Source organism: Vigna angularis, chromosome 9 (genome assembly GCF_016808095.1).
Source record: "Vigna angularis cultivar LongXiaoDou No.4 chromosome 9, ASM1680809v1, whole genome shotgun sequence".
Classification (NCBI taxonomy): Eukaryota; Viridiplantae; Streptophyta; class Magnoliopsida; order Fabales; family Fabaceae; genus Vigna; species Vigna angularis.
In genome coordinates, this window is record NC_068978.1 from 15456383 (window position 1) to 15528471 (window position 72089).

At 34.4% G+C, this 72089-nt stretch overlaps 2 protein-coding genes across 4 annotated transcripts; one reads left to right on the forward strand and one right to left on the reverse strand.

Annotated features, from left to right (window-relative positions):
• Positions 1-46953: 46953 nt before the first annotated feature.
• LOC108347250 (uncharacterized) lies at positions 46954-49282 on the forward strand. 2 transcript variants are annotated; one of them, XM_052868908.1, is made up of 2 exons: positions 46954-47371; positions 47600-49282. In XM_052868908.1, the coding sequence occupies exon 2, from the start codon at positions 48195-48197 to the stop codon at positions 48864-48866; it is 672 nt and encodes a 223-aa protein (XP_052724868.1). In that variant the 5' UTR covers positions 46954-47371; positions 47600-48194; the 3' UTR covers positions 48867-49282. The 2 variants fall into 2 exon arrangements, with proteins under 2 accessions (XP_052724868.1, XP_017441903.1); XM_017586414.2 differs by having other exon boundaries at positions 47600-49268.
• Positions 49283-51761: 2479 nt separating this feature from the next.
• LOC128194121 (uncharacterized) lies at positions 51762-55499 on the reverse strand. Of its 2 annotated transcripts, none has more exons than XM_052868910.1 (3): positions 54527-55499; positions 53712-53901; positions 51762-52138 (listed from the first exon to the last, which is right to left on the reverse strand). In XM_052868910.1, the coding sequence occupies exons 1-3, from the start codon at positions 54707-54709 to the stop codon at positions 52080-52082; spliced, it is 432 nt and encodes a 143-aa protein (XP_052724870.1). In that variant the 5' UTR covers positions 54710-55499; the 3' UTR covers positions 51762-52079. The 2 variants fall into 2 exon arrangements, with proteins under 2 accessions (XP_052724870.1, XP_052724869.1); XM_052868909.1 differs by having other exon boundaries at positions 53712-53919.
• Between the last annotated feature and the right edge of the window lie 16590 nt (positions 55500-72089).

The following is a 72089-nucleotide window of genomic DNA, read 5'->3' on the forward strand; positions in this document are numbered from 1 at the left end:
AAGTTATCTTGTTGAAACGGAAACGCTTAGGAAAAAGAATAATGGTTCACAATATGTTTAATGCTGAAACAATTTTACGATCTAAAATAATTATATAAAGAAGATGTTCAACTTCATCATTCAACAATGTATGAATCGTTTTTTAAATTGTCTTGGAGTTGTCTTCTACCATTAGATTTCAGAGCTATTTGATTTCCTATGGTGGAAACAACTCCCAGGCAATTTAAATTTATGAAGTTGACGTCGAATATGGGGTGCTAGGACGCAAAGGCCTGGGTATTGACGTCTACTATTTTGGATCACAAATGTCCTATAACTTAGAGGATTTCAAAAGGAAATCTCCTCTTACAAAACACTTAATCTAAAATGAAGACCAAAGATGATGGAAGACATTACAACCAAAACCAGGAAGTAAAAAAAAAACAAAGGAAAAAGATAACTTGAATTTGGTTGCGGAAGTAATTTAGGATAGGTTTTGAAAGGGTCTACTTGAAATTCATAAGTGTTAACTTTTTCTGTGTTTTCCCCATGCCTTCATGGTTAAAAAAGAAATGTCTTCGTTCAGTGAAGGAAAAGAACTGAAACAGTTGAAAAAAGTTAACATGAATTTGATTACCGAAGTTGTGTAGGATAGGTTTTCAAAGGGTCTACTTGAAATTCGTAAGTGTTAACATTTTCCACTGTTTTAGCCCTTTGCCGTCATGGTTAACAAAGAAATGTCTTCGTTTAGTGAAGGAAAAGAACTAAAATAGTTGAAAAAAGTTAACATGAATTTGATTACCGAAGTTATGTAGGATAGGTTTTCAAATGGTCTACTTATTTATAGACGTGAAGGGCATTGGAGTGGTTGGGACCATTCATTGTGTGAACAAAACGTTACGTCAAATTCAGCTGGTATATATGACATTTTAATCTTCATCCAAAAGCCAAAATCCGCTCCATTTTTTATTACTTTTCTTTTTGCTTTTAAAGTCTCACTTTAACGTCCAAGCTTTGTAGATCTTCGACGTTGTTTTTGTCAGAAGCATAGAGATTTTTTTACTTTTTCACTGAATTTATTTACGACAATGCCACCAGTTATTGTTTACGTTGCCTGTTATTTTATTTGATGTTGGACGCGTGACGTTGCACACCCTTATATACACTGAATTTGAAAATCTTATGTACACTGTGTTGTTTCTATATTGGTAAACCCTAATACTGAGGAAGATTATCTGTTATCCAAATTCAAATGGCTTCTTCATCACATCCTTCAACAGACAGAGGAAAGGCTATTGTGGTTGCAAGAAATATTGATCTCTCCTGGTGGATCAGTGATGAGGAGACTCGTCTAGAGTTTTTGAGGTGGACGAAGTTTAAACATATTGTTCCTCACAAATATCTGAACCTCGACTTATTTGAAAAGGAGGGATTTCACTTCCAAGAATGGATTGAAACTCAAGGTCTCTCTACACTTGTCCAGATGAAGGGTGATTGGTACCCTGACTTAGTAAGGGTCTTCTACAACAATATGAGAAACATAGATGGTGTCCTTCATTCTCGAGTAAAAGGGGTAAATGTTCACATTGACAATGATGTCTGGTTTCCACTTGCTGGATTAAAAGCCGAAGGGTTATTCTCTCACTTACGGTACTCAGAAACAAACAGATGGCTGAAGAAAAAGGACGTGTACAGTAACTGGTTAAGGTTTCCTGGGAGATACACAATTGAAAGATTATATGTGCATGATGGACTGAATAAAGAAGAAAAGATAACAGCAGACATTCTTGCCTACGTGATTTTACCTGCTAGGCCTGTACAAGACAGAATGACAACTGAAGATGTTTTTCTGCTGTATGCCATCAAGAATGATGTTCCTACCAATTGGGTGCAAGTAATAGAAAATCATATGATTGATGCAGGAACCAAACATGCACGACATCTACCACATGCTGTGTTTATCAGCAAAATCCTGACTTCAAGGTGTGGATGTTTGTGGTGAAAAGTAATGCTCTTGTAACTGCTCAAATGTGATAAATCGAAACACCTTGAATTCCATTGGCCTTGTGAAGACCACAAAGGGATGGTGCTTCAAGGATGAAGAGAATATGGTTCAAAGTTCTGGAAGCACGCTTGCACTAAATGAAGACCTCACCAACTTCGTCCCTGAAACCAATTTTGAAAGATTTGTTGTTGAAAAACTCAGGAAACTCGAACATAAGATAGACGCTCTGCATGAGAAAAAGAATAAAAATGATTCTCCAACTGAAGATTCAAGTGAAGAGTCTAGTAAGGAGGATTCAATGGAAATATTCTTAATGAGAATAGAGGCTTAGAATTTTTGTATGGAGTCAGTTTTGTGTTTCTATTGTTTCTGTTTTGCTTCTAATTTGATTGTAATCACTATGAATATGAATGAAATTGTACTACCTGAAACGAAATCCAAATATGTTAACTTATTTTTTATGTTTGATATAGCTCTTTCATGCGTCACCCTAACTTTTGTGACCTTGAAAGAGCTATGAGGAAACATAAAAAATATGATATCAGAGTGACACGTTACGTAACATTAACTTTTTCCTATTTTTATCTTTTGAAACGTCGATGTTTTTAAGAATTGACGTAAAAAAACTTCAAGGATTTAAAAAAAACAATAATAACAATAAACAAAGAAAAATATGAAAATATAACCACGAAAAGTATATATTAAAATTTCAAACAGAGTTCAAACATACAAAAATATACTAAAATATATTAAAATATTACATTAATTTTAGAAAAATAAACTAAAATGGACTCTTCTTCCAAATCTGAGTCAGATGTCTCCATAGACTCATCTTCTATTGTGTCATCTTCATCATCTGATTCACTTGCTAAGGGAGTTGTGAGAGCATTGTCTTCAGCTGATTTCTTGTGAATCATGATCAGAGATTTTCAACTTTTGAAATTCTTGTTGAAAGCCTTCGAAATTGATCCATAACAAATCTTTCAAACTCAGTCTGTGGAGTGAAGGTAGAAGGAGTTTAGTCAACATCCTTGAACACCCAACCATCTTTTGTTTTCTTTAGACCATTATGTCTCAATGCCGCTTTTCCTATTTCATTTGATTCGGTGCACCAAAATTTTTTTTCACCAGTAAGATCAACTTGATGATGCTTCAATACACGGCTAATAAAAACACCATATGGCAGAATATGTCCATGACTACATGCAATTTCAATCATGTGCTCACTCATAATAGCAACCCAGTTGGTTAGTATCCGAGTTTTTATGGCATGAACTAAAAATAAATCTGCAGTAGTTAGACGATCACGTAAACATCTTCCAGGTAGTATTACCCAAGTAAGTACAAAAGCACACATTTTTTCTTCCATTTTCAAACCATCAAGTAGATACGGCTTGTATACCTTTAGCCTTGTTGGACTTCTCAGATATTCCTTATAAATTTTCTTCTTGTTGGTCCATTGGTTGAGTTCAGAATTTATTTCATGAGACATGAAGCCTTCTGCTTTGAGACCAGTAAAAGATAGCCATATCTCGTCATCAATTTTAATATCGACACCTTTCACCCAAGAGCATATAACACCATCGACAACCTTCAGATTGTGGTAGAAGACCTGTACCAGGTCATGATAGCAATCACCGATCATTTCTACAAATTTTAGAAGACCAACATCTACAAGCCATTCTTGAAAGATAACCCCCCCCCCCCTTCTGAATAATTCCACATCCAAGAACTTGTGAGGGACCACCTTGAAGAGTTTTCTATAACAGCCAAATTTGTATCGTTCTTCGTCATCACTGATCCACCCATTTGGACTAGCATTTCTTAGAAGGTGTGCAGCCTTCTTTCCACGCAGTGAAGATGAAGAAGCCATCTGAGAACAGGATTTAGACAATTACAGGAAGGGTTTAATAATTTTGTTTCTGGCAATGATACATGATAGATTTAATCAAACTATATGACGGTTTATGTGCCTGCAGAAGTATTCATTTTTAAACCTTGAAGTTTATTAACTTTTAATTTCCCTGTTAAAGTATGTCGTCCAATTCGATTTCTATTCGACATCCTATATCATTTACTTGAACAAGAATCTATATTAAAATATTGTCAACCGCATAATAAAACGTCGTACCCCTTAGAAATTCGTCGCCCATCAAGACAATCCTTATATTGTCAGAGTTCAACTTTAACCGCATAATAAAACGTTGAACCCTTTTGACATTTGTCGTTGATGAAATTATTTTAATGGGATATATAAAATTGATAATTTTAGTTGGGCCTGAATTTTATAAGAAGTCATGCACAACTTTATAAATACTAGATTTCAAAACGCACTCAGTGTTTTCTAAACTGAACAGTTGCAAACCCTAGAAATGTGAAAGACGTTCCAGAATCTGATCAGAAATGGCTTCTTCATCATCAAGACGAAAATGGAAGATTGCCCGGATTGCAAGGAATGCTAATCCTATAGGTTGGATTATTAATGAAGACATTCGACGGAAGCTTTTTTGTCTAAGGAAGATTAAAATCGTGGTTTCTCACAGATATCTGAAACTGGTGACCATGTTTTACTCCAACTTAAAGATGAGTGATGAAACATTTTGTAACAAAGTCAAGGGGGTTGATATGAAGCTGATCAAAGAGGTTTGGATTGGGATTGTCGTTTATCAACCGATCAGCAAAGAAGGCTTTCATAACAGAAAAAAGGATGATCATCAACAAGTTTATCCCATATCTGATTCTTGGAGTGCAAACAAAACAGATTCAACAAAAACTGAAGAAGATGAGTGGGCTAGATGGTTATGCGGTGAAAATAGATTGTATGTCAGAATCGCTCAAAAATATTCTTGGGGCTCAAGTAAATTGAAAGCTGACTACAATAGAAGAATATGGATTTTTGTTGTTTGATTTTAATTTTGTAATCAGTGGCTTCTTAAGCCATCTTTTATTTTGTTGGTTGTAATCATCTTTTGTATGTCAGAATCGCTAAAAAGATTCTTGGGTCTCAAGTAAATTGAAAGTTGACACAGTCATTGACAAAAGACTCTTAGGATTGAAAAATCACTGACAAAATGGAAACGAAGGTGATGTGAACAACCAGAAAGTGATCAACAGTAATTCTGCAACAGAAGAACATGGATTTTCGTTGTTTGATTTTAATTTTGTAATCAGGGGCCTCTTAAGCCATCTTTTGTTTTGCTGGTTGTAATCAACATCTTTTAAATATTAATAAAATTCTCTTTTGGCAATAAGATTAGTGAATGGTGATTGAATTGTTTAAATTGATTAAATCAGTTGTATGATTGTAATTGAAATTTTTAATGTTACATCATTACATTGAATATACCCTTGCACTCTTTTTGTTTTTTTATTCTTTTAGAACACCAATAGTACGTCAATTAGTAAAGCTACTCGACGTAATATTAATAGAAAAGTTAAGAAACGAAGAGATTAACGTCATTCTTCAGACTTTGGCGTATTATTGTCAAGCACATTACTCCCTTTTCATTTCTTTTTCCTTTAAACCAACAATAAACGTCTGATTTCTCGGGCATGTGACGCATTATTTGTTAACCAAAACCCAAATGTCTCTCCGTTATTTTTATTTATCCTTTTTAAATTCAAATAGAACGTCCAACTTTATATGGGAAAGCTCAGTTTGTTGGGCTTGATAAATGTTGTGTTAGAAACGAAGAGATCCACGTCCTATACTGACACCACTAGACGTCCAAGTATATGGGAAAAGAGTGTTGGCAAGGCATAATAAATGCTACGTTAAAATGAAGAGATAAACGTCAAATATTGACACCACTCAACGTCCACGTTATTTGGGAAACATTGGGACGTCATTTTTCCTTCAGTATTCGCTGTAAAATTATTTGAAGGATTTATAAAAGAAATCCATTATTATGTAGGTTATAAATGGAAATGAATAAAGGAAAAACATAATAACACTAAACATACAAAAAAAAACGAAAATCAAACCACAAAAAATCTGCAGGATTATTAAAATGTAGAAGGATTTTTGTGAATGGAGGTTGTAGCGATTTAAAAGGGTGCAAAATCCAAATCTTTCCACCTTTTTCTTTGTTAAAATGTAGAAGGATTTTTTTTAATATAGTCTGTTTTAAATTCATATGTGTTAACATTTTCCTCTGGTTTGCTACCATGCCTTCATCGTTAACAAAGAAATTTCTTCGTTTAGTAGAGGAATTGACAACAAACCAATGGAAAAAGTTAACATGAATTTGTTTACGGAAGTTCTGTAGTTTAGTGAAGTAGGAGCAGCGTTTTGAAAGGATACGAAATCTAAATCTATCAACCTTTTCCTTTGGTTTTCTATACTCCTTCAAGCTTTTTTGTGTCCTTGAAGGAGATAACAGAAAACACAAAGAAAAAAAATTAACAGATGGAGTTCATAGTAGAAATTTTATAAATGGATGTGTACAGGTTATCTAAGGCTCCAAGACTAATGTGGGGTGACCTTCGGCTTCAATAATAATTATTGTTGGGAAAAGCCTGATATGGGCCTGATATGGGCTTCAATAATAAAATACAGTATACTTAAATGATATATGGGAAAATGTAGTTTGCTACTAGAAACAAAGAGGTTGACGTCAATTTCTTTAGACTTCCAAAGTGTCTTTTTGGCTTAATTCTTTTTTCTTTTAATCCAACAATAAACGTTTGATTCCTTGGGCATCTGACATATTATTCGTTATCCAAAGGCTAAAGGTCGCTCTTATTTTTCTTTTTCCTTTTTAAATTCTCACAGAACGTCTAACTATAGGGGCTTCGACGTGAAAGGCATTGGAGTGGTTGTCTGTTCTATTATGGGACGTTGAACTTTGACGTTATATGTGAGTACGACACGTCAAAGCCAAATCCCCACATAATTTGACTTCATATCCGCTTAATAAAACGTCAAAGCCATGACTAGAAGGATGTGTTTTCGTTTGGTTTAGAAGAAAAAAATTAAAAACATAATTTATGGAAAACACAACGTCCAACTTGAAGAAGAATCCGATGTTCTGTGGTTGGTTTAAAAGAAAAAGAAAAATTAATAAAAAAAGGAACTAAATATCAAAACGTCTAAGCCAATATAATACTGACATTTTATGGGTTGATATAAATGAAAAATAAACAAATAATTGCTAGTTGTAATACACAACGTCGTTCTTTTGTTACGGTTGACGTCTTATTAATTAAATAAATATTTAGTATTTATTTATTTTGTATTGGACGTTAGTTGCTACCTTATTGACGTTATGTGATTACGACCACCACGTTCAGCCCCAACTTGTTCGACGTTCGATATTGTTTCAAACGTTGACCCCATAAAAAGTTGACGTACTGTTTGATTTATAAGAAAAAAGAAATAAAGAATAAAAAAGGGATTCTCTCTTTGGCTTCATGCTGGCATATAAAACGTTGAATATTTGTCATGGTTGACGTCAAATGTGGGTAGGAGTAATATTGCTGGAAGCAAACCACTATTTCTTTATTCTTTTATTTTGAATTAAACGTCAGATGTTTCTTCAGTTGACGTTATGTGATTCTAAGGTCATTGTTTGACATCATTCTATGCCTTATTTGACGTAAATACATTTTAGATTACGTCCATATGCTCCTTGTTTGACGTTAATACATTTTAGACGGCGCACGGTTTTAGAAGAAGACGTGGGGCGATTCAATTTATTTTCAAAAATGCCACCGGTCATTTTTAACGTTGGATATTGAGTACTTTGACGTTGACCGCGTGACGTTATACGCCGTTTTTGTACTAGTGCCTTCTTTTGTCATTTTTATAAACTTTTAATTTCCTTCCATTCTCTACTCCATACGTTCTTATAGCTTCTGTAAAATCTTTTTTCTTAGGGAAATACGTAGCCACTTCCCATTTATATTGTTCCATAATTTTTGGGCATTGAAAAAATCCCAAAATCCCCGTACCCATTTCTATCATCATCTATGTTGTCACTTTCAACAATATTGTTCAAACTCTTAGATTCCCAATCACTTTTGGATAAACCCCTAGGTCCACCAATTTCTACTTGGTTAGTAGGTTCAAATATATCACATTCCACTTCATCTTCATCGTCATTCAAGACATCCTCTTCGAACCCATTCCAACTTGTAACATCATACTCATCAGCTTCAACATCAGCATGACCCTGTCCCTCAACAACATTACCCTCTACCTCAGCCACTCCCTCTACCTGAACTTGTACATCACCTTCTACATCACCCTCTACATCACCCTCTACATCAGCTTCTACATCACCCTCTACATCAGCCACTACCTCAACTTCAACTTCTACCTCACCTTCTACCACCTTATCTACATCAGCCACTGCCTCAACTTGAACTTCTACCTCATCTTCTACCACCTTACCTACATCAGCCACTGCCTCAACTTGAACTTCAACTTCTATCTCAACTTCTACTTCTACTTCAGCCTCTACCTCGGGCTCTACATAACACACTCCCTCAACCTCTGCGTCACCCACTGCCTGAACCTTTGCTTCACCCACTTCCTGAACCTCAGCTTCACCAACCTTTATCTCAACTTCCTTTTCAGCCCTCTCTCTCTCAACTTCTACTTCACCACTAGGTCTCTCAATTTCTGGTGGAGAAGAGTATTCCAACTCTACAAGATACTGAGGCTCAGAGACCGTGTGTATAACATAAACGTGAGCTTGACCATTCAACATAACAATATTGACTACATGACATGCACCTTTGTCATCTGATAACAGTTCCAAACAATCTTCTAACACAGGACCACGACCCAATGAATACCACAACTCCTTTACATTCCCATAACCCATCTCCTTAAGAATGGTTAATATTTCAAAATAACTCCAACGATCTGGATCAAATTTTAAAGTTGTGGTATGACCATAGTGGTATCTGAATGTCCCATTATTCTCAAATTTTCCCGCATGGTGAAACACGATTTCAACGTCTGAGTTGGCCATCTAAACTAATATAAAAATTGTTTACAGTTAATCTATGCTTAACCCAAATGTTATCTACCCAAAAAAAAAGTAAAACAAAACAAAAGCACAATTACAACAATAAACAAATTTTGTCCACACAGTAGTAGGGGGCCACAACCACAATGGTGCAACACTGTTCAAAGCACATGCGTAGATAATGGGGACAGTAAACAGAAAAAGCACACACAGCTAAAAACTTATGGGGGGACCACAGCAACAACAACAAAACACAACACAAAAGCTACCATAAACGCACCTTCGAATCACGCTTTTTTTAATACCCACCAACACGATTTTTGAAAATGCGAGTCCAAATCCAACGTACAATGATCTCTACACGATCTTTGTCTTCGCAATGTAGCCCAAGTGCGACAACGACTCTATCTTCTCTCGTAGAAATCCAATTGCCCTCAACTCGCATAAATGAGCCCTAAATCAGATTTCCCCCAAATTATAAAACCCTAACTTAATAAAAACTCATATTCTCTGTTACTCCCTTACACGTCATCATTCACAAAATCAATATAGTGACACATTTCACATAACTGGTGCCACATCATTAATGCATTAACTCCGTTTGGTGATACTTAACGAAAGGGACAAATTAGATGCAAATTTATCTAACTGTGGACATATTCCAAACACTTTTAAAAATGGGGACAAATTTGAGATTAGGCAACAAAAATGGGGACCAAAGAGGCTATTAAACCTTGTTTTAATATAAAGAACCTCAATTTTATGTTTCTACTTTCAAATTCATATTCTTTTATTTCTTCAAATTCATCATCTGTCTAAACAAAGTATTTGTACATTTAAACACACATGCAACTATCCACTCATATATATATATATATATATATATATATATATATATATATATATATATATATATATATATATATATATGTGTGTGTGTGTGTGTGTGTGTTTACTTAATAAATGAGAGTAAGGATGAGAATGAGAATGGATACTAGAACATGTATAAGGACAACGGCAGATATGTATATGTCCATCCTCATCCCTATACCCAATTGATAAAAACGAGTATTATCTATATTTATACTTTATCCATCAATGTAAAGATTTCTCATTATAAGGATATAGAAAAGGGTCATGTGTAATGGTGACTTTTAAAAGATGATACTCAATTATTTCATTATTTAATAAAATGTCACATTATAAATAGAATTTCTATTAATGGAGTTTCATTTCATCAAAATCCACCATCTCTAAAACTCTTTTCTATAACCTTTCTTTGCATTCTCTCTAAACTCGTGACTTCATCGCTTATCTCTTCGATGATCAGGAATCATAAGTGGAGTTACAATAAAGAACTCTACATATATATCCAATTAGAATTGAAAACATGGTAAGTTTACTTCTGCTATATTTTAGAGATATTTCAACGTTTTGAGTTGTAGGTGTCTCTAGGATCTATGCATGTGTCTCAAATAGCTTAAAGTGAATCTCTACTTAATTGTGATCATGGTGATATATGTTACATAATATGTGTGTGAATTTGTTTGTATTATGCTAATACATATTATTCCAGAATTGAGTGTAAATCATGTTAATGAGTTAATGAATGACAATTTGTAATTGAATGAATTAATTTGTTGTTTGAGCTATAAATTATTAAAAATTTACTAGCTTACCCTTTCTAGTTGTTGTTTATGTTTTTCTTCTACTATGATCACATGATGTTTGATCAGGTGAGATAATGGAAATAGTAACGAAAGTGGTAGTGCATGGAATCCAATAATATAAATAGTTATTTGAGAAAGTAGTTCTTTTGGTACCTTATGTGATAATATATATTATAAATTGTTTATCATAAATGATTTCACACTTATACTCATAATTAGATAGTTAAATTCTTCAAAATCAAAACGGATTCAAAAAATACCTATAAAAATGAGTTCATTGTGTCATCTCTAAATAAAATATGAGCAAAAAATATTTTTCTCAGTACTCTAAAATTTTATTTATTAAACAAAATTATTTTTTAAATGTCTAAAATCTTATAATCATTTAGTAAATATGATTGTATCGAAAATTTTAAGTGTAAGCCATTGATTAAAAAGAAGTAAATCAAATTTGTTAATTTTCTAGATGTAAGTTTCACAAATTGAAACATGTTTAGTTTGAGAAAGAATTTAGTTTGAGAAAGAATAACTTATAATTAAACAAACATACTAGAATTAAAAAATTATATATCATAATAAAGATAATTGAACTACAAATTTACTTTAGATTATTATAAATTATAGGGTATGTTTAAATGAGTTTCTCGACTAAAAGAAAGAAAAATAAGTAAACAAAATGATTTTTTTATAAGTTAAAATTAGTTATATATAATTTAATATGTAAAATTTCTCTTATATAATTTTTCTAATTTTTTGAATTTGTATATACATTAATTTTAACTTAAAGGTCCTAGCTAGCCAAATTATTCCTCCAAATGTAATTTTCATATTATTATTTGTATATAATTCTTAACTATAAAACATGTAATCTGTATAACAAAATTTATCCAATTAAATTATAAATTTGGTTTATAATAAAACCATTTCATAAGTTTATTTATTTTTTATAAAGAATTATATCTAAAAGAACATTTCTTTCTTTTAATTTTAATCATTCATGACCTCTCCATTTGTCTAGTTCTATCATCAAATACAGGTTCTAGTCGAAATAATCCCAACGTTTTTTTTTCTTTTTTTGTCTGTTTCTCTTCACCTTATTTCGGTTCAACATGTTCACCAACACCTATATACAACTCAAAATCCAACCAAATCTTTGTTGGAGTGCAAACAAAGTCCCACATTGAGTGAAATAAGGACTGGTCAAGGGTTTATATACACATAGATATCTCCAATGATAAGAGGCCTTTTGGAGTGGTACCAAAAGTAAATCCGTGAGGGCTTGGCCCAAAGCGGACAATATCTTATCATGTGTGGAGTTCTATGTGTGTGTCGAACCTCCCCCCAACAGTGGTATTAGAGCCCATGGTTCGGGTCTGGTGACCGGGCTCAGACGAGTACGCCCCCCCCATGATCAGGTGAGCCAGGCAGGAGGCCAGTGACGAATCACCGGATGAATCTTGAGAGGCGGGGAGAGCAAGAGAAATGACACTAATACATTTTTAATCATTTATTCTCAACAATATAAAAATTGTCAAAAACAATATGACGGTTTTTTATAATTAGGTCGATAATAGGTAGGAACTCATTATAAATAATATAAATATAAGGTTTAAGTAAAGTAGTTAACTATATTAATTGTTACATTTAATATTTTTGAACTTCAACACCTAGATACTTAAATATTGAAGTATCTTTTATAAGTATCATTCGAGTTGTTCAAGACGATTAAAATATTCTTCACATTCACTAGTGACCTAGGCCAAGAAATCAAGGAGTTAAGAGTGTCCGATTGATTATGGAAAAACATGATGAAATCGAACGATTGTATATTTACATAGTGATGACAAGAAACATGAAGAAGTCTCGTAAGAGTAAAAATTGTAAAATTTCGGATTGATAAGATCATTGGATTCATCTGTAGCCATGAAGTATTTGAAAGGTTTAAAGGAGTCATCAAAAAAGGAATGAACTTTTAGGCCTTTGACAATGGCAAGAATTTGGTGCTGCCATAAAGGATAGTTTTCATTATCAAGTTTAAGAGATGTTGATGTTTGGAAAGTATAGAGAACAAAGGTTGAGGATGGTGGGGAAGAAAGAATAGGGTTTGAAGATATAAAGGGAGATGAAGCCATGAAAGGCTCTTGATACCATGTAAGATAGAAGAGGAAAACTGATGAGAGGAGATCCATCTGCAGAAACACATGTAGGACTGGGATGTTGACAGCTAAACACATATGTGACCATGATGTATGTTAAATATGATTACACAGTTTATAAATGGTTCATCAATATTAATTTAAAATAAGTGTCACGGTTTCAGCTCAAATTTCATGATATGTTCTGTATATACTACGCACTTGCCACTGAGTTGGTATGAAAAAGACAAGTAATTTACTTTATTTTGAAGGCTTCATCAAATTTGGCTTTCATGTATATATTACTAGAAACGTCACCTTTGTCAGATTTCACGGTACGGAGGTGAATATTTAAGGATGTAAATGTTCTGCTCGATTGAATTTTTCTTTAGTTAAAAGTCAATCAAAATAAATATAGAATCGTTCCATTTTAATTCAATATAAAATAAAAATTAAATCCAACCAATATTTTAATAATTACTGACCTATTTATAATTTTTTTCATATATAATTAAAAAATGTGTTGTACTAATAATTATAAATATGTTATAATTATAAGTACAAGATATATAAATCTTAATATGAAAATATGCTGAAAATACAAATATATTTATATTGTTGTTATGCTTGTTTATGTAGTATTTTAGTTATGATTCGATTGTAAATGGATGGATATTTTTGAAAGATAGTTGGATGTGGGATTTATAACATCCAAAAATATAGTATAAAAGTATATAAAGGAGTCATCATTTAATAATATAATAAAATAGTTAACGGAAATAAAGTTAACCTTACAGTTATTACAAAATAACCATAAAATTTAAAATTTTACAAAAGTCCTATAGTATTCCAAAACTATATACCTAACCGAACGGTCATTATAAAGCTAGAAATATGACCAAACAATTAATACAGAACTATTTTCAAGTTCTAGTACCGAACGGTCCTAAACTAAGCAGTAGGGTCCTCGCCATCCAACGCCTGCTCTAACGAACACCCGTCTCCCTCTGCTCACACCCACAAGGTGATCATTGCAAAGAAAAATTTTCGAATGGAAAGGATAACAAAAGAAGGGTAAGCTAGTGAAATTTAATCAATCATACAAATAAAACAAATACATAAACCTATAAACATTAACCACTCAAAGTTATGAAAAAATCAACAACACAAACATGCAATGACCGAACGCTTGACTTTGATCATCCAGATTGTATAAAATGTCGAGTTCTAAGGATTTGTGCACTAGTGTGATGAAGTAACTGGAAACTCCATCAGCCATCACACCCGGTTAGTCCTACGAATGCCCTCTTGCCATACAGGCACTTCGGACTCAGACCTCCTGCTATTCTCACCACATGACTCATCCCACTCTACTTGAGCATGGATGATCATTAGAATGTCAGGATAAATCCCAGCAAAACTCGGGTCATTTATACAATAAAACACAACAACAGTCACCACCATGTAACCTCTCCTTGAGGATAATGGTATTATCTCTATCAATCATACTTTAATATCAACACTATTTCTCATACATAATACGTTTAAACAACTAAAATAAAAACTCAGAGTACAGCATAATCACAATATTTTTAAAACCGAATGCTTCCTAGTAAGGTCAACCAAACGGTAAAACCACCACTACCCATGAACAATTCCGAAACGCTAAAGATCAACTTAGCCTATGATCAAGATCGAACGGAAAACACTCATAACATGCAAACATGATCGAACGGTCATTAGTAGGTAAGTCCCTAAAAGGCCGAACATAGTTAAGATCGAACGTCAAGACAAGACCGAACCCTATTGATAAACTGAATACTACGAAGACGAACGTTATGACAAGATCGAATACTACTAAAATTGAACGTTAATACAACACTAAGCACTACTCAGACCGAACACTGATAAGATTGATCATGAATACAAAGTCTAACACTTATATGAAACCTGGCACTACTAAACCGAACACGAATACATAGAACAACTAATAATGAACACTACTACCTAGTACAACAAAGAACGATCACTAACACCTAGTACGACTAAGAACTAACGCTAATACCAAACTTAATATTTTCAAGACCAAAAACGAATACTATTAAAATCGATCATTAGTAAAACAGAATACTACTACGAAACTGAATACCGCTAAGACCGATTACTTGACCTGACCGAGCGTTCAACAATGAGCGCTCACTTTCTGCAAAATTCTGCAAAACTTCTGCAGAATGGAATACACCCTAGAATTTCCAAAAATTGAATATTTTTCCCAACCCAGAATTCACTCCAAGATTTGTATCATCTACAACTCAACAATCACAACCATTAACATATAAAACAAACAATGTCGATCACCCAAACATTCAATTTCACCCACATGCAAAACCATCAAACAACGTTTTCATACATCCCTAACCAAACAATTAAATTAACTAGCTTCCCTTACCTTAGGAAATTTGAACAGCTTAACCCCAAAATTCCCAACTTGATGCTTTCACCGAAAGAAACTCTATGAACACCTATAGATCACCATTTGGTGAGAAAAGATCAAACATAGAACTAACCATTTCGATCAGTCTAATTCAAAGTTGGAAGGTTTCTTTGGTGATCATTCAGGTGGCATGCTCTTTGATCCGGTGCTTGATTATTTGACCTAGTGCATGATTGACCAGTCTATTTTGTGGTCAGCTGAGCTCACTGGTTTTCTCTCTTAGATGGTAGTTGATTCTTCTATCTCAATCACACATCATGTGAGTGGTTTGATCGTTCGTCTGAGTTCGTGTTTTGCAATCGGTTTGAGGGTTAACCATCCGAGTTATAGTTGATCGTCTAAATTGTGGTTGACCAAACAATCATACGATACAAGAAGTATCTTTTTTTTATCAAAGTAGACTTCATGTTAATAAATTTTTTTTTCTTAAATTGATGTTAACATCAATAACAATATTCTTATTGATAATAAAAATTAAGTTTAATAATAAGTTTCAACACATATATACTGATGTACTCAATGAGAGCCACTAGTAAAAAACAAAGATATTATCGCGCCCGTTATGCCTCGGTTCACTAGAAACCGAAGCATAGAATGGCGCGGTGACATTTTTGCAATTTTCGCGACAATATAGGCCTCAATTGCTCTGGAACTGAAGCAATATAGAGTATATGGCCTCAGTTGGCTGTAGAACCGAGGCCAAAAACCCCTACAAGAACCTGACATTCGAGTTAGCAGTCTGATCAAATCACTGTGCAAGCCCTTTGGCTTCGGTTGTCTACAGAACCAAGGCAAAAAAACCCTACAAGAACCTGACATTCAACATCTATGGTCTGATCTCATAAAGGTGGCAGTCAGACGGTCAAGGATTAGGCCTCGATTCATAGGGGAACCGAAGCCATAGACCCTGATTTGAACAAATTTAAATATTTAGATTTGGTCTCGGTTTGGCGGTGAACTGAGGCAAAAAAGGGAAAAAAATTTCAAAATTTCCATTTCAGATTAATTTTGAATTTTTTTACGACTATAGGCCTCAGTTGTTTGAACAACCGATGCCATATCCCCTTTATTGCCTCAACTTTAATAGGAACCGAGGTAATAACCTTTCATAGGTTAAAAAAAGAAACCACTAAAGGAACAATGTCGTCTTCTTCGTCTGGAGACAACAACATTCTCTCTCGTGCACATACACAAAGCCATTATCGTTTTCTTCCATTTTCACCCATTTTTCACTGTTTAAGTTTGGTTTTGCTTGTTGTCGTGGCCATCGTCAAGATTTAGGAAGCTTTTTAACCGATCAAAATCGTTCCGAACGTCTTTTTGATTTGGTTTTTTTGATTCTCCTCCTTAGAGGTATATTTTCGATGTTTTTTTTTTTGCGTTTTGATGTTTGATTTTGTTTCTAAAACTAATATTTTTTTTTGTATATTTGTGTAGCGTTGAATTTTGCACAGTTGAATTTCCTACTGTTTTGATCGCAGGTTTTCCTTTGTTATTGGTTTTCCACACTATCAGGTTCTTATATTAATGTTTAAATTTTACTTGTTAATAGGATCATATAATTTTGCATGATTGTATGATTGAATATGTGATTGGATGATCATATAATATGTGTATAATTTTGTTCGATTGAAAAATTTGTATGATATTAATGTTTAAAGTTTACTTTTTAATAGGATTATATGATTATGTTAAATATGTGATTATTTCAATGCTTATTAATTGTATGATTGTATAATTGAATTGAATTAACCTTAATTTTTCGTTAAATGATCAATACAATTTTTTTTGTATTGTAATTTTGTAGATTATTTTACAATATTTACGTATCGATCCTGTGGATCGATATTGGATTAATTTACCAAGCATTAGTCCTGAGTATGAGAGAGGGGTAGAAGAATTTATACAATTTGCGCAATGTAATAAGGGTAGAAGTGATGATGAAGTGAAGTTTAGATGTCCTTGTGTGAACTGTTTCAATGGTAGAAAGTTGAACACAACCCAAATTAGGAAAGATCTTATCTGTGATGGTTTCCTACGATGCTATACAACATGGATATGACACGGCGAAGAAATACACTTTTCGACTGTCTCCTAAACTGAAATTGTTATTGATTCCACCATGGAAGAAAATCGATCAGATGAAGACAAATTAGAGGACATGATTCGCGATGTTGACGCAAATTTTTTTGCCAAAGCTCATGTGTATGAGACGATGTCGACTGATGCGGAAACACCTTTGTATGTCAGTTCAACTAAGTTCACAAGATTGTCATCGGTGTTAAGACTCAAGAATAGGCGATCAATGGATAGACTGATAAGAATTTCACAGAATTGTTGACGTTGTTGAATGAAATGCTACCAAATGAAAATACACTACCCACTCGTAATTATGCTGGGAAGAAAATTCTTTGTCCGATGGGTATGGAGTATAAAAGGATACATGTTTGTCCCAATGACTGCATTTTATTTAGGAAAAAGTATAATTTTTGAAAAAAATGTCCAAAATGTGAGTTATCACGATACAAGTCAAAAAACAATATTGAAGATAATGGTTAGATAGAAAAAAACAGATCTACTTTGAAGGTAGTTTAGTACCTTCCAATTGTGCTTAAACTTAAGCATTTGTTTGCGAATCCAAAAGATGTTAGAAACCTTAGATAGCATGCAGATGAGAGAAAAATTGACAAATTGATTTGTCATCCAGCTGATTCAAAGCAATGGAAAAATATTCATAAACAATTCCCCTAATTTGGTCAAGAATGTAGAAATCTTAGGCTTGGTTTAGCCATTGATGGAATGAACCCATTTAGTTATTTAAGTACCAATCACAGGTTCTGACTAGTTATTTTGATAATTTACAACTTATCTCATGCGATGAAGAGGAAGTACATGATGTTGTCTATGATGATATATGGTCCAAAGCAGCCTTGAAATGACATATATGTTTATCTAAGCCCACTAGTTGAAGACTTGAAGTTGTTGTGGGTTGATGGGGTTGAAATATTTTATGCCTTCGCTTCTGAAACTTTTGTGATGCATGCAATGTTATTTTTCACCATTAATGACTTCCCAGGTTATGGTAATTTGTCAGCATATAGTGTCAAGAGTCATAAAGCATGTCCTATATGTGAAGAAAACACTATAACTCAACAATTGAAACACTATATGTGAAGAAAACACTATAACTCAGCATATAGTCATCAAAGATTTTTAAAATGTAATCATCCATATCGAAGGTTAAAACAAGCATTCAATGGATATCAAGAGAGGAACGAAGCACCAAATCCACTTACTAGCCTTCAAATTCTTGAAAAAGTTAATAAAATACATCATGTATTTGGGAAAACTTCCAAGAAGTCATCTGTAACAACCCCTTGGAAGAAGAAATCAATATTCTTTGATCTTCCATACTTATCAAAGTTATATGTTAGACATTGCATAGATGTGATGCATGTAGAGAAGAATGTGTGTGATAGCTTTATTGGTACACTACTCAACATTCAGGAAAAGATAAAAGATGGAGTGAATGTTCGTTTGTATTTGGTTGACATGAAGATTCGAGAAGAGTTGGCACCTAGGGAGATTGGTAAAGGTACTTATTTGCCCCCTACATGTTATACAATATTGAGACAAAAGAAGATAAGTTTTTGCCTTTGTTTAAAGAGTATCAAGGTACCACAAGGAGACTCTTCAAATATGAAGAGTTTAGTGTTGATGCAAGACTTAAAGCTTGTTGGCATGAAATCTCACGATTGTCACATCTTAATGCAACAATTGTTATCAGTGGCTATTCGTGAAATTTTGCCCAAAAATGTTAGGCAGACCATAAACAGGTTGTGTTCATTTTTCTCGTCAATTTGTAGTAAAGTCATTGATTCTACAAAGTTAGATGAACTTCAAGGCGAGATTGTTATCATCTTATGTCAACTAGAGATGTTTTTCCCTCCATCTTTTTTGACATCATGGTGCATTTACTTGTTCATTTGGTTAGAGAAATCAAGTTTTGCGGACTGGTATACTTAAGATGGATGTATCCTATTGAGCGTTATATGAAGATTTTGAAAGGGTATGTTAAAAATCCATATTGTCCCGAAGGTTCAATGATTGAAAGGTATATTAATGAAGAAAGTATCGAGTTTTGTTCAGATTACATGACTTCAACAAATCCAATAGGAGTTCCTCACTGACCGAGGCCATGCCCGATTCAAATTTAATGCTCAATTAAGTGTAGTATAATACTAAGAAGTGACTCATAGGTCGTCTCTCAAGGACCAAATGTGGTTCAAGAATTCGGTCAAACACTTGGTGGGGGGTTTTGTGAAGAGTTTTGTGGTATGAAATGAACTAAATTAAAACTGGAATGCAACACATAATTAAAACGGTTGGTCACTAGCTCAATAACATGCTTCCAATCATAGATTAATAACAATTACACACTACTCTAATCCAAATCCAACACAAATTACCCAACTAAGCGAAGGCTAATCCGGTCTTCAAAATTTCAAACTAAGCGAATGCAATGCACAAATTCAATCGATTCTACACCATACAGCCCAATCAACTAATCGAAGATTAAACACCAATTAGGAAACTAAGCGTATACCCAATCGCAAGCATCAAACAGATTGAATATTGAGCCAAATTAGAGTAGCAGCATGACAATTAAAGTGCAGAAATCTCATGAATAAACTACTCTAACATCTAATCCAACATGAATTAACCAACTAAGCGATGACCAATCATGCTATCATAATTCCGAACTAAGCGAACACAGCACACCTATTCCATCCATTATGTTCCATACTGATTTATCAATTAAGCGAAGATTCAATCACCAATTGGGCAACTAAGCGTATACCCATTGCAAGAACACAACCATATTTAATAGAATGTCAAGCCAGAGCAGCAGAAACACAAGTACAGTCCAGAAACTCATGGAAACGATGCAATTTCGCTAATGACTAACCAAGCACACTTAAGCTAACATTAAAATGAAATTAACACAACCAATAAGAATTGAAAACATTGAAGTAAATGTGGAAAACATAGAAGTCGAATGGTTCCTAACTAAAGTTGAACGGTCCTAAGAGTGAAGAGTGTTAGGAACCGAACGATACAAAACAGTGAGGCGGAACGGTATTACACTAAAAATAGAAACGAATGCATATATAAGAAAGTCTTATGGTATTATACAAACAAAATGGAAACGAATGCATACAGAAGAAAGCCAAATGGTATTAAAGCAACAAAATGGAAACGAGTACAAAGAATAAAGTCGAACGGTATTAAAGCAAGAAAATGGAAATGAGTTAAAACACAAGAAATTTCAACGGTACTAACAGTGAAGCCTGTTAGAAGCCGAACGATATTAGAAATCAGAAGAACAAACAAGGACAAGTCGAACGATCTCAAACAATGAAGCATGTTAGAGACCGAACGGTATTATTAGTAAAATCGAACGGTATTACAGTAAATGCAGCAACAGGAAAACGTGCATAATCAAAATGCGAACAAAATCAAACTCATTGAACTAGAACACAAGCACAGTAGCAAACATAACAATTTAGAAACGAAAATGGCTTGAGAACATTAAAACAAAACGTAAATGGAGGTGCTGGAACAAAAATGGAATGCGAAAATGGAGCAGCAAACTGAACTAGAATCTTAAATAGAAGCAAGAAACTAAATTGAAATTCATTACAAGCAAATAGAAAATGAAAGCAAACCTAAAACTCCTGAAAGGGGAAGGAGAAGAAGAAAAAATGCCCAATGCCTTAAAACCTAGAAGAAGAACATGAATGAAGGGAGAAGAAGACTTTCCCAAATCTGATTTGGGGTTTTATAAACCCAAATTACGAAAATACCCTTCTTACATGGGCTTCTACAAAATATGACCTAAAATTGAGCCCAAAGTCATAAAGTTTGACTCGATTACATTATAAACGAATTCAAAACAAAATTAAATTATAAATATGACGTGGCCACCCTCTTGAAGTCCCAAAATATGTTTCCAAAATTGTCCTCTAAATAATAATTGAAATAATTAAGCCCAAATAATTCAAATTAATTAAAATAAGAATTAATAGTCTAATTAAGCCCAAATAGTGAAAATGAGACAATAATTGAGAATTAAGCACAATTCACTAGCACAATTCACTAACACAATTCGGTGCGGAAAACTAAGTAAATAGTATAAAGTAGTGATTCATCACTCGCACATCATGCTTTAATAAATGTTTTACAAGTAAAAGCATCTGAGGTTTGAATGTGGTGACGAAAGATAACAAAGAAATGTTGCAAGCACATCTTTATATATTGAACAACACAGATGAGGTGATCCCTTTTTTGCAAGCACACAAAGTTAAATCCAAGACAATAAGAGAAATGGCAGTTGATGAGCATAACAGAACATTTGTCTTGGTTCAAATCTAAAGTTGACAAAGAGTCACACTCTTCTCAGACTTTGTTGTGGCTTGAAAATGGTTTAAATTTTGACGTCGTATGTTGTACAGGTTATGAAATCAATAATTGCACATTCTATACGAAGAATTTGGATGATAAAAGCACAGTCCAGAATAGTGGAGTCAGTCTAGAAGCTGAGTCGCTCCGATTTTCCACATCAAAAGATCAAAATCTTGTACTTGAATCAATGAGATATTATGGTATAATAGAAGAGATATGGGAGATTGATTATACTAAGTTTTATGTTCCATTGTTCAAATGTAAGTGGTTTGAAAATAAGAGTGGTGTGAAAATAGATGAATCAGGTATGACACTAGTTGATTTTTGAAAGGTGGACTATCGAGACAAACCGGTTATCATGATACATCAAGCATCTCATGTTTTTTATGTCAAGGAAATAGTGGTGATAGGACACATGTGGATGTTAATGTTATCAATGGAGTGGCATCTGGCCCAAATGCAGATGTCTTCAGATCATACCTTGGAGTATTGGCGCGTGATAGGTTAATATTCTTACTCCATCTTTTGACCATGTGTTCGAGGTTGATCGAAACATTATATGGAATGATCTACTAGTAAGTTAATTAATATAATTTGATTTACAATTTTTTAATATTAATAATTTTGTACTGATATAACTTTATTATTTTATTACAGATGACATTTGACATTCCAAATGTCACAACACTTATAAATAAGTGTTTATCATCTATTGCTGAAAATTTCCGAAATTTTAAGACTAAGTTGACCTCGAGATATGTATTTGGAGAAAAAAATGAGTCTCCATGTGCAAAATATAAGACCATTGATGAGGAGACTTGGCGCCTCTTTGTAGATAGTCGGACATCAGAGGCATGACAGGTTAGTATAGTTGATATTATTTAATTCCTCATTAATAATTTATATCAAATGAATTAATTCATTATATGTGACAGGAAACAAGAACAAAAGCACAAGGAATAAGTGCTAAAAAAAAAACCCCACCTATTATCTCGTGGTGGGTATAGGAAGCTTGAGGAAAAAATCCTTAAGCAAAAGGCAGAAGGTAGACCATCATCTCAGGGTGGTAGGCCCTAGCCTCCTTCTCCACCTTCTCAGCATAAGAAGTGGAAGTTTGCTCGTTTAAGATCATCGGCACTCTTCTGAGACTGCACGAGAAATATATGAAAGAATTGTAAGTTATCACTATTCCTAAAATAATAATAGTTTCATTATACATACTACACTGAACTTTTTAAAGAATAATGGCGTTTTGTTATGTTATAGGACTCCTTAGTTGAGCAGAGCTCCCAAGGTCAATTCACTCTAGAGGGTCGCCAGGATATTCTTACCACTGGAATTGGATGACCTGAGCACCCTGGAGGAGTGCGTGTTGTTGGTACTAGAGTAAGGATTAGAGATTATTTTGGGAGTTCTTCGCGTCAGACTTCATATGCATACAACGAAGAACATGCACAAAAGTTGAAAAAAGAGATCTAAAAAAAGTTCAGGGCGGAGCTTAGGGATGAGCTTAGGGCATAATTGTATGATGAAGTCACTACAAAAGTGATTGATAAAGTTATGCACCAGTTCCAACAATAGTTTGAGAGTTATGGGATGTGCCTGCAGCCATCTCCTATTCAAGAACATATTGTGCCTCTCACAAGTAAAATTAATAAAAAAATTTGTTGAATAATTTATTATTTGTATAATCTAAAATTTACTCTGGCACAAAGAAACGGCAAAGGAAGTTGTTTAGCACCAGCCGTCCTAGGGGACGACATGGACGACGCTAGTCCATGTCTGCTATATGTTTTAGATTGTACTACGACGATGTTGGTAGCTCGTGGAACAGTGTTTCAGGCAACGACTATTGTTCATGGTATGGAGCTATCAGAGGATGAAGTCAATGTCTCAATAGACGACATTATATCATACCAAATGCCTTAGTTCCTCTGTCCATAGATGAGATTTTCACTATGGCACAAGCATTCTAGTCTTTTATCGCTTGACCTAAACACTTGGTTGGTTCTGTTTCTGACCCCCCCTGGTATGGACTCCTAATTTACATTTCTTAATTTTAAAGTTTACATGTTATTGATGTCGAAACTTATCCTATTTTTCCATGTCATAATAGGCGCATGGATAGAAGAAGATTCCTCTATCTAAGGACGATCCTCTTGGTGCAATGCAACAACTTTGTGACATCATTGGAAATGAGCCTATGAAGGTTGAATAAGATCCTAATGTATTTGGGAGAGGCTTTGAGGTCCCAATATACTTGCATAGTAAAGATGTCAAGGAGCTTGCGTTGGGAAGAGAAAAGTTAAATATTACATTAATTCAGTTATGGATGATGTAAGTTTATGAGCAATTATTTATATAAAATTGATTTATATATCAAGTATACTTATATCAAATATAATTTTTTATTTTAGGTATATATTTGGTGTCAATAGCAACATGGGGTACAATGATGTCTATGGGTTCATTGATCCCCAATCCACTCACGAAGCAAATAAATTTGATGACATCCAAACATACCTCACCAATAGATTTGGAAGTGAGAAGGATATATTCTTTATCCCTTATATCTCTGGGTAAGTGATGGCAACCCCTTTAAGGACTTCCCATCCAAAGAAGTATCAACTTCATTCTAAGACCAAGAAAGGGAAGTTGAATAAAGGACTTAATCTTTTCTTTCTAAGCCTTAACTTGTTCTTCTTTAACTAAATATCTTTACCTTGTTTTGTAGGCCAAATAAGGAAGACTTGGAACCTATACCAAACAACCAAGAAGCCTTGTTGTTGCTCATCATCAATTAACCAAGTTAGAAACACATTTTACATGTGCAACACGTGGAACACAAGCCAACCGTGTGGCTTCATTAATTCAGCACATTTTCCATGAAGAACATATGGAACACATGGCCTGGAAGCAGCTGCTGCACGTTGGATTATGCACGTTTATCATTTGTAGGCTGATGTAGCTTTCATAGCACACTTCCAAGCTCATCTTTGCCTATAAAAAGAGAGCTCATCATTTGTAAACTCAACTTGATTTGAAGTAAGGAAATGCTGCCAATTTTCAGCTTTTACTCTCAAGTTCACCCTTGTGCATTTTATCTTGCACCTCCTCTAGCTTCTTTCCCCTTTGGAAAGCTTGCTGAGCTGGAACTCTACCAAACAGCCACTCCAAAACACTTATAGGATATTCACAAACACCTTGCATGCGTCCATAAACTCCACTGCATTTCATTCAATTTGTTGCCAGTTCTCTGCTTTGGGAAGCTTCTTCTGCATTTCCTGGAGTTGCTTCCATCAGTAAGTGAAGTTTATTAACTTCAAGAGTCATTGGCAACTACTTATTGTTTCCATACTGGAGAGCTATGCTCTATGGTTTTGCTCATTGTCAAGTGTACCAAATCGTATCAAGTAATATAAAATGGTAAGACCAAGTATCGTATCCCAGAAGACTCACGACACTAATCAATCATGTAATTACTTAACTAATTAAGACTAAAATGCTATTTTGTTGGTTTTTAAATGCAAATGCAACAAAAGTAAATATGAATGCAAGTTGATCAATTGAGGCTAAAATAAGAATGAATGGATGATATTAATGATATGAGATGATTATATTGTTGGGATTTCGATTTCACCATCCTTACTTTCATGCATATAAGAATTCATCTTCTTCATTAAATTGTTAACGTCACTATGTAAATTACTTAGAACTCGATCACTCGGCGTAAAAAGTCTATCCTTAATTATTAGACCACAATCCCTTGCATCCCTAATAATCAATTCTGCATTATGAACAGAAGATTAAGACAATCAAACATCCTATCCCTATCCCTGGGCAATATTTCTTTTGGGTGAAAATCTCCAGATCATGGTTTCTAGGTATTTCCTAATAATAAAGAAAGTCAAATATGACATATACCTATTGCATCAACAATCCAATACGATAAAGATTGACGTCCAACTTGTTGTGTGGATGTTTCAGTTTGTTCTGTATTTTCAGTGGGTAATGAGGATTCAAGTCTGGCATGTTGTGATGATGGTGGTTGGTCTTCAATCATTGGAGAAGACACTATAGGATTTGTTGGTGAAGAATTACCTGAAGGTTGAGTTGTAGTATTTTCCACACATTGAGGTTGAGGTGTTGATTTTTGTAGATTTGGAAAACGCTTGACCTTTGGCATGACTACATATTTATGAAAAATAATTAACTTAAAAGGTGAAACAATTAGAGAATTCTTTGATGGATAAGTGAGGATCATTATATCAAATTCTGGTGCAACCAAACATTGACATATTGGTGAAATTAAAAAAGTGAGGAAAATTGACTAAAATATACCAAAATGTTGCAAGTGAGAAGTAAACAATTAGAATATGGAATGATCTTATGCAGTGGCAAGTGGCAGTTTTCTCAACGGACAATGACAATTGCTTTTATAATGTCTTACTTCACCAATTGTTGCGATCACTGCCTACAATTACAATTCTAATCTCTATAGACACTTTTAAAGTTCAACAGTATATAGCAATTAGCTATACAAAATACTATCACTACACTTTGCATACATCGAAGCAGCCTTAATAAAGTAAACAAACTTGCTAAAGTGGGGAACATGTATCAATCTGAATTCCCACATTAAATACACCAAATAAAAACAGAAACACACACACCATCATCCCAATGTGACCTTTTTTTGCTGCATGCATATCCATCTTTACAGAACAGTAACCTTAAAGAACATGGTTAGCATATTCAGAATAAGAACCTTAAAGAAAACTAGTTAAGCCACAATTCCAATGAATCCTTCAGCTCACAACAAATGCAGAAAAATAAAATTCAGAACATGGTTAGCATATTCAAAATGCAGATTCATTACCTTCCCAAATGATGAAAAGTTGTAATTCAAAATACCCAACTTCTCCTTCCTAACCTGAAACTGAGAAGATGTAGTCATATAAATATGTGGTACATATATTGAAAATAGCTTTGAATATAAATAATCATTAACTTTGCAAGTCATACATTTCACTCATGGATATCATTATCTAAATGGTTTATAGCCAATTGAACATATTCATTGTCATTACTATAAAATTTCTCAAGTTGTTGATCTTCATATGGCTTATTTTCATATACCTCTTCTTCTACCTCTTCTCCCATTTCATACAAATCTCTTGGCTTTAAATGCACTACAACACTGATGAATCATTATTTTCTTCACTTAACTTAGTTTACTGTACTAAAATTAACCGGGGAATTGGGCTTAAATGTCCAGTATTTTCCCATTTTTCTGAATTGTGCTTAATTTGATCAGAAATTCTTATTTTAATTAATTTAAATTATCTGAGACTAATTATTTACATTATTGAGTGCAAGGAAAATTCTGTAAATATTTTGGGACATTTGGAAAAACATTCACACACTGTGTTTGGAAGAAACTGCACTGCATTAATTTAATTTGTGTGTTGAAATGAAAAATTTGAAGTGGAATATTGGCCCACTTGGTAGCTCATTTCTCGTAGAAGCATGATGAATTGGAAGACATGCTACACAGCCATTCACTTTGGCAAGCCAAAGCATAAGTTGGAACAAAGGTAGAAATATCACACGGCCTCCCATATTTTTGCACGTCCAAAGATGCTACAAGCTTCAACATTTTTTTTTGGTTTGGAATGAAGGAGGGGACCACCACATTGCAAAGGTGCCACGGTTTTGGACAATTGTGAAAGCATTAAGCACATGAAGAAGCACATAATGGAGGGGCCACCACTTTGAAAGCTTACGTGAAAATGGAGGAACTACAAAATGCAAAGCTTTTGGTTTTTCAAACACATGGCCGCATGGTGGACAATTCATTTTGGCATCACATGATATGGAACAAAACAAAAACACCAATTGGAATCAAAGAAGGGGCACCACTTATTAGAAAGCTCACGGCAGAAATAAAAGGGAGAGAGGAGAGGCCGTGAGGGGCTGGAGTATGGGAATAAGTCCAGCAGAGGGCTGGACAGCAGCTGGAAAATCCAGCAGAGAGGGGCTGGAACGTGAGGCAACAACGGGCATATTGTAGAATGGAAGGATACGGTTGAATGATGTGGTGTACACACTAGGTTCCAATTTATTTTTGCTTGTTGTAATGAATTTTAATTCAATTCAAAAGTTTGGTTTAATTTTCTGTTACTGAAATTTAAATTCTGTTTTACTGTTTTTATTTTACTGCTGTAATTTAAATTCTGCTGTAATTCAATTTCTGTATCATGTTTTTATGCAATTTAAATTCTACTGCTGTTTAATTAATGTAATTTGTGATTCTGAAATTTTATATTTTATGTATTGCTGTTACTATTTACTGTTGTAATTTCGTTGTCTAAAATTTACTGTTTTCTGTTTTTACTGTTTTCTGTATTTACTGTTTTCTGTATTTTCGTTTTCTATATTATACTTTAACTGTTTTACTGATTCTGAATTTCTGTGCTTACTGTTTTTACTGTTATTATTTACTGCTGTAATTTCATTTTCTGTTTTCACTGTTTTATGTTTTTACTGTTTTCTGTTTTTTTTGTTTTCTGTATTTTCTGTATTTTTTGTTTTTCTGTATTTTCGTTTTTACTGTTCCAGATTTATTTTTACTGTGTTTCATGTTGCTGTATTTTCGTTTTCACTGTACCAATTTCGTTTCAGTGTTTTAATTTCGTTTTACTGTTTTACTTTTTACGGTTTGTTTTTACTAATGCTTTCACTGATGCGTTTAAAGTTTTACGTTTTATGCATGTTTACTGTTCATGCGTTTTACTGTTCCAGTCCTGATGAATTTTGTGTTCTTTTTTTTTACTGTCTTTTACCGTTCAGTTTTCACTGTTTGAAAATTACTTCAGTGTTTTACATTCTGTTTTATTTAATTTCCAGTTTTAATTATTTTAACCGCAAACAAAAACAATCACAACCCCCCACTTCGTGTTTGATCTGAGACTAAACCACATTTGGTCCTTGAGAGACGACCTAGGAGTCACTTCCTTGTACTGTACTGCATTAATTTTGCAATCAACTTTTGTGTGAGGTGCGACCCTATCATCAAACACTCCACCCTTTATTAACAACATCATCAACATAATATACCATTTGTGCTTGAGATGCCTCAATATAAGGTTCATGTTCTTCACGGTCTCCAATATGAATAAGTCTATCAAAGTTAACACAATTAAAATTCCATTGATCCTTTCTATATCCTCTCTCTCGTGTTGTATCTACTCACTTACACTTGAAAAGAACAACTTTGAATCGGCCATAATAATTAAGCTCAATGATATCCTCTAACTTTCCATAATAAGGTAAGTCTGCTTGCCTTAAGTTCCTATCAACACTACTTGAAACACAAGATGTATTAGATGTAAAAAAAACACCACTATTTTGTGTTCTCAATCCCTCATCTCGAGTCAATGTTCGAAATTTAAACCCATTGATGTTGTATGCAGTAAATCTTCTAGCATTATCCAATGGACCTCGTGCTAGAAACTTCAAGTCCATAGACATTGTATTTACTGTTTCTGGATTCATAATCTAAATAAAGAAATTATGTTAGTCAGAATTGAAAGACAACATAATAAACAACAAAAAGTGTATTATTTGATCACCTACTCGTTGTTTAAACCAATCAACAAACTCTTTAAACACTCTAGTTTCTATCTCAGTGGTTGAAGGTCGCCTTCCTCTTGATCTTCTTTTTATTAGTTCTTTAAATTCACTACATGAATTAATTACAATATAATAAAAAAGGATGACTAATATAGTTGAATTTGTTTAAATACAAATCACACACTTAATGTAGATTACTCACTCAACAAATGGTATGACTATGCCACAATTTAAAAGCACATATCGATGGGCTTATAGTTTTTGCATCTGAGTTAAAGTAAACATCGAGGAACCTCCTACTGCCCTCCCAGCTTGTGGGAATATAGATGACTCAATAGGCTCATTATCATCTCGGTTATCACAAACACGTCCAGGTCTATTGAACCTTGTCTCTATATCTTCAATGTATCTAGAACAAAAGGTAAGAGACTCTTCAGCTAAGTATCCCTCGGCTATAGAACCTTCTGGTTGTGCCTTGTTTCGTACAAACGTCTTTAAATGACCTAATTCCCTATAATAATGACAAATAGTTACATTAAACAACTTGGATATATATATATATATATATATATATATATATATATATATATATATATATAATATAATATGATACCTTAAACAAAAAGTACTAAGCATTACCTCTCTATAGGATACATATATCGATAATGAACTAGACCTCCAAGCTTTGCTTCTTCTACTAGATGGACAATTAAATGAACCATAACTGTGAAGAATGATGGTGGGAATAACATCTCTAAGTGGGAAAGTGTAACCACAATGTGATCTTGAAGCATTTCAAGTTCTTGTAGATTTAAGCTTTTTCTACAAAGGACTTTAAAGAATGAGCAAAACTCCACCAAGGTTGTAGTGACATGGTTTGGTAACAAGTTACGAATTGCCAATGGTAGTAATTGCTCCATAATAATATGGCAATCGTGACTTTTTAGTCCTAATATTTTATGTTGCACCTCATCAACACATCTAGAAATGTTACTTGAGTAACCATCCGATACTAATACATTTTTCAAAGTTTTGAGAAACAACTTTTTGGTATCACGAGTTAGTGAAAACAAAGCAAGGTGATATCCTCCATTATCATGTGGCCAAAGATCTTGTCTTATGCCCATTTCCTTTAAATATTTCCTAGCATTAAGATTGTCTTTGGATTTAGGCTTTTCATTCAACAAAGTATACATAATATTGTCAAATACATTTTTTTCAATATGCATAAAATCTAAATTGTGGCGTAACAAATTAGACTCCCAATATGGAAGTTCAAAGAAAATGCTTCTTTTTTTCCATTGTTTAACTTCTTCTCTATATCTTTTTCCTCTACCATCCAAATGAATTCCTCTCCCAAATGTGACATTAATATTTTCCACTTGCCTAAAAATGTTAGAGCCTGATAATTTCAGTGGTGGATTCCGTTCTTCAGTGCTTCCATCAAAACGAACACGATTCAATCAAAATCTATGGTTTCTACTTAAAAAGCGATGATGCCCCATAAAACACCACTTCCTACTATGAGGAAGACGACAAGGTTCTGCATCAAAGTTACAAGTAGGACAAGCTAAACCTCTGTGTGTGTTCCAACTAGATAAAATACCTAAGCCAGGAAAGTCACTAATTGTCCATATAAGAGCGGCTCGCATTCTAAAAGTTTCATTCAGTGAAGAATCAAAGGTGTCCACTCCATCACTTCATAGCTCACGTAACTCATCCACAAGGGGTTGTAAGTAGACATCGATATTATTTACAGGCATTTACTTGCCTGGAATGATCATGGATAGGATCAATGAAGTGTGCTTCATACATATCCAGGGTGGAAGGTTGTATGGAATTAAAAACACTGGCCAAATACTATAGGTAGAACTCATAGTGCCAAAAGGATTAAAACCATCACTAGCAAGGCCTAAGCGAACATTTTGAGGATCAGAAGAAAATTCTGGATGCATTAAATCAAATGTCTTCCATGCCTCACCATCCCTTGGATGCCTTATAAACCCATCCTTGTTATCTAAAGAATGCCATCTCATATGCTTTGCAGTCTTAGAACGCAAAACTTTAGCAGGTTGCTTTTTCTTCTTCTTTGGGTTCCATCTAGATGTACCACAATGTTTGCATGTTTCCAAATCTTTTTCATCATCTCTTAAATATAACATACAATCATTCGGACATGCATCTATTTTGGTATAGTTAAGACCCAGTTTGTTGATGATTTTCTTAGCCTCATAAAAAGAAAGAGGCAACTTTGCTTCACTAAATGCATCTCTTAACAAATATAAGATCATAGTCATTGCCTTGTCACTTAATCTACACAAAACCTTGATATGATATAATTTGATTACAAATTCTAATTTTGTGTACTTGCTCCCATCACATAAGATCTGATTTCCATCATTGAGAAATTCATTAAATTCATTATGATTCTCCCTTGGCCTTTCATTCAGAAAATTGTTTACACCCACAGGTTGTGAACCTATATTAGTACCTTCTTGCCTATAATGCCCAAATGCTTCATTTATCATTGTTTCCATTGGATTTTCAGAGTGAAATGTCTCTTGTATATCATCTTCATTTCTTGAAATATCTTTTGTTTGTTTCTCACCGTGAAGATTCCATATAATATAATTTTTAGAAAATTGTTTTAAGATCAAGTGCTCTTCAACTTCGACTCTATTATGCCATTTCATAAATCCACATTTGGGACGTGGGCATAGAATTGTATCTCCAGTAGCCCCATTCTCAAAAGCAAAATTTAAGAATTTTTCTAAACCAATAGAGTATTCAATTGTATTTCGAGGTTTAGCAATCCAAGATTTATCCATTCAAAAATATTCCTAAACAAAATGAAATACACTACCACATCAAAAAGATAACAATATTCATGGAATATACAAACAAAGATTGAATTAATAAATAAAATGTTTTCAAATGAAATTAAATGTAGTAACCTTGATAACTGTGAGATTCCAAAGTTTGATGGCAGTCAAATAGTATAACAACTCAGTAACACAGTAATAACACAATACCTCCCAAGCTTAGTGTTGAGACTTTGGCAAGTGTACCAAATCGTTCAAGTAATAAAACCGGTAAGACCGGATATCGTTTCCCAAGAGACTCGTGTCCTAGACAATCGTATAATATCTAACTAATTTAGACTAAAGAATGTTCCATGTTTTTGGGCTTTTCATGCAATTAAAGCAAAGATAAAAAAGGAATGATAAAAGTTGATCTTTGATAACTTAAACGTTAGAATTGCGAGTGATTAGAAATGGTATGAAATGGTATTATTGGGGGTATGATTTCATCTACTTCACTTTTGCGCATACAATTCACTTTCTTTCCATTAATTATCCAATGTCAATCAACTAAATTACTCCAACCCAATCCCTTGGTAGAAAGAGCCTAGACTTACTTCTTAAACTCTAATTCCTTAGAAACTTTAACAAGTTCATCCGCTTTAAGAGTTGAGATTAAAGACAACCAAAGGTCCAAGTTCTATCCCTAGATACAATTTCCCTTAGGTATTTAATCCAATTTCAGATTTACACAACATTTCCCAATATCAAGCAAACCCTAGAATCATGCAATGGTGGAACACAACATCACAAGCTTTAAGAGAAGGAATTAAACACTAGAAATCAATGGAATAGACATATAATCAATCAATTCAACTGTAATTAGCACAAAAGATCCGTGATTACATCAACCCCCAACAATAATGAAACTAGCTCTCCATTGTCATGGAGAGCTTGATCTTACAAATTGATGAAATGGAAGAAGGGAGAAGACCCAAGGTGGAAGGAGAAGTGTTTCCACAGCTCCAAGCTCGCCTCCAGCTGCTCCAAGGTGTAGAAATCGCGTCTGGGCTGCCAAAGATACCAACCCCTTCGCGTTCCAGAACTAAATAAGCTGTTTCTGCCACATCAGCAAAGGTGGCGCCCGGCGGCCCGACAGGCAGGCGCCAGGCGCGCTCTCGGTCAGCATTGTCACGCCCGGCGCCGCCTAGGTCAGTAGGCGCCCGGCGTGACTCTCTGCAGCAGCCTGGGTTCTTCATCTTTTCAGCTGCTCTTCTCTCTTTTCTTGGGTTTTGGCAATGTTCTTTGGTGAGTATCTTCTCCCAGCTTCTTTGAATGGGGATTAGCCAACAAATGGGCTAATTACAACTTAAAAAGTAATCACTTACAAAAACAAGAAATTGAGTTAAACAAGACTAAAAGTAAAGGAAGAGTTGACAAATTCCATCAATTTGATGTTGGATAATGAAGTAAAATTGGTCATTATCAACTCCCCCAAACTTAGAACCTTGCTTGTCCTCAAGCAAAAGGTAAACTATTCTAGAAAACAACCATTCAATTGCATTGGTTTCAACTTTGAGATATCCTTTAAGTTCAAGAAGTGAAAATCCTGCTGTAGCATCTAATAGAAAGAACATAATGGATATATACAGCTGTCATCAATCAAGCAAAACAGAGGTGTTCACCTATCAACAATTATGGTCACAATGCAAAGGGTGCAAAAGAAATCTACAAACATGACAGAGTGTTTCACTTGATGTATGGAATCAATCCTCACCTGGAAAGTGTTTCACTCTAATGCACTGGTGTATAAGGATGTATAAAGCTCACTCTGCAGTCATAATATCACACAATTTAACTTTGCCTTTCGTTTCAATCAAATCAAAACAATTTACACGCAAGTTGATGTCACAAGGACTTTGATTGGCTTGTGTTGTAGTTGGGCTAAGAAAGAATCATGGTTTTTCTGGAAATCAACGGTTCTTGAGCTGAGAAATTACCTAATTCACTTCATGCATATAAGCTTCTCCTTTGCTCCTCATGTATCATAACCAATTTCAAACTTACACCCAACTGTTTTTCATTCAGTACTTTTCTTTTTCTCTTTTTCTTACTTTTCCATCTTTGTCTTTTTCTCAATACACCATCATTTCCCCCAAACTTGGATTATTCTGCTATAATGCAGATGCATGTTCTATTCAGCTCAAGGTAAAAGGTTCAGGGAATTTTCAATAAGCTTAAGGTACAAAGAGGAAAGATCTTTTTACATTTATGGTTGAATGGCTAATGTGTATGTAAGGTGAGAAAAGAATGCCTTGATCAAATTCAACAAGCAAGTAGATAGTTCAAATTATAGAAACTCAGGCAAAGTCAATTGTGATCTAGCATGATAGCAATCACACAGCAAAAGAATATGAGGCACTAAATCTCACCCTGTTAATTACGATTCCATACTCTGCTAAACACAATGTCATGAATTTTGACTGCAATCGACTCCCCAAGCATTAGCATAACTCAGTGAACACATCAACTATCAATGCTCAATCAAATAAGCTATTTCCACACGTTCAATCACAAATAGAAAGCATAACAACCAGATTTTCACACATCAACTCATACTGTCAAACCAAATGCATAAAAGATGTTTATGTTCAAAAATTTAAAGAACCTAAAAGTAAAAACGACTGAAAACAGAAGAAAAATAAAGAAAAGAACGACTCCTGCTGTGATGGCCATCAGTCAGTCTGAGTCCTCGTCCTCGTCCTCCTCCTCTTCGTCATCGTCATCCTCATCCATAGCAGCAGTGCCAGCCTGAGGTCTACCCCCCCCAGCAGGAAAGGACTGGTCCCCAGGCCAAGCAACGAAGGTGCTGTATTGCTCCGATGTCATGAAACCGGGATGGGATGCTGCATAAACATGCCTCATCATCTCTGCATGCGCCTGGCCAATCCGATTTACCGCCTCCAGCTTTGCATTAATCAATGCAAGGCTCAAGTCTGGCATCTGTGAAGGATCAGTTGGAGGTGATGGTGGTGGCGGAGGACGTCGGGGAATAGGTCGCTGTCTGGCATGTCTCCTCGGCGATCTCGGTGGTGGACTGGCAACTCCATCATCTGCATCCAAACAAAATTGGGTATAATACCCCATATCAATAGGTCTCCTAGGATGCTCGAATGGTGGAATAGTGATGTCCACTCCTTCTTGTTTACAGAGATGGGTGATAAGAGAGGGATGTCCAAGGGGAGCTTTTGTGGAATTCGCACAGTTGCGTATCTCATTTGCGATTAGCTTCCCCAAGTTCACAGAGCATCCAGTGAGAATGGCATAAAGGATGACCGCTCTGTTGACCGTGACGTCAGAGACATGCGTGCATGGTGAAATGTTGGAATGCACCAGAGGCATCCATAGGCGGCTGAGAGAATGCAGGTGCACTCTCTTGATATGAAGAGGTTGCTGCTGCCTATTTCTTTGAAATGATCCTCCTGCAATACATAGGGTCTGTTCAATCTCTTCATAATCTAACTCAGTCGCCATCAGCTCGGCGTACCCGCATAGCTCATCATCATCTTCCCACTCTGTGTTTAGGAACTCATTAATAGCGTCAGCACTAAATGAGATCCGCTGACCACGCACATAGCTCCAGAAAGGTTCTGAGTCCGGAGAGAAGGATTTTGCATTGGCATAAAACTCCTGGACAACTGCAATATTGGCGGGCTCTGGGTACGTGCATAAGGAGCTCCATTGCCTCTCCAAAATCTCATTGGAGAATTCTGGCACATCTTGAGGGAGGAGGGTTACTTTTCTCTCCATTAAGAGTTTTCTGCTCTGAACATTGGAGAAGTGCTTCTTATGTTCTGGGGTTAAGAAGATAGCAGAATATATCTTCTCCTTCCTTTTGTTTTCCCTAAGACCAGCAGTCGTCTTGGTTCGCTTAAACCCAGATGAAGAAGCCATAGCTGCAAAATAAGGTAGAGTTCAAGAGGATAAATGTGTTTAGATTCATGAGTAAATTCATCATTAGCTTACATCATGATGTACCAAATGCTTTCAATGGTATGCACACAAACCACACAGTCAAGACATATCAAAGAAAAGCCCTGATCAGTGAAGAAATGAAGCCAAAGCAGCAGAACAACAAAAATTCTGGTTGCTGTCAGAGGTGGTCACGCCGGGCGCCGCCCAAGGTAGGAGGCGCCGGGCGTGACAGCATGTTATGCAGATTCAAGCTTTTTGGCTTCTCAGCTGTTGGATTAGTTTGAGTGAATGAGATAAGCTTAGATGATGTAATGATGCATAACTCAGTGAAAACAAATCATCAATAGCCAAGGCACAAGCAAAACTCCATGAATCAACACACTTTTGCTACTTTAATATAGGTCAAACTCAGATATCATCACAGCTCAGTCAAAATTCATCAAAAACAACAATGAAACAAAACACAAAAAGCTGCAGGACACACAAAAATGAACATCAAAGCTGGGCAGGGAAAGTCGCGCCCGGCGCCGCACAGCCTGCAGGCGCCTGGCGCGACATGCAGAATTGGGGAAAACCCAGATTCTGCATTCCAGCCACTGTGATTGTGTGTGTGTGTTCGAAACTGACAATGAAAGCAAGAATTTGAGTCCTAACCAGCAGCTAACACAAACAACACTCTAATTGAACCGAAATTAAACTACCCTAGGTCAAATTCAAACCATGTACATGATGAACAACCAAGGCTAAGCATTGTGAAGGAATAAACAAAAAGAAGAGTGAAAAGCTTACTTGATGCACAGAGAATGTGATTAGGTTGGTGTGTGGATTTTTGAATGGGAGAGTGCTTGGATTGAGATGGCCCGAGAGATGAGCAATGGGTGCAGCAGAGTGAGTGTGGTGGTGGAGAGTGAAGAAGTAGATGAGGCCGTGAAGTGGGGAAGAAATTAGAAGGAGTGATAGTGTGTGTGAGGAGTTTCGGAACTGAGAGGAGTGTTTGGGTGAGTGTGGGGTTAAAAGAATTTGATGGGCCAAGCCCACTGTAAACTCAGACTTAAGTGAAAAAAATCTGCTGCAGAAGTCGCGCCGGGCGCCTATTAGGTCATGCGGCGCCGGGCGTGGGATCGTGACCCAGCCAGATGCTGAATCTGAGAGGTGATGATCAGGCTGGACGAGCTGGCGCCAGGCGCCCTCTAGTGTAAGAGGCGCCAGGCGTGAGTTTCTGCAGAATTATGCAGAAACTGATTTCAAGCTACCTAACTCGGGTTTTTGAGAATTTGAACTTCAAATCACTTGAGATGCTCCAGAATCTCATATTATCATTAAACAAACTTGTTCAAAACCCAAGGAATTGAATTTGAGCATTCAAGTTGCAAAATGAAGTCATTCTTTCAAAACTTTACAATTCCACAAGTTTGGCAACATTTTTGGCTATTGGCTTAAGAAAGGCACTTTGAAAACATGTTAAAACAGCCCAGAAAACAGCCAAAACAGTTTCACATCTCTAATTCACATCAATGCACTATATCCTTCAACAATCTAACAATCAACTCAAAAATTCACCTTGGTTGTTCTACACACAAGCATGGTTCAAAACAAAGACAACACACTACACATTAAAACATACAATCAAACAATCAAACAACACTCAAAAAATTAAAAACAAACAAAAGAAAAGGGTAGAAAGCTGGGTTGCCTCCCAGTAAGCGCTTGTTTAACGTCATTAGCTTGACACCATTAAGCTCAAGTTTGATTTTTGATGTTGGAATGCTTCTTCTTGTCATGACACCAACATCCTCTCAGCAATTTCCTAGTCACCACCTTGACTCTCCTAGAATATGGAGCCTCTATCTCAAGCACTCCATTTATCTTTATGTTCTTGATGACCCATAACCTATTCTTGAATCTCACTGGTTTGCCAGGTTTGGGCTCATCGCTTGCCATCACAGGATTTTGGTGAACTAGTTCCTCTTCCTTTTCTTCTTCTTCTTCCTTTACTCTTGGAGATAAACAACTAAAGCTCCTCTTTACCAACTTGGCAGCTTGCTCTGTTAGACTAGTAATTGATAGAAGTTCATCTGTAGCTTCAAGACTAGTCTCTTTTTCATGCTTTTGCTGCTCAACCCCAAAGACATTGAAAGTCACCTCCTCATCTTGGTTTTTCAATTTCACTGTTCCTTCTTCCACATGAATGACAACCTTGGCTGTCTTCATGAAAGGTCTTCCAAGGATGAGTGGTATATCTGCAGATTCCTCCATGTCCATAACTACAAAGTCCACTGGGAATTGGAGTTTGTCTATGTTGACCACCACATCTTCCACTATACCACAAGGGTATTTGATGGATCTATCTGCCAGCTGCAGCATCATTCTTGTAGGCTTGACTTCAAGATTACCAATCTTCTTAAGCATAGATAGGGGTATCAGATTGATACTAGCCCCCAAGTCAACGAGAGCTCTACCTATCTCCTGGTTTCCAATAGTGCATGGAATGGTGAAACTCCCCGGATCTTTGAATTTTGGAGGAAGAGTCTTCTGCATGATGGCACTGCAATTTCCCTGTACTTCAATTGTTTCCTCATCTAAATATTTCTTCTTGCTGAGGATTTGCTTCATGTATTTAGCATAAGCAGGAATTTGTTGCAGTGCTTCGGTCAGTGGCATGGTGATCTCAAGTTGATCGAATATTTGCTTGAACCGAGCCAACTGTTTCTCTTTCCCTTTAGTAGATGGGATTTTTGGGTAAGGGAGGTGTTTCACTATTTCTTTCTCTTTTTGGTTTTTCTCTTTTTCAAACTTTTTATTCTCTTCTCCAACTTCAACAATCTCTTCTTCAATTATTTCTTGATCTTCCTCTTCATTCTTTTCTTGTTCTTTTTCTTCTGGCTTTTCTTTTTCTTCTTCTTTTCTTCCAACCTCTTTCCCACTTCTTGTGAATATTACATTACATTCTTCCTTGGGGTTGACTTGCGTATTTGCAGTAAATTGTCCACCCTGTTGGTTTGCTAATTGCTTAGCCAATTGACCAACTTGCACTTCCAGATTCTTTATAGATGCATCAGTGTTTTTCTGGTTTTGGATGGACTGCTGTATGAACATTTGCAAGGTATCTTCTAGCTTTGAAGTCCGATCATTTTGAGGTTGATAATGTTGGGCAGGTTGATACGGATTTTTACTGCTAGAAGCTTCTTGATTTTGTCTCCACCCTTGATTGGAAGGATTAGGGAAATGATTGTTGAAGAAGTGTTGTCGTCCTTGATTTCCCATATAGTTGACTTCTTCAGGTTGGGACGTACTAGGACTTTGACAATGACCGTTGGGATGGTTATCTCCACAAAAATCACATCTCATTACTTGATGATGTGGTTGAGGTTGAGCTTGCATTGCCTGCAACTGCTGAGGAAGCTTGGCCATATGTTGAGTCAGGAGCTCCATTTGTTGGGCAAGAAGCTTATTTTGTGCAAGTAGTGCATCCTGAGCACCAAGTTCATAAACTCCTCTCCTTTGTACTTGCATTCTCCCATGTTGACTCCGCATGTCAGTGGAAGCCATATTTTCAATCACCGCAATGGCTTCATCAGCAGTTTTAAATAGTACTGAACCACCAAAAGATGCGTCTAGTATCATCTTAGTATGAGGTTGCAAACCATTACAGAAGGTCTGCACTTGCATCTCTAGGCTAAATCCATGACTGGGACACTTTCTCAATAAAGACTTGAATCTTTCCCAGGCTTCACATAGTGGTTCCTCTACTCCTTGTACAAAAGTAGCAATGGCAGCCTTCACTTCTGTGCTCTTTGATGGTGGAAAGAAGCGTGCTAAAAATTTATATTCCACATCCTCCCAGCTCGTAAGACTTTGATTAGGCTGTGACTGGAGCCAAGCCTTTGCTTTGCCGTTCAGAGAAAATGGGAAGAGTCTCATGTACAATGCTTCTTCATCCTCTCCTTGTACACCCATAGTGCCACACAACTCATAGAAGGTGACCAAATGTGCATGAGGGTCTTCATTGTCCAGGCCAGAAAATTGGTTTGAACTGATGAGCTGGAGTAGAGCAGGCTTCATTTCTGCCAGCTTGTCACTCATAGTGGGCCTCACAATGCTTGAGAAATTTCTCGGGCTTGTGTAGGTTATTGAGTCCCCTATGGTTCTCCTTGGAGGTGGTCCTGCGCCAGCCATCCCGTTCACAGAAGAAGAATCAAAAGACTCTATGTCTTGATTGTTGAAAGAAGATGAAGATTGCGGGGCAGCTTGTTGACTTAGAGCTCGCTGTCTCCTGGTGTCACTATTGTTTCTACGAGCTGTTTTCTCGATCTCAGGATCCACAAGGAGTGGTTCAGATGACACAGTCCTCCTTGTACGAATGTTTCCCTGCATACACTAGAAAACAACCAAACTCGTGCCACAAGTCAGCCCAAAAATAAAGATAATAATTACAAAAAAAATGGAAAATTATACACAAAAGATAAAGCCTAAATCGGTTAAAAATCACACAAAAGTCTAGTTTAACACGGGTCCCCGGCAACGGCGCCAAAAACTTGTTGAGACTTTGGCAAGTGTACCAAATCGTTCAAGTAATAAAACCGGTAAGACCGGATATCGTTTCCCAAGAGACTCGTGTCCTAGACAATCGTATAATATCTAACTAATTTAGACTAAAGAATGATTCCATGTTTTTGGGCTTTTCATGCAATTAAAGCAAAGATAAAAAAGGAATGATAAAAGTTGATCTTTGATAACTTAAACGTTAGAATTGCGAGTGATTAGAAATGGTATGAAATGGTATTATTGGGGGTATGATTTCATCTACTTCACTTTTGCGCATACAATTCACTTTCTTTCCATTAATTATCCAATGTCAATCAACTAAATTACTCCAACCCAATCCCTTGGTAGAAAGAGCCTAGACTTACTTCTTAAACTCTAATTCCTTAGAAACTTTAACAAGTTCATCCGCTTTAAGAGTTGAGATTAAAGACAACCAAAGGTCCAAGTTCTATCCCTAGATACAATTTCCCTTAGGTATTTAATCCAATTTCAGATTTACACAACATTTCCCAATATCAAGCAAACCCTAGAATCATGCAATGGTGGAACACAACATCACAAGCTTTAAGAGAAGGAATTAAACACTAGAAATCAATGGAATAGACATATAATCAATCAATTCAACTGTAATTAGCACAAAAGATCCGTGATTACATCAACCCCCAACAATAATGAAACTAGCTCTCCATTGTCATGGAGAGCTTGATCTTACAAATTGATGAAATGGAAGAAGGGAGAAGACCCAAGGTGGAAGGAGAAGTGTTTCCACAGCTCCAAGCTCGCCTCCAGCTGCTCCAAGGTGTAGAAATCGCGTCTGGGCTGCCAAAGATACCAACCCCTTCGCGTTCCAGAACTAAATAAGCTGTTTCTGCCACATCAGCAAAGGTGGCGCCCGGCGGCCCGACAGGCAGGCGCCAGGCGCGCTCTCGGTCAGCATTGTCACGCCCGGCGCCGCCTAGGTCAGTAGGCGCCCGGCGTGACTCTCTGCAGCAGCCTGGGTTCTTCATCTTTTCAGCTGCTCTTCTCTCTTTTCTTGGGTTTTGGCAATGTTCTTTGGTGAGTATCTTCTCCCAGCTTCTTTGAATGGGGATTAGCCAACAAATGGGCTAATTACAACTTAAAAAGTAATCACTTACAAAAACAAGAAATTGAGTTAAACAAGACTAAAAGTAAAGGAAGAGTTGACAAATTCCATCAATTTGATGTTGGATAATGAAGTAAAATTGGTCATTATCACTTAGTTGTAACACCAGCTTAATAATAAGCATGTTTGTATCTGTGAACTACCTACAAAGTGGTTTAGGAGAAAAGCTGAAACTATAAGCTTATATTGCATTACTTGTAATTGGTGGTAAGCTTTGGAGTAATAGGTTTAGAGGGTAAAAACTCATATCCCAAAATAATCAAAATATTAAAGAGATACAGATTTTCAAGTTATAAAAAGTTAGTTTATTACTTAAAAAAAGAGATTTAAGTGTCAATTTTTCTTTTATATCATGCATAGTTTTCCAGAATTATACCTTGACTTAAAAAACTAAATAACCAATTATATATTAAAAAACAATCCATAAACATTGCACCAACTATTGTATCATGCATTAGTTTCAACAACTTATGTATTCAATCATTTTGACCCACATAAATATGCCACTGCTCTAAGACTTATTCATGCCTAGCGATAATTTTCTTTTTTAAAACCATATAAGAGAACTCATTTTATATGCACTAAAACACCAACTTTTCCTCACTTTTCCTCAGTAACCAAGTTTCAATACCCCCAGGCAATAACCAATACAATCATCACCATACTTAAAGCACCTAACAGGAATATAAAATTATATGGCTCCAATTAAATGACCAACATACCACATTATATCACAATACAACAACACAAGAATTCAAGCATTACAATTATATTAGCGAATCATAAGCCAAGTGAAAGCATAAAATTTTCAAATAGCAAATAAATATACAATAAAAAACAATGATTCTTTGGAACAATTGTAAAAGAAAGAGAGATTCCAATTTTTAAAGCACAGGCTGCCATGTTGTCCATGATGGTGAAAGACGTGTTGGACCACAAAAGGAAGAAAACATCTTCATTTACAAATGCAATCTACAACTCTGTTCAAAACTAAAATCACAATTATACCCTTAATGGCTGACAAGATTGAACAACTAAATGCTGATGATGTTTCTGCACAGCTACGTTATACTTATTAATTTGATAGCACTAAACATACTTATTTATTTTCCCATTGCATATAACATGAAAACAAAGTCACTGGCCAACCAAACAAATGATCAATAGTTAATTTCCAATTTAGACGTATATTAACCCTAAACAATATATAAATTTAGTTATAGAATAATCCCTAAAATGATTCATTCATCTACTAAAAAAAACTCTTTAAAAATTTCCCTTTCATTGACCGAATAGAGAACACACCAGACAATTATCAACAACAATTTCAAATCAAAAGGAATGTATATAAATTGAAAGCAAGAACCTTCTAGTACACCATCGATGTCGGGGAAAAAAGAGGGTTCAGAAAAATACTAGGTTGAAGAATTAAACCTATCCGCGAGCTGGCTTCCGCACCTGGCCTAACGACCACACTTTGCTGAACCTGGCCAGCGACCACACTTTGCTCAACCTAGACGACGACTTCAGAACAAAATGTGAGTTGCTATGAGTGGAACGAAAGTTGCTAAACTTTGGACGAAACTGAAGTGAAAATTGGGGGTTGAGATTTGGGGGGAAATAGGAAGAGATATTTTGGAGCAAGGTTCTGATGAAAGTTGGGAGCAAGGATTTGGTGAATAAGTTAAACTCCTGCTTAGGTTTTAGGAAAAAGGAAAAAAAAAGGGGGAATTTTTTTGGAAAATATGATGTTAAGTGGGAAGGTTTAAATTTTTAATTAAGGAGGTTATAAACCTCTTAAAAGAAAAACTAAAACGCCTACAATTACTAGCAATCAGACAACTCATTGTAATAATTTTAAATAATGTTTATTTGTGGAGGGTTTTTATAACCTCCACAAAATAACCTTCATTAAATAATATTTTTTTTGTAGTGGTTGAAGATCTAAAATCGAAAATAGTTGTGTTTGTGAACAACAATCGAATGTATGTAGTTAATCAATATAATAATTAACTTTTAATTTGGTTAGGAAATTTAAAAGTAGACATGATTTAATAAAATATAATTTGATTGAGAATGTTCTTTAGTTAAATTTATTCTGAATAATCTAGAAAAGGTCTTGTATTAATTTGAGAGCTTCAACAATAGGGTATCACATATGCGTCGTTCTTCCTTCATGCGCTTGTACATATTGCTTTCGTCTATGTAAATGCCTCCCTCGCCTTCGAAGTTAGTATTGATGTTGGCTGCTTGAAATGGCGTATTAATGAAATCAATCTCCATGTGTGATGATGGAAATTTAGTAGGACCAACACTTCCACCAAAACCTTCTTCGCCCTTTTCACGACCCTCATCTTTATTCTTCTAATCAACCAACTTCTGCAAAGCTAAAACCTCAGCTTCGAGTTCTTCAATTAGCATTTCTTATTTCTCTAAACCACGCATAAGAACTTCTTTACGTCTGCTAGTATGTATTCCATTTTGGTTGGTTAAATAATCTCCACTTATACCAGGTGTTGTTTTAACAATTGCATGAGAAAGTTACAAAAAATTACAAAAAATTTCATTGTACAAAACCATTCATTTGAATACAACATTTGATGAAATAGACTATAAAGGATAAAGGGTACATAAAAAATGGTAAAGGAGAATGGAAAAGGAGTAAGAGAAAAAGAGAAACAGAAAAAGAGAAATAGAAAATGTGAAGAGGAAAGGGAATACTTTATCACCTGAGTTTTTCGTTACTTCACCGAAGTCTCTCGAATTACCTTTCAAAGAAGATAATCGGGAGATAGAAAGGAGAAAAACCACATATATTGAAGAGAGGACGTAGAATGGAGAGTGGAGAGAGAATGAACATCATTTTCACCATTAAAATGGTAAGGGTATTTTGAAAATTAAAATTGAATAATTCTACACACATGCACCAAGTCAACTTTTTACGAAAATAAAATTATTTCTAATGGCTCAATAAATTTTGACACGTCACCGTTATCAAAATGTTGATATAAATACGTTATTAACCTATGGGGTCCTTCAATAGAAGAAAAAGTATGTAAACACGTTATTTATCCTACACACGTTGCTCTGATAATGACATTCAAACTTTCTCCAACCATCTAGCTCTTACATATTCAGTATATTCAAATAAAAGTATTTTACTCACACTCATTCAACAATTTCTCTTTTTCTTTTACATTTTTATCATACTAAATTAAAGATGTCAAGTGCCCAAATAAATAAATAAATATATATATATATATATATATTTTATTTATTTATGTATTTAATACTTTACGTTTTCAATTTTTGAAGACGATTGGAGGTTTTTGAAATTGGTTTGAAAATGTGAAAATAGTTCATTAAAGTTTGAGATTTCACAATTGGAATTAAGATAACCAAATTTAAAATGGTTAAAATGATAACTTCTTAAGCCCCTGTCCTTTTCGACCGAAATATGAGAAACGCGGATTTAGAGAAAAAATAAACGAAAATAAAAAAATCGAAATATTTCTTTTTTTAATTTTCATGTAGATGGTGAACAAAATAATAAAAATCAATATAATTAAGACATAATCATTATATATAAATAATTTACTAATCTAAATATAATCAATTACATCTTTGAATACAATTTATTATATTTAAATAAATATGATAAAATATTAACTTTAAAATTATAATATAATAAATAATTAAAATAAATAATATTATAAAGTAAATAAAATAATTTGGGTTTTAATATTTTATAAGATATTTCTGTAAAAATTTAATTAAAATAAATTAAATAATTAATTAAATTGAAAATATTAAAAGAATAGACAAAATAAAACTAATTAATTTAAATTCAAATAATTTATTTTAATGTATTGTTATAGTGAAATATACTTTTTTAGTCATCAGAATTTTGGAATAATTGTACATTTTAGTTTAAATTTGATTTTAACTTTAATAGTACTTTTTATTATTTTAATTTAAATCATCTTAAAAAATAATATTTTAAATTATTTTTAAAATATATTAATATACAACTAAATTCCTCTTTTTTATGAAGAGGTGAATTTGTTTATCGAAGGATCATAAAAGAAAGGGTCCAAAGCTCTTATAAAAATAATGTGGAAGATCTAAAATCGAAAATAGTTGTATTTATTAACAACCGAATGGATGTAGTTAATCAACATACATTGATCCAAAATCTAGTTCAATTAACCTATGATTATATAAGAAATGTATTAAATTGATTTAAATGCAACTTTGAATATAAAATTCAAAGATATCAAATAAGAAAAGATATTTTGAATCATCCAACTAGAATGAAATATGCCATCAATCAACATTTATTAAATTGGAAATTCAGCTCAAATGTACTACAAATTTAACTCTCACCTTTCCAAAATTTTCCACATGGTTGCACTTTGCAGAATCTATCCACCTAGTTTGGATGTTAGAATATATAGTATTTTCAGAGACGGCTTAAATGCAGGTTTTAGGATTCTAGGTACAGTTTTATAGGAAATTTTACTAGGCATAGTTGTGCTATAAACAAAGTTATTCTACAGAGTAATTGGGATATATTAAAAATATAAAGAGAAATTAGTAAGAGTTTTTAAGAAAGAAAAATTAGCAAGTAATAAATAATTCGTGAAAGGTGTTTTCACATATTGAAGATACATCATTGATGTATTTTGTTTTTCATTATTATAACAGCGGAAGTTTTAATAACTCTATGGCCCTATGATATTTTTCTTCCTCAAATAAAGAAGGTATTATCATGAATGTTGGTGCTATTATTTTATATTTTTGCTTAGTTCCTAATTTAAGTTTACACAGAGGAAATTATGATGAAATTTCCAACAGCAGCGTTAACTTCTGACTATATAGTTTGGATTTCTTTAGGAGAAATAATATTCTTATAGGTTCATTTAAAAAGAAAGTCTTTATAAAAAGTATTATTTTTGAGAAAAAAAATATAGAAAAAAGTTACTTAAAGAAAAGACTTAGTATTTTCGTGTAGAAATTTTAAGAATGAAACATGCAACTAGTGACTCTTGTAAGACGCGTTTGCTTGAGAATGCCTGGTTGGTTCATCTATATATATGTAGTTTGTGTTGGTTGTTGTTGATTCCTGCTAAGCGTGAATATGGACGGCACAATAGCAGCGCAAGGTGTGGCAATTGTGTTGGCTGCGTTGCTAAAAGCCATAGCAGAAGCAATGAAGAATAATTCCTCCATGTTCAAGAAGAAGAAAGCCTTCGACTTGGGCAACCTGGAATCCACCCTAAAGTCGATAGAACCTAACATCAGAAAGATGGAACGTCTCAACAACGAGATGGGACGCCCAAAGGAGGAGCTGGAACCACTCATAAAGAAAATGGAAGAGGGAATCAAGCTTCTGAAGCGGTGCTCCAATGTCCGCTGGAATTCCAAGTCTTACATGGCTCAACTTCAGGCATTTGATGACTCCTTTCGTGAGCTTCTCCACACCATCATGAAAGTTCAGACTGCAACAGATCAAAAGGAGATGCTCCACTTGCAGCATCAAAAAGGTTCTTCTACTTCCTAATCAATTACTGTATGCTGTTGTTTCCATCATTCTTGTTAATCAATTACTGTGTTCTTATAGTTCTCGATTATTCTCAAATTGAACATGTATTTGTAATCAATTTTTTTCATCAACTATATTTCAATCAGGTTCACTCATAGCAACTATACGAGAAATCAAAGACCAACTATATATATGTATATTACTTTCATTGAGTTGTTGTTTGATGTAGGTTTCCGAAGGCGGCTCATGCGTTTTTGCAGGCAAATGAGGGAACGTATATCAATGCTTGGAAAAGGGAGATACTGATGGGATCTAAGATAAGAGGATAGAAAAGCGGGAAAACGAGAGCGGTTAGGAAAGACGGGATAAGAGAGCTTATATAAATAGGCTCTTGAACCTTGTTGAGAGCGATTCTTGTTTCTGTATTTCGTTATATGTTATAGTAAATACTGTTAGTTAGTTTTATATTTAAATAATTCTACTATTTATTAGAGAGAACGAGTCTTTTATTTAGTTGCTTAAGACTAGTCTACTTTTGTGTTATTTTATGTTTTACGTGTGTAACTGCTATGCAGTAGTTAAATTCTGTTTTAAGGCTATTTATAAGCCTGACGTTACAGTAAAAGAAACAAGTATTCTCCATACCTAGTGTGAAATATACCATTGATAGTGTGAGGAGTGAAACACCAGTGAATTTCTTATACAGTGAGGTGTGAAATCATTGCAAGTGTGAGAATAGAACCAAAAGATCAATATGTCGTCTGAAAAATTTGTTCAGGCAACCATTCCGAGGTTTGATCGATGGCCATTATGATTTTTGGTCTATGACGATGGAGAACTTTCTACGAAGTAAGGAAATGTGGCAGCTTGTAGAGGATGGAATTCCAAAGCTTGGAATCACGCCTAGTGAAGCAGAGAGGAAGAACGTGGCTGAGGCTACTTTAAAGGACTTGAAAGTGAAGAATTATTTGTTTCAAGCCATTGATCGGGAAATTCTAGAAACAATTCTAGACAAAAGCTCATCACAAGCAATATGGCAATCTATGCAACAAAAATACCGTGGATCCACAAGGGTCAAACGTGCTCAACTACAAACATTGCGTCGTGAATTCGAGTTGTTGGGAATGAAGGAAGGTGAAAAAGTGGACAGTTATTTGGGACGTACTCTCGGTGTCGTTAATAAAATGAAATCCAATGGTGAAGTGATCGACTCAAGCATGGTGGTTAGCAAGATTCTCAGATCACTAACCTCAAAATTTAATTATGTCGTGTGTTCAATTGAGGAATCAAATGATTTGAATACCCTTAGTATGGATGAACTTCACGGGAGCCTACTCGTCCACGAACAAAGAATGGAAGACTCTCAACCAAATGAGCAGGTGTTGAAAGTTACTCATGATAACAAACTAATAGCAGGTCGAGGTCTTCGCAGGAGTGGTGGTCGTGGTCGTGGTCAGACGTATACTATGTCCCTGAACTCAAGACCAATCTCTTAAGCTTAGGACAACTCCAAGAAAAAGGTACTTTCTAAGCTTCATCGACGATTATTCACGAAAAGCTTGGATCTATTTTTTACATGAGAAGTCTGAAGCGTTCACAACATTCAAAAAATTCAAAGTTTATGTTGAGAAAGAAGCTGGAACCTTCATCACTTGTCTCAGAACAAATAGAGGTGGAGAGTTCACTTCTAAGGAGTTTGCTGATTTTTGTGGTCATCAGGGAACGTATATCAATGCTTGGAAAAGGGAGACACTGATAGGATCTAATGTAAGTAGGGCTGGGTACAGTTCACTTAAAAATCATAAACTATAATTTATCAATACGGTTCTGTACTTAAAAACTTAAACTATTTTTACTAAAAACTAATTATACTGTTTAATAATTCAGTTTGGAAATACTGAATTTATTGTATAGTTAACTGTTAACTGGAATTTAGATCATTCTTTGTCTCAATTTTTTTCCAAAACTCGCGACCACTGAAAGCTTGTCACTGTGCCCAAATGATGAACACACGTTTTCGTGTATAATCTCCAAGGTATTAAAATATAATTTTCTTCTTTTCTGGATTTTCTAACTTGAATTAAGTTTTCTAAATGGAAACCTCACGTACACGTTTGAAAAGTTGTTTATTCTAAATTCACTACGCAGATTTTTTAGTGTTAATTTTTATTGGATATAAATTGTTTGCATTCTGTGTACTGAATTCGAGGTTAATTAATCTATAAAACTAAATTCCTAACATAATTGAATGATCACAGTCAAACTATTTATTATAAAGAAATATATACCTTTCATTATAAAGAAATATATTAGAGATTTTTCGTCAATTAAGAATAAGATGAATTTATCATAAATAGATACAAATATTAAAATTAAACTGAATTTAAAATTTATTTCTAAAATCTAAGATTGGAGATATCTGATTTTCAATGTTTTATTTTGTACGTTGCACTCCAACTTTGATCATAAATTCTTGGTTTTAAATATTCTTATTTTTGTGAAATTTATATAAACGAAATATCGTTCTCCACATATCTTGGTCGTGGTTGAGCAACAAAGTTATCCTAGGTTGACTGGACTTACGTTCATTCCAGTGTGAAACACTTCAAAACTGAGTAGTGAAGTGTTTTTTTCTTCTTTCTCCTTTGGGGGGACCAGTGTATATCTTCCTTGCAACTCCCTTCGTCACTGAACGCCACCACAGTGTCATTCATTTTCGTTCGTCGTTTACTTTCTCCATTCTCCAATGGCATTCGCCGACACTCCACGCCACCATAGTTCTAGAGAAAATCCACTCTCCGCTGTCTTCGTAGTGAGTGATTCTCTTCGTTTTCTTTTGTGCTTTTTTATTTATCTTGTTCTTGTTTGGTTCATTTTGTTCGTATCAATTTTTTATGGTTCATTCTCCAAGTAATTTAATTGTACCTAGGACAGTAGTGGAAACTTAGGAGGATAAGGCAAAAAGCTAGAATTAGAAAAATCCTAGCCTGGATTAATTAATTATATCTTAACTTGTTTTACTTTTATTTACTATAGAAATACCATTCAAATAAATTTTAAAAATAAATGTATACTTTTATTATAAATGAAAATTAATGTAAAGTAAAAACAATATTATTATTAGCATACAATTTAAATTTTTATGAATTATATAATTATTTGTGTTTAAGTGTTAGGATTATATAGTTCTCCAAGTCCTAGGTATTCTTGTTCTATTATTGCTCAGGTTTTCACGTTTTTATTATTATATTTAAAATTTATTTTTAATATAAGTCTATACTTTTATAGTATTTTATTTAATTTTTATGTTGAATATGTGATTAATTATATGCTTAAATATATTAATTTATTTTGTTTAATTTGAGATTTTTGTTGCATTGAGTTAGTATTAGTTTTTTTTTTTAAATTCAATACAAAAATTATTTACTATTTTTATACCTTTTGAAGTTATAACTAATAATAAAGTTTAATTAATAAGATTATTAAAAACAATAATAAATTAGTAGTTTTTTAGTATATATATATATATATATATATATATATATATATATATATATATGAAAAATCATTAGATAAAATAGGATCCATTTAAATATAGATCTTTAGAAAATATATATATATAACTGATAATAAAGTTTAATTAACAGGATTATATATAATAATAATAAATTAGTATTTTTTTTTCGTTTATTAAATCAATACTTTCATCATCATTTTGTTATTATTATCATCAAATAAGTATCTTGGATTTTCATTAATTATGGAACGAAGTAAGTTACTTATATATAAATGGGATTGAGTAAAATGTAATCATTTGCTTAAGCACACCTCATTTATATCTTCTGCGACTGTCATATAAATCTTGAAGTTTAGTACTACTAGCCAATTATGAACTTTGGTGTCTTTAACATAGTATACTTGTTTAGTTTGAGTAATTAGATTAGGACATATTGTTCATTAGTCTTCAATCTACACTTAGTATTAAAAAGAATAAATTCATATATATTTTTCTCATATCTCTTCTTTTGTATTGGAGTCACTACAAAAAAGGAGGGCATTACCGAAGGCCAGAATCCTTCGGTAACATCCAAAAGCCGTCGATAATGACAATTTACCGAGGGATTAGCGACGGCTATTAGACCGTCGGTAAACATGTTGTCGCTAACCATTACCGACGGCCTATGGCCTTCGGTAATTACCGAAGGGCAAAAGCCTTCGGTAATTACCGAAAGACAGTATCACATAACAGCTCATTTATTTCTCTATAACAACTCATTTATTACAAGGCAAATTCCAATTCACTATAACAGCTCATTTATTTCTCTGAAAAATCTGCACTTATCCAATTAAAAAAAAACACAATTTGTGAATGCACTAGAACAAGTTCACCGACCACTTAAGCAGACAGGTCAATTTGATCGAATAATAACAACGTACAAAATTGAATTCCTAATGCACTACACCTACAATTAACCAAACGAATCTGATACATACTGCATGATATGACAAAACAAACAGCAATTGCACTACTTTCCTTTGTGATCTTCGAAGCTCTTTGGAAATATCTTGAAGCTGAGAGAGCGTAACAGGATTCCCTTGAAGGACCCATTTCTGAAGAATGTTTGTGGCGCTTCGCTTGGGGAGTCTTAGCCTCAAGATTTTGCTCATTAGGTCATCACCTTCCACACTCTCTTCAACTAAATCACTGCTCACAGCACCCAAAGACACAAATATTGTTCTGTTCTGAACATAAGTAAAACGGTTACTTCTGCAAGATGAGAAGATGCAATTTTCAGATCAATTACCCATAACCAAACACTCAATTATGATGGTTGACAAGAAAGTATGATCAGAAAAATCAGTTAAGATGTAGAATCATAAAAGATTGGTAGAGAATAGAATTGAAATTTATGATGCAAGACTTTAGTATTGAAAAATAAACAAGACACAAATAGCTTTATGCCCACATAATTAGCAAATATAATGGGTAAGATATGCAAGAGAGGGGTTTAAAACCTACTTAAACTGACAATAAAGTAATTAATATAGCACCTCTTACATATGTAGTATCATATGCAAAGACACGTAACAATTTGCAGAGACACGTATCATATGAAGAGACACGTATCATATGAAGAAGGACATATATAAGTGTAAGGATCAACATTTGATGAGCACGAGACACGTAACAATTTCAGACGTGCTACTTATACTTGCTACAATTTCATACGTGCACGTAATAATTCTGAGCACTTGGTTGAATTATAAATAAAATCAAAATTTAAATATTAATTTATACTCCTATCGAAATTCACAAAACGCTATATTTGATAAAATCAAATACAAAATTTGATTTATACACTCATATCTCATCTCTTTATCTGTGCAACAATCAAACTCGATCTTACTAGAAAAATCTAATTAACTTAAATATTATATTCACTAATATTTTAATCAATCAGATTTATTGGAAAAAATAGCAATAAAGGAATATAAAGCCAACTTGAAACGATACACAAGAGAAGCATATGCAACCAATCAATTACGTTTTTCATATTTATTATAAGATTCAGTTACTTTTACTTTGATAAAGTCAAAAAAGTTCAATATTCCATACGAGTTAAATTCAACTTTTAAAAATAATATTAATGATGCACTATAAATATCTTTCCATTAATATATGAATAGGTCTTTTCTCGATAATAGGCCAAACATCTTAATTTATTACTTAATATATTACTTAATTTATTAATGTACTTCTTCTTGAATAAATCTATTTTTATAGAAATTTAAGCAAATAAATTTCTTCAAACTTCATTTATATAAATCAACTCATTTAGTATTTCACAGGTTAATTTTGACCTATGAATCATGTACATCTATCTATAACCATGCCAATCAAATCAATTACAGTTGGAATTGATATTTACGGTACAATGCTTCCAATTATTCATGCAAAAAAGCAATTAAGATAAACGTTCAACCACATCAATAATTGATCAAAAGTGAAAAGATGTGTGGACTTTTCAAATCATGGGAAAAAGAAGTATTGTTCTTCCAATTGCATTTAATCCAAGGCTTTTAGATTCCGAAACAGAGATGCATCCAATAGCACTTATATAAGGCCATAGTTTTCGGAACATCATCCAATTCATTTCAATCAAATCACCCAAAACATTCATAAACTCTACATAACACATAAGCCCTTGTAATTTCCAATTAAAATTGTAACTTATACGAATTAATATGGCTTTTGCTTCATCCAAATGAAACTACCAATAACATAATCCTGAAAGCAAACCATAAAAGTTCTCAAAGCAGTGGTGAACAAAGAATCATACCAGGGTCATCAAAGAAGCAACCAATTCCGGTTGCTGAGATTCCAATAGCATGTGCTTCAAGGTACAACACCTGTCCAAGCAGTCCAGTTTTCCAAAATAATCGTGGATACATCCAGACATTCTTTTCACACAAAGTAGGTTCCATACGGGCCAACATACCAAGGCTGAAGCAACCATCACTTGCAATGTCCTTCAAGAACGTGATACACTTGTAAAACAGGATATACAATATTCATGGAGTATTAGTTCAGATTCTAATTAGAAATAAGACTGATATTAGTGTTACACAATTAATGATATAATATCATTCTACATTAGACTTATCAATATATAGAATCAATCAAAAGCTAAACTAATTTTGTAACTCAACCAGTAGATGTTAAGATAATAAAGCACAGAAATAAGTCAAAGCTTTGATACCAGATACACAAATCCCATACTATGATGCTATTAGGAATAAACAACATTTTGTTCACTTATTCAGTAGAGACAAAAGTACCAGACAATATGTGATCATTGTGAAGCGGATGGATATATTATTACTTTATACAAACCAAATAAACTGTGTTTAAATAATAATTCCTGCTTCAAAGCAAAATCCAAATTTAACACAGTTATCTATTAAAAACAGTAGCATAAACCCTGACGTTCATCCTAATAAACACATCTCTCATCTCCTCACTGACTGTGTTTCATTTCACAATCTAACTAGAAAACTATTTGATCATGTACAACATAATTCACAGACTTTAAGAAACTCCGTAAACCAATGCAAAATTCAAAAGAAATGTAGGCAATCACCAATTGCCACATACCTGGTGGCACGAAAGTTGCTTCGCAAGCTGCCGACAATCAGATCTGAGCAGTTCATACAGTGGAAGCTCATCCGGGAAACCCTCAGGTTTGGTCCACAAAAAGTCAGGTAGCATAGCTTTCTTCAATTCATCAAAGTGATTTTTATTCCTCACCAAGAAATACAATCCTTGAGGCAATCCCATCAGGTTTGTTACCTTAGCCTCGCTTCTCCGAATGGACTAACCCCTTAGGTTTCCCCATATTCCCATCCCCCCCTTTATTGGACACCGACAGAGACTGAGGTTGCAGAACAAGCCTTGGTCTCCCTCCACCAGCACCAACACTCTCACTACCAACGTTGGATTCGCCCATCTTCTTTTTCTAGTCATTTGAATCAGCATCGCTGGAGCCAAACCCAATAACCTTCCTCTTTCAGTCAATTTCAGTCCAACACTACTTCACTGCAACGCCCTCGACATGCCAACCCCAACAACCCCTACCTCTGTCGCAACACTCACAAGGACCAAAACACGAACCCTAGCCACAAACCAGCCACCAACGAACCGCCGTCAGCGTCTGCAACACCAACCACTTCAAACTGCCTTAGGGCGACAACCTCACGCTTCAAACCAACGAACCGCTTCGAACAGAGAGTAGGGAATGGAAGAGCGCCACCCAGCAACGAACCTCCGTCAACATCCACACCACTAAACTCGCATCGTCAAACCACAATGTCGAACCGACTGACCGCCACCACCCCTAACGCAAACACCAACTTCCACGAGTCACCACCCTCCAAAGTAATAGCCACCAACGAACCCACCTCCGCGTTAGCAACACGACAATGGCTTAGGGTGACCAACTTCGCCTTACGGTGATGACGAACAGACCAGGGAAGGGGAGAGAGGGATTTCTGAAATTGAAGAGACGAGGGATGGGGAGACGAGGGAATTCTGAAATTGGGGAATTCGGAGAAAAAAAACCAAATTTCTAATCGCTGACATTACCGAAGGCCTACCTGCCTTCGGTATATTATGTGACCAACACTTTACAGTAGGCCTAAAGGCCGTCGGTAAATTCCCGTCGGTAATTACGCTCTTTCCTGTAGTGAGTTTTAAAATCAACTAAAAATAAAGTTTATATATATATATATATATATATATATATATCACTACGCGTTGATTACCGAAGGATTATTACCGAAGGCCTCTAAGCCGTCGATAAAGTTGATATACCGAAGGATTTAGCGACGATCATGTAAGATGGTGATTACCGAAGGCTTTTGTCCTTTGGTATTGGGCAACGAATTTACCGAAGGCTTTTGCCCGTCGGTATAGACATTCACTTAATGAAATTAAAATTTGGATTTTTCCTCTTCCATTTTCCCAAATACTCTCCTCGCGAACCTTCCCCGCTTTCCACTTTCCCTCGTCCTAATCTCTATATCCATTGTTCCTCACTTTCCATTGTTTCTCACTTTGTCGAGCTCCTCTTTCTCTATGATGGTGGTTTAGCGGTGTGAGGATGTGTTGTCGCTGCGTTAGGGGTTGGTGTCGTGGCGTGGGCAGAACTTCTAGCTGGCGAGGGAGGCTAATCCAGGGGCTGTGTGACGAAGTGACTTTCGCTACGTGACAAGGGCTTCGCGAGAGAGGGTATCGGAGGTGCTAATACATCTAGGGTTGTCGCTGCCGTAGAGGTAAGTTGTGTCTTTTGTGAATGGGGTTTGTCGTGCTTCTCTATGTTACATTGCTTTTAGTGTTATATATTTGGTTATTCAGCCTGAATATGTGTGCTTTGCATGTCCTTGTTAAAAGTTATATATGTTATGTTCTTATTATTGATCATGATTCTTATAATGCACAAAACGATAGGATTCACGATTTGGAATATCAACCTTCCAATTCAAAATTTGAATCCCTAGTACAAAAACAGCGTATTACGTCGGTTATTTTTGGCTTTTAACGACGCATTCACAACCGACGTCATAGCTGGTGACGTAACTTTTACGTCGAATATCACTAGGCGACGTTTATAGGACAATTTGATGTCGAGGGGATCGAGAATAGACGTAAACCTAACGTTGTTATAGTAAGATTTGTCGTCTTATGTACGAGGGAAGTGACGTAAAGCTAACGTTGTTGAGGAAGATAATGGACGTAATGTTCACGTTGAAGTTCAAAGAGGACGTCAAATTTTGAGTAATATTTGAATAAATATTTATATTTAAAGGCATATTTGACGTCAAGTGTAGGGGGATTGACGTAAGGTTAACGTCGAACTTGTTGATATTGGACATTACTATTGATGTTTGAACGTCGAACGGTGTATACTTCGACGTTACCTTCAGTGTTTTTTTTTAGATTTGATTCGGTTTAGCTCATTTAACCAAACCTGAAATACAGAAACCAGTTTTCTAATATCTTACTTTTTAAAAAACTTTTACTTCGCATACAACAAAAATTTGATGTTATGACCATTCGACGTTTCCTCTTAAAACAACGCGCCTTTTTTTATTAATTTTTTCTTATAAATTGCAAAGGTTACGTCGAATTTGAAGGGGCTTAGACGTAGTATCAAAAGCCAAAAGTTTATACCTTTTTAATTCTTTTTAGTTTTTTCTTTTAAACACGAGAGCATTAATAGAACGTCGAGTTCGGTTGGAATTCGACGTTTTGTTCTTCCGCCAAAAAGTACCATACTTTCGGATCTTTTTTCTTTTCTGCCCTCCCATAGAACGTCGTAGGCTATCGGGCTGGGACGTGAAGGGAATTGAAGTACTTGGGAGCAATAATTGTGTGCTTCATAGAACGTCGTATTCGATGGGCCTTCGACGTTTTTTTCTTCCGCCAATAGCAAAATGTGACGCTCTTATGATTCTTCTTTCTTTAAAATCATACATGAAATTTTTTCTTTTTACTCCTTCCTTAATCGATTCAAGTTAGCAGTGTACTGAAATTTGCACTTTTAAACCAGTGATCAGTTTTTTATCAATATTAGAACTGCTTAATCTTCTCTTCTCAACTAGATTGAGGGTAAGTCCACATACAATGCAATCAACATTCACAATTCACATATCATTTACTAAAATAAATCTTCATTTCATTTCAAAATAAAACCGAAGCAGTACATAAAACAAGAGGTGAGTTAATGCCTTGATTACAAAATATAAAAAAAAATCCACATAGAAAAGTAGTCCCTATTCTTACGAAGAAGATTCCATTCAATCTACATTAGTTGACTCATCATCAAAATCTTCAGTTTCAAAGCCAATGCAATTCTTGTTTCCCTTCTTCTCCCATCTGAAAAGAGTATCTTCAACTCTCTCATCCCTTTCAGACTTCTTCCTAAATTGATCAACAACATATTTCTCAAAATCAGTTTTTGGAGTGAAGGCAGTATGATCTGCAACAGGGGTAGGTGTACTTCCAACAATTAGCTCATCTCTGAAGAACCATCCATTCACAGTCCTTTCCAACCCAATAGAAAACGGACTTAGTATACCAATTTCTTGTGACTTGTTGCACACAAGTCTGACTTCTTCAGATACATCTACTCCTTGGAGTATCAACACCTGGCTGATAAATACTCCATATGGCAATTTGTGTGCATATTTATCTCCTACAACGATCATGTGGACTTTTAGTACCGCAACCCAGTTGGTTGGGATTCTAGTCTTGATAGCATTCAACAGAAATACATCTTCTGTTGACATTTTGTCCTCGACAAATCTTCCAGGCAGCAGTAGCCAAGTCAGGACATAAGGAATCAATTTGTCCTCCTTGTTTAAGCCATCATGTAGGTAATTCTTATCCATCGTGTACCTTCGTGGATATCTTAAGCAGTTTATATATATAGCTCTCTTTGTTAGCCATCTGTTTGACTCATAATCATGGATATGAGAATCCAAACCTTTAGCTTTCAGTCCAGCAATATCTAAGCAAACATTATCGTCAATAGTAATGTTAACACCTTTGACCCTTGAGTGAATGAACCATTTACAACCCTCAGGTTTTTCTAGAAAACCTCTACCAAATCTGGATAGCAATCTCCTTTCAACTGCACAAAATCAGTAAGCCCTTGATATGCAATCCATTCTTGAAAAAGGAACCCTTCTTTCTTAAACAATTGTAGGTCTAGATACTTGTGAGGAACTACATATTTTATAACTCTCTAGAATAAAAACTTTCCTCGGATCTCTTCATCACTTATCCAGCCAGATAGGTTTGCGTTTCTTGTAACCCGGGCAATCGTCTCTTTTCTTCTAGATGATGATGATGAAGAAGCCATGTCTGGATAGAATTCTTGGAACGTCTTTCACAATCTAGTAGTTTTTAACTTCTCAACTTCGAAGCTTAAAATATACAATGGTTACGTCGAATTTTACTAGGCTTTGACGTAGTAATTGTAAGCTAGAGACAAAGAGTTTGACAAAAGACAAAGGATTCGTCGTATTATGCGGATATACGATGTTTTCTTCTTTATCCTCGCTCCTCTTTTTTCCTTTTTAAAACCTCTCATCACCTCCCAGTACCATTATAATTTAATATAAGATTTACATTTTAAGATAACCTCCCATTAGAAATGCAACGTTACGGATATTCGAGGTTTTCTTCTTCAGCCTCCCACCCTTTTCTGTGCTTTTTTTCTTTATAAACCTCCCATAACCCACCATTACCTTTATATTTTAAGATAAGATTTACAATTTTATTTTTATTTTTATATTATATAAATTTGCTTAAATTTATCTTGTAATATTTATATATTATAAAATATAAGAACGATTTGTGGGTGAAATTTAAAGAGAATAAAATTTTGTTTCTTTAAAATATTAATTTTATTTCATATGGAAAATAATAATAATAATATTTTATGAGAATTGTGTTTTAGTTATAGATCACAATAATTAAAATCATAATAAATATTTTTATATTATTAAAAGTAATTTGAAATTAATGTTTTAGGTTAAAGAAAGGTATGATTATACTAAAAGACTTTGATTGATTTTTAAATTATAATACTTTAAGTTTGAGAAAAATTTAAGTTGACTGATAAACTAAAGGTTAAGATAGAATATCGTAGACAAAAATTGAGATAGCTCAGTTAGAAAAAAAATATTTCGACAAGTTAACAATAGAGATGCATTACACCAAGTCAAAGATCGAAAAGAGACAACATGTATGGAGAATAGTCAGACAGATCTATACCAAAAATTAACACAGAATGGGTTGGGTCGAAGATTAAGGCAGGTTAAGTTTGACGGTGGAGACTAGTTGACCCAAAATGAATGTTCGGAGAGTAAGACTTAAGGTCTAGAAAAAATAACATAAGTTGAAGGTCGAAATGGGTCGGCCTGTGCCAAAGGTAGGGATGGGCTGACCCGAGCCAGAGGTAGGATAGAGGACTATCTCCTGAATAATAATTAGTATAGGAAATAAAATAAATTGTTATCAAAGATTAACATCTTTGTGGCAAATATTTCTTTTAGGGTTTCTTAAGTGCCTTAAACATTTATACATATATATATAGGGACACCAAATACATATGCAGACATTTTGGAAGTCATAAATATGCATTTGCAACGTTCAGAGAGGATTCTTTTGGTTCTTGGTTTACAACTCTAATTCTTATCAAAGATTAACATCTTTGTGGCAAAATATTTCTTTTAGGGTTTCTTAGGTTGCCTTAAACATTTATACGTATATTGTGGTGTTTCCATCTTTGTCTTATGAACCTCTAGAAAAAATTTAAAAAAGTCGAGATGGACGGGCTGGGACATGAAAGAGATGGATCTGTATGTTTGAAACGAACCGATCACGACTACCACATAAGCGTTTATAAAAAACTCGAATTTAAAAAGTCGACGACGATCAAAGATCAAACGAACTCTTAGAAAAACTTTTATTGGCCACATTGAAATAAATTATTTTGAATAATTTAATAATTATAATTAGTTATTAGTATAAATGATTATGATATCAAAAAATACTATGATTAACATTATTAGAAAAAAAAATTTGACCCCTCTCATGCATTATTGCTTCGCTTTTTAGTATTTTAACAAACGTGTGATCAATATCCAGACATGTTGTCATTAATATGACCATAAATAATCATTAAAAACTCATTTGCATTTCTTAATTTATAACGCTTTGAATCGATTCTTTATTACTTAGAATTGATTATATTAACTTAGGAAAATTGAGAGTGAAATTATATGAATATAGAGTGGCACATCAAACTTTTTAACTTCAAGCCCTCAAAATCTCCCCTTCTTCATGGGTGATTGAAAAGTAGACAATTTTTAGGGAGCGAGACGTCATTTTGTTTTTAAATGAATCAAACGAAATTTATTGATTTTTCCTTAATGATGTTTGAACGTCGAATTCGGCAGGGCTTCGACGTTCATACATGAAGGTGGAGTGTGGCAGTTACTAAGCATAATTGCACGATGTATGTCATCAGTTCATCTATAAATATAGCTTGCATTTCACATAATCCCTGCCTCTTGTTTTCGTATTGAACATATTAGGATTCATGTTTTTTTATCTCCTTTGCATTTTCTTTTCCTTAGATATCCAAGCATTTTTTTTCTTCACATTGCAATTTGATAACTTGAACTTGAAAGTGGTTCATTGATCATCATTTCATATGAAGGAGCCCTTTAAAGTTCAAGTTAACAAAATGTTTTTGTAGTACAGAAATGGTTAACATATCTTACTGAAAGGGAAGTGCTTAGGAAAAAGAAATATGGTTCACAATATGTTTAATGCTGAAACAATTTTGAGATCTAAAATAATTATATAAAAATGTTGTTCAACTTCATCATTTAAAATTGTATAATTCTTTTTTAAATTGTCCATAAGTTGCATTCCTCCGTTAGATTTCAGAGCTATATTTTTTCTAAGGGAGGATACAACTTATGGACAATTTAAATTTGGAATCAATTTACATAGTTTATGTCAAATGTTGAGTACCCTTGATGCAAAGACCTGAAGTTTATTCATTGTTCACATCCATTTTATGTGATAAACGACGTCCTATACCCCCTTAAAACATAGCATCTAAAATGAATCTAAAGATATTTATTACCTTTTCACTGAATGATGTTTTAACGTCAAATGCGGCATTTCGCTGGATCAAAAAGTACATTTCGATGAACTACATTTGGATATATTTTGTTTTTCCCCTCTCATAGAACGTCGAAGGCAGCGGGGCAGTGACGTGAAGGGAATTGTAGTATAATGGGAGCATTAATGATGAGCTCTTAACTTCACATTAATAGAACGTCTTATTCGATAGGGCTTCGACGTTTTTTTTTCCGTAATAGCAAAAGGTGGCGCTCTTATGATTATTTTTTATTTAAAATCAGACATGAAATTTTTTCTTTTTGCTTCTTCCTTAATTGATTCAAATTAGCAGTGTACTGAAATTTGCACTTTTAACCAGTGATCAATTTTTGATCAACATCAGAACAACATAATCTTCTATTCTCAACTAGATTGAGGGTTAGTCCACATACAATGCAATCAACATTCACAATTCACAGATCGTTTGCTAAAATAAATCTTCATTTCATTTCAATCTAAAATCGAAAGAAATACAGAAACCATAGGTGGCTTACTAGCCATGATTACAAAATAAAAAACTAAAAACATAGAAAAGTAGGCTCTAAAATAATTATCCAGAAGATTCCATTGAATCTTCATCATCAGAATCTTCAGTATGATCTTGATCAAGAGTAGGTGGACTTCCAACAGTGTTCTCATCAATGAAGAACCATCCATTCACAGTCTTTTTCAGCCCAATAGATGACAAACTTGGTATACCAATTTCTTCTGACCTTTTGCACACAATTCTTCTTTCTTCTTCAGATACATCTTCTCCTTGGAGTTCCAACACCTTGATAAATACTCCATATGGTAATTTGCGTGCATAATAATCTCCTGCAGCGATCATGTGGTGTTTTAGTACCGCAACCCAGTTGGTTGGGATTCTAGTCTTGATAGCATTCAACAGAAATACATCTTCTGTTGACATTCTGTTCTCGTTCAATCTCCCAGGTAGCAGTAGCCAAGTCAGGAGATAAGTAATCATTTTCTCCTTCTTGTTTAAGCCATCATGTAGGTATTGCTTATCCACCCTATACCTTCCTGGATATCTTAAGCAGTTTATATATATAGCTCTCTTTGTTAGCAATCTGTTTGACTCAGAATCACGGATATGAGAATCGAAACCTTCAGCTTTCAGTCCAACAATATCTAACCAAACAATATCGTCAATAGTAATGTTAACACCTTTGACCCTTGAGTGAATGACCCCATTTACAACCCTCAGGTTTGTGTAGAAAACCTCAACCAAATCTCGATAGCAATGTCCTTTCATCTGCACAAAATCAGTAAGCCCTTGATATGCAATCCATTCTTGAAAAAGGAACCCTTCTTTCTTGAAATATTGCAGGTCTAGATACTTGTGAGGAACTACATTTTTTATATGTGTCCAGTAGAAAAATTTGGCTTGCATGTCTCGATCACTTATCCATCCAGATAGGCTTGCGTGTCTTGTAACCCGGGCAACCTTCTCTTTTCCTCTTGGTGATGACGATGGAGAAGCCATTTCTGAATAGAATTCTAGGAACGTCTTTCACAATCTCGACTTCTTAACTTCATAACTTCTCAGCTTAAAAAAATACAAAGGAGACGTCGAATTATAGAGGGCATCGACGTAATAATTGTCAGCCATAAGACAAAGAGTTAGAAAAAGACATCAAATTTTAGGGATATTCGACGTTTTCTTCTTCATCCTCCCGCCCTCCTATTTTTCTTTTTTCCTTTATAAAACCGCTCATAAGCTCCCATTACCATTCTATTTCCTTTATAAATATTTTAATATAATATTTACATTTTAAGATAACCTCCCATTATAAATGCAACGTTACCAATATTCGAGTTTTTCTTCTTTAGCCTTCCGCCCTTTTTCTGTCCTTTTATCGGTGAAATTTAAAGAAAATAAAATTTTATTTGTTTAAAATATTAATTTAATTTCATATGGAAAATAATAAAAATAATATTTTATGAGAATTGAATTTAGTTATAGATCACAATAATTAAAATCGTAATAAATATTATTATATTATTTAAAGTAATTTGAAATGAATGTTTTAGGCTAAAGATAGGTATTATTATACTAGAAGACTTTTATTGATTTTTAAATTATAATCCCTTAAGTATGAGAAAAAATTAAGTTGACTGATAAACTAAAGGTGTTAAGATAGAATATTGTGGACAAAAATGAAGATAGGTCAATTAGAAAAAAATGTTGTCAAAGTATAATTATCCAAAAATATTTAGACAAGTTAACAACAGAGATGCATCACACCAGGTCAAATATCAAGAAGAGACAGCGTGTATGGGGAATAGTTAAACAGATCTAGACCAAAAATTAAGCAGAATGGGTTGCGTCGAAGATTAAGGCAGATTAGATTTTAAGGTCGAGACTGGTTGACCCAAAATGAATGTTCGAAGATTAAGAATAAAGGTCAAAACAAACTAACATAAGTTGAAGGTAGGGATGGGCTGGTCTGAGCAAAAGGTAGGATATAGGACTATATATAGGGTTTCTTAGGGTAGGATCAAAGATTAACATCTTTGTGGCGAATCTTAAATATTTCTTTTATGGTTTCTTAGGTGCCTTAAACATTTATACCTATAATGTGGCGTTTCCATCTTTGTCTTATGAATCATAAGTAAAATTTAAAAAAGTCGAGACGGACGGGCAAAGTCATGAAAAAGATTTGTCAGAATTCTAGAAACAATTTTTTTTTTCTTATGGACCAACGATATGTTTAATAAATTTTATTGGCCACATTGAGATAAATTATTTTGAATAATGTAATAATTATAATTAGTTATTAGTATAAATGATTATGATTTAAAAGGTCAACGACGATTAAAGACCAAACGAACTCTTAGAACAACTTTCATTGGCCACATTGAGATAAATTATTTTGAATAATTTAATAATTATAATTAGTTATTAGTATAAATGATTATGATATAAAAAAATACTATCAATAACATTATTAGGAAAATACTATGAATAACATTATTTGCATTTCTTAATTTATAACACTTTGAATCGATTCTTTATTACTTAGAATCGATTATATTAACTTAGCAAAATTAAGAGTGGAACTATCTGAATATAGAGGGGCACATCAAACTTTTTAACTTCAAGCCCTCCAAATCACACCTTCTTTGCGGGTGATTCAAAAGTAGACAATTTCTAGGGGGCGAGACACCAATTTGTTCTTATATGAATCAAACTCAAATTTGTTGTTTTTTTTTTCTGAGTGATGTTTGAACGTCGAATTCGGAGGGGCTTCGACGTCCAGACAAGATAGTCATAATTACACGATGTACGTCATCGGTTCATCTATAAATATTGCATCCAACACGTAATCCCTTACTTCCTGTTTCCGTATTGAACATATTAGGATTCATGTTTTTTTATCTCCTTGGCATTTTGCTTTCCTTAGATTTTGAAACATGTTTGTTCTTTAAATTGCAATTTGCTCGGTTGAATTTCAAAGTGCCTCATTCATGTCTCAGTTCGTATGAAGGTGGCCTTTGAAATTCAAGTGAACAAAATTCTTTTTATACTACAGAAATGATTAAGTTATCTTACTGTAAGGAAAGTGCTTGGGAAAAAGAAATATGGTTCAAAATATGTTTAATGCTGAAACAATTTTGAGATCTAAAATAATTATGTAAAAATGTTGTTCAACTTCATCATTTAACTATGTATGAATCCTTTAAAAAAAATTTCTTGGAGTTGTCTTCTACCATTAGATTTCAGAGCTATTTCATTTCTTATGGTGGAAACAACTACAACACAAATTAAATTTATAAAGTTGACATCGAACGTTGAGTGCATTCGATGCGAAATACTGAAGATTGTTTCAAATAATTGTGCTCAATGACGTCCTATATCATTATTCATCATAGAAATGTCTACGTTTAGTCAGCAAGGAGTTCATAAGAATCCAAAGAGATTTTTTACTTGTGAATGATATTTTAACATCGAATTCGGTGGGGCTTCAATGTTCAGACAATTAATCATAAATACACGATGTACGACTTTTATAATGATTTAATTTTCGTCTGCGAATCATCTAATTTTTAATATTTTTTTCTTTTTAATTTTTAATCATTCAATAGCACGTTTGACTCTATGGAGTAGTGGAACACTAATGGTTTGCTGTTTCCAACGATGTTTTTAACGTCTTTTGTTGCGGGCTGGACGTCAATTAGTCTTATGGTGGAAACAACTGCCATACAAATTAAATTTATACTCTTAACATCGAATGTTGAGTGCATGTGATGAAAAATTCTGGAGATTTTGTCAAATATTTGTGATCGATGACGTCCTATATCATTATTCATCATTGAAATGTCTTCATTTAGTCAGCAAGGAGTTCATATCAGAATCCAAAGAGATTTTTTACTTTTTCAGTCAATGATGTTTGAACGTCGAATTCAGCGGGGCTTCGATGTTTAGACAAATAATCATAAATACACAATGTATTGCTTTTATAAGGATTTAATTTTCGTTTGCGGATCATCTAATTTTTAATATTTTATTCTTTTTAATTTTTAATCATTCAATAGCACGTCCGACTCTGTGGAGTAGTGGGACACTAATGGTGTGCTATTTCCAACGATGTCTTTAACGTCTTTTGGTGGGGGCTGGACGTCAATTAGTTCTTATGGTGGAAACAACTACAACACAAATTAAATTTATACTGTTCACGTCGAATGTTGAGTGCATTCGATGAAAAAGTCTGGAGATTTTATATTTATGATCGATGACGTCCTATATCATTATTCATCATAGAAATGTCTTTGTTTAGTCAGCAATGAGTTCATATCAGAATCCAAAGAGATTTTTTACTTTTTCAGTAAATGATGTTTGAACGTCGAATTCGGCGGGGCTTCCACGTTCAGACAATTAATCATAAATACACGATGTAATGCTTTTATAATTATTTAATTTTCGTCCGCGAATCATCTAATTTTTAATATTTTATTATTTTTAATTTTTAATCATTCAGTAGCACGTCCGACTCTATGGAGTAGTGGGACACTAATGGTGTGCTATTTCCAACGATGTTTTTAACGTCTTTTGTTGGGGGTTGGGCGTCAAATAATTCTTATCTGAATTAGAAGAGATGTATTACTTTCCATTGAATGATGTTTGAACGTCAATCGCGTCTAGGCTGTGACGTGGCTATAGATGATGGACTGTGGCAGTTGCTAAGCATTATTCATGATATAATGTACGTCTGTTTCTTAGACAGTCTGACGTCATCATTTCATCTATAAATATAGCTTAAATTTCCCTTGATCCCTGCCCTCCTGTTTCTCTATTGAACATATTAGGATTTATGGTTTCTATATCGTTTGTGTTTTCTTTTCCTTAGATTTCGAAGCATTTCTGTTCCTCTAATTGCAATTTGCTCACTTGAATTTCAAAGTGCCGCATTCAGGTCTCAGTTCATATGAAGGTGGCCTTTGAAATTCAAGTCAACAAATTGTTTTTTATAGTACAAAAATGATTAAGTTATCTTACTGAAAGGGAAACGCTTAGGAAAAAGAATAATGGTTCACAATATGTTTAATGTTGAAACATTTTTATGATCTAAAATAATTATATAAAGAAGATGTTCAACTTCATCATTCAACAATGTTGAATCATTTTTTAAATTGTCTTGGAGTTGTCTTCTACCATTAGATTTCAGAGCTATTTGATTTCTTATGGTGGAAACAACTCCAAGATAAGTTAAATTTATAAAGTTGCCGTTGAATATTGAGTGCATTGAGGCAAAGGCCTGAAGATTGACGTCTCTTTTTGGGATCAACGACGTTCTTATCCTTTTACAAAACACAACATTTAAAATGAAGACCAACGATGATGCAAGACATTATAACCAAAACCAGGAAGTAAAAAAAAACAAAGGAAAAAGTTAACATCAATTTGGTTGCGGAAGTAATGTAGGATATAGGTTTTGAAAGGGTCTACTTGAAATTCATAAGTGTTAACTTTTTCCTGTGTTTTCCCCCATGCCTTCATGGTTAACAAAGAAATGCCGTCGTTTAGTAAAGGAAAAGAAGGAAAACACAAGAAAAAAGTTAACATGAATTTGATTACCGAAGTTATGTAGGATAGGTTTTCAAAGGGTCTTCCTCTGTTTTTCCCCCATGCCTTTATGTAGGATAGGTTTTCAATGGGTATACTTGATTATCGACGTGAAGGGCATTGGAGTGGTTGAGACCATTAATTGTGTGAACAGAATGTTACATCAAATTTGGCTAGTATATGACGTTTTAATCTTCAACCAAAAGCCCAAGTTCGCCCCATTTTTTGTTATTTTTTCTCTTTTCTTTTAAACTCTCACTTTAACGTCCAAGCCTCATAGATCTTTGACATTTTCGTCAGAAACAATTTATCAGTATTCCAGAGATTTTTTTACTTTTTTACTGAATGATGTTTGAACGTCGAATTCGGATGGCATTTGACGTTCATACAAGATACTAAGCATAATTACACGATATAATGTACGGTGCTCACTGTGGAAAGTTGCTCACTCTCTCTAAACACAATACTACCTCAACTCTAGAAATATTAATTACAATCGAAAGAAATATTACCTCAACTCCACAACTACTCACTCTCAACACAATACTTCAGCACACACACACAGTTCTCACACTAGAAAGCTGTAAACTGCTCAAACTTTGCGTCTCTATGTAAACACACGCATCAGTTAATACACAGACCAAACTTATTATTAATGGTGTTGATGGTCGACCTTTGTTTTCAAATTCAATCCTCTTTTTCCAGGAATATCTCCTTTCTAGTGAATGGTTGTGTCAAGTAGATAATCTCGCCAACTACTTATAATGCAATGGGCTGCAAAAGCCAGAAATGCATAGAAATTAGCGCAAACTGGAAAATCATATGGGCAGCAACAATAATTTTTACGCGTGAAAGCATAGTGCATGGCTTTTTTATGTTGTGCTTTTAGATGTGGAGGAATCAATTATTAATCTTAAGAATCGAATAAAACGTTAATATTGTATATGGTATTGGAATTAATCGTAATAGTACAGGGCATATAAGTCTTTTACGCCAAAATCAGCGTAAATCTTCTCAAAACAGCGAGATGGTCGAAACGGTGAAATCTCGCAAATCCTCGCTTTTCTATCTTTGCAAATCACCGCAAGCGAACACCACTTCCTCTCGCAAATCCTTCCGCGCTAAATAGCGTAAACAGTAAATTACTTTCATACGAACACACTACGTAATATTTGAAACGAAGAGATCCACATCCAGTATTGATACCACTCGACGTGGATTGAATGAATTTATTCACAACAATGCCACCAGTTATTGTTAACATTGGTTGTTATGTTATTTTACGTTGAACGCGTGACGTTGCACATGTACACTGAATTTGAAAATCTTATGTACGTTGTTTTATATTGCACGAGTGACTTAAGATACTAAACCCTAATACTGAGGAAAATTATCTGGTATCCAAATTGAAATGGCTTCTTCATCACATCCTTTAAGAGATAGAGGAAAGGCTGTTGTGGCTGCAAGAAATGCTTATCTCTCTAGGTGCATCAGTGATGAGGAGACTCGTCTAGAGTTTATGAGGTGGACGAAGTTTAAACATATGGTTCCTCACAAATATTTGAACCTCGACTTATTTGAAAAAGAGGAATTTCACTTCCAGGAATGGATTGAAACTCAAGGTCTCTCTACACTTGTCCAGATGAAGGGTGATTGGTACCCTGACTTAGTAAGGTTCTTCTACAACAATATGAGAAACATAGATGGTGTCCTTCATTCTCGAGTAAAAGGAGTAAATGTTCACATTGACAATGATGTCTGGTTTCAAGTTGCAAGACTAAAAGCCGAAGGGTTATTCTCTCACTTACGGTACTCAGAAACAAACAGATGGCTGAAGAAAAAGGACATGTACAGTAACTGGTTAAGGTTTCCTAGGAGATACACAATTGAAAGATTATATGTGCATGAGGGACTGAATAAAGAAGAAAAGATAACAACACACATTCTTGCTTGGGTGATTTTACCTACTAGACCTATACAAGACAGAATGACAACTGAAGATGTTTTTCTGTTGTATGCCATCAAGAATGATGTTCCTACCAATTGGGTGGATGTAATAAAAGATCATATGATTGATGCAGGAACCAAACATGCACGACATCTACCATATGTTGTGTTTATCAGCAAAATCCTGACCCTTCAAGGTGTGGATGTTAGTGGTGAAAAGAAATGCTCTTATAACTTCTTAAATGTTATAAATCGAAATACCTTAACTTCCATTGGCCTTGTGAAGACCACAAAGGGATGGTGCTTCAAGGATGAAGAGAATATGATTCAAAGTTCTGGAAGCACACTTGCACTAAATGAAGACCGCACCAACTTCGTCCTTGAAACCAATTTTGAAAGATTTGTTATTGAAAAATTCAGGAGACTCGAACAGAAGATAGACGCTCTACATGAGAAAAAGAATAAAAATTATTCTCCAACTGAAGATTCAAGTGACGAGTCTAGTGAGGAGGATTCAATGGAAATATTCTGAATTAGAATAAAGGCTTAGAATTTTAGTTCAAGTTGGTTTTGTGTTTCTGTTCTGTGTCTGTTTTGCTTCTAATCTGATTGTAATCGTTATGAATATGAGTGAAATTGTACTACTTGAAATGAAATCCAAATTGTTAACTTATTTCTTATGTTTTCTATAGATCTTCCATGCGTCACACTAACTTTTGTGATGACGTAGGAAGAACTATGAGGAAACATAAAAAATATGATATCAGAATGATAAGTTACGACTAAAGTTTATAAGTGGAGGACTAGATCAAGGATCCGCAAGTGTATTTATAGAAATGGACTTGATCTTTGACGTCGGCTTTTACAATATGCGACATAACATTCATTTTTTCCTATTTTTAACTTTTAAAACGTCGACGTTTTTAAGAATTCGACGTAATAAAACTTCTAGGATTTAAAAAAAAAAACCCATAATAACATTAAACAAATGAATAATACGAAAATATAACCACAAAAAGTATATATTAAAATTTCAAACAGAGTTCAAACATACAAAAATATACTAAAATATATTAAAATATTACATTAATTTCAGAGAAATAAACTAAAATGGACTTTTGTTTCGAATCTAAGTCAGGTGTCTCCATAGACTCATCTTCTGTTGTTTCATCTTGATCATCAGATTCACTTGCTAAGGGAGTTATGAGAGCATTTTCTTCATCTGATTTCTTGTGAATCATGATCAGAGATTTTTCAACCTTTGCAATTCTTGTTGAAAGCCTTTGAAATTGATCCACAACAAATCTTTCAAACTCAGTCTGTGGAGTGAAGGTAGAAGGAGTTTCGTCAACATCATTGAACACCCAGCCATCTTTTGTTTTCTTTAAACCATTATGTCTCAATGTTGCTTTTCCTATTTCATTTGATTCGGTGCACCAATTTTTTTTCACCAGTAAGATCAACTTGATGATGCTTCAATACACGGATGATAAAAACACCATATGGAAAAATAAGTCCATGAGTACTTGCAATTTCAATCATGTGCTCACTCATGACAACAACCGAGTTGGTTGGTATCCGGGTTTTAATGGCATGAACCAAAAATAAATCTGTAGTAGTTAGACGATCACGTAAACATCTTCCAGGTAGTATTACCCAAGTACAAAAGCACACATTTTTTCTTCCATTTTCAAACCATCAAGTAGATACGACTTGTATACCTTTAGCCTTGTTAGACTTCTCAGACATTCCTTATAATTTTCTTCTTGTTGGTCCATTGGTTGAGTTTAGAATTTTTTTCATGAGACATGAAGCCTTCTGCTTTGAGACCAGTAAAAGATAGCCATATTTCGTCATCAATTTTAATATCAACACCTTTCTCCCAAGAGCATATAACACCATCGACAACCTTCAGATTGTGGTAGAAGATGTGTACCAGGTAAGGATAGCAGTCACCGATCATTTCTACAAATTTTTGAAGACCAACATCTACAAGCCATTCTTGAAAGATCCCTTATGAATAATTCCACATCCAAGAACTTATGAGGGACCACCTTGAAGAGTTTTCTATAACATCCAAATTTGTATCGTTCTTCGTCATCACTCATCCACCCATTTGGACTAGCATTTCTTACAAGGTGTGCAACCTTGTTTCCATGCCATGAAGATGAAGAAGCCATTTGAGAACATGATTTAGACATTTACAGGAAGGGTTTAAGAATTTTTTTTTCTGACAATGATACATGATAGATTTAATCAAACTATATGACGGCTTTTACATGAACAAGAAACTACATAAAAAAACATAGGAATTAAATAAAAAAAATAGAAAAATAATGGAGAATGTTTTTGAAATTCATAAGTGTTAACATTTTCCTCAGAATTTCCACCATGCCTTCATCGTTAACAAAGAAATGTCTTCATTTAGTAGAGGAACTAATG

Bases quoted from the DNA above. Each gene is read 5' to 3' on its own strand.
- LOC108347250 (XM_052868908.1), top strand. From the start codon at position 48,195: ATGACGATGGAGAACTTTCTACGAAGTAAGGAAATGTGGCAGCTTGTA.
- LOC128194121 (XM_052868909.1), bottom strand. From the start codon at position 54,709: ATGGGATTGCCTCAAGGATTGTATTTCTTGGTGAGGAATAAAAATCAC. The intron at 53,920-54,526 runs GTATGTGGCAAT...CTGTTTTACAAG, and splicing joins AGCAACTTTCGTGCCACCAG to TGTATCACGTTCTTGAAGGA. The intron at 52,139-53,711 runs GTATGATTCTTT...CTCATCTTGCAG, and splicing joins TTGCTTCTTTGATGACCCTG to AAGTAACCGTTTTACTTATG.